Below are 53752 nucleotides of genomic sequence, written 5' to 3' on the forward strand. Positions count from 1 at the left end.
GCCCCCCTCCCACCAATACTCTACTCCTTCCTCCAAATCCCCGCCCCTGCTCCGTCCTGGCCCCATACTATCCCTTCCCCCAAGACCTAACTCTTCCTCTCCTGAGCAACACTGCCAGCGAGGTGGGGCAGAGCAGACTAGTAGCACTGCCAGCGATCCTTGCGCCACCCAGGGCCCATGTTCCCTGAAGCAGGGGGCAGGGCAGAGTGGAGGGGGGCAGGTCACTCAACTGCCCCAGGTCATCCAGGTCCCGCATCCCCCTGAAGTGCAGAGCCTCCTCAAAGTGTGGGGCCCGAGGTGACCTCCCCAAACCATGCAATGGATGGGACAACTCTGATTACATGATTACATACTAATTTTTCCACAACTCCTCCCCTGCCTCATTCAATGCAGGATGGATAGTGCTCACTGAACAGGTAGCTATTCAACATCACTTATCATGTAACGTATGGCCCTGTACAATATTTATTGCCCATCATCCAAACCCAGCACCGAATACAGAATTAGTTTCCTCAATGGCTTTTTATAGTGTTTATCACCCATGTTTATGAGTTCTTTACAAAATTAATGATTTTATCTTCATAGCATAGTATTATAATTTCCATTTTACAGATGGGGGAACGGGTACAAAGAGATTAAGGCCAAAATGATCAAAAGTTTCTGTTAGTGTTGGGTATGGTAAACAAGATATAGGACTACATATATGCTTGGATTTTCACAAGGACAGCAAAATATACCTATGACCCTATAGCAAGCCTCTTGCCAAAGTTCAAGCCCTCTGGTTGCTAAAGCTTTTCAATGAAATGGCTGTAAGTATTCTCTAACACTGGCAAAAATGTATACTTTTCCTTAATCTCATTCTCTGAAATGGTTGAACAATGTTTGCCGAATTTTCCATATATATAAAAAACACAGCCAGAGATAGACACGCTAGGCATACAAAATTCCAGCCCAAGGGGTCAGAGTTTGGCAAAGTTATAAGCAACTAAAAACAGAGTGTTATAAAGGAAAGCATCTGTCAATTTTAACTACATGAGTTGCTGCCAGCAATACCTGTAATCTACTATATATCTGAGAAAGTTTGTCAATGAGTCTATCTGTCCATCTGTCTAGTTGTTCAAGAATGTCTCCTAAACGTTAAGCGCTAGAAACACCACATTTGGTACACAGCTTCCTCTTATCATAGCTTAAATCAAGTTAAGGGTTTGGTTGTCCCAGGAAAATGGGATATGCCCAAAATGGGATTTCATCTCAGAAAACCATACAGAAAAGAGACAGAATCAGCAGGCAGGTGAAAGGGGCTGGCTGGGGGCACACCACCTTCCCCACTCCAAGACTGCCCTAGCCCCAAGCCTCCCACCCCCCAGGTGCCCTTTAGGGAAGGCTGACAGATTGAAGCACAGCTGACCCCTCCCAACTCCCGATTCATACGGGAACACTGATGGCTGTTCCCCTTTGTCATGGAGCAAGGGGAAAGTGCACAGTTTGTTCAATTCCTTAATCTGGCTGGGTGCGTAGGGAGGAGGGATAACTCAGTGGCTTGAGCACTGGCCTGCTAAACCCAGGGTTGTGAGGTTAATCCTTGAGGGGGACATTTAGGGATCTGGGGCAAATCTGTCTGGGATGGTACTTGTTCCTGCTGTGAGGGCAGGGGACTGGACTTGATGACCTCTCGAGGTCCCTTCCAGCTCTATGATATAGGTATGGCTCCATAAGAAGAAGGGCAGATGAATCTGGACCTGCCCTAGCCAGGGGATGTGTGCCTGTCCCCCAGCTGTGTCCACTGGAGCAGCAGTGGCCATAGAGAGTCACTTCTCACCTTGCCCCAAGCTACTTTCTGTAGAGGGGGCTGGGTTAGTACTCTCTCCCCAGAGCAGCCTATATACTGAACCCCTTATTACCAGCCTCACCCTGAGAAATTATTTAAATGAAGAAAAACAAATATTAATTGAGTTAAGGACCCAAGCAACATGGGGTAAATCTTCTAGTATATTTTATAATGTTCAATTAAACTTTCAAACATATAACTCAACAAATAATACATATGAGGTCAGAGGTTACCACCTCATTATCCACCATCCGGAGCAGTTTTTACCACTGTCCCTTTCTTGCATATTAGACCCACAGTCATGCTGGCAAATAAATAGCTACACAGGAGAAATTGTTTGAGTCACGGGATTCTGTGCCTCAATTAGCACATTATTCCCAGAAATCTCTCCCTTCAAGGCATTGTCTGGACCACAAGGTGGTTCTTGGTTGCACCTTTGCATATTCTGTATGTGTCACACTTCAAATATCTCTTGTTCTAGTGCAGTGGTCACCAGTAGATCACAAGATCTACCAGTCACAGGATCTACCAGTAGATCTTGGAGCCTCTAACAGGTGATCTTGACTGGTTTGGCGGGGAATCTATCATGTGCTGGCACTTCAGTTGTCCCTGCACCCGCTGTCATGCTGCTCCTGCCCTCTGCCTTGGAGCTACCCCTTGGGAGCCTCCTGCTTGCTGTGCAAGGTATGGGAGGGAGAAGATGGGGGGGGGGCTGATGACAGGGTGTCTTTCCTCACCCCACTTCTGTACCCTGTCTCCACACAGAGAGAAGAGGATGGAGGGAACTTGGCAACGCAAATCTCTGTCACTCTCACACAGTGTGTATGTGTCTCTGTCAGTCTCACAAACACACCCTGTCCTTCACTCTCATCTCCTGACCCAACACGTATGTGAGGGAGTTGTTACTACTTTTATTGCTTGCAAAGTTTTGGTCTTTGACTATGTGCATTTCATAACTTTCATTTTGCTCTTATGCTTAAATTTAATTCTATGAGTTGTAAGTTCTAAAATGCCTAACCTGTCATGGCTGGAGAAATTATCCTTATGGTAATTGTGCTCCTGGAGGGGGCTAGCATGTCCCTGAGAAAGGCAGAGCAGTCCTGTCCAGTCCAGGCACCGAACTGCGCAGCAGGGGCAGCAGCAGATTCCGAGCCAGGGGCGCTGGGCTCCCAGCAGGCCTTTGAAGTGCCCGCTCCCGCTGCCTGGCCCTAAGGAGCAAGTGGTCCATCAACGCCAGGCTCACCGCGTGGGGCTGTGCCCTCCCACCCCAGCCTGGCACCTCCCCTAGAGTGGCACCCATGGGCAACTGCCCTCCCAACCCCCCCTCACTAAGCCACTGCGGCAGAGCCAAGCCCCCCCCCAGTCCCCGGGTCTCACCATGTCTGTCACCGCTGCTGCAGCCACACGCTTCTCCCTCCAGGAGCTGGGGTACCTGCACAGAGCTGCTGTTAATGTCCAGGATTAAACATTCAATTTGACAGGCACATGTATTGACATACCCCCCCAGACTTCTCTCAAGTACCCCAAGGGTATGTGTACCATGGGTTGAGAAACACTGTCCTAAGCCACTCCAAACCCACCCCACATTCCTGCCTTCAGCGGGTCCCTTATCCTGCCTTCTTAATGCAGGAGCCAGCTCCATCCCTGGGGCAGTCTGTGTTGGCTGCCCAGCTAGCAGGGTGAGCAGGACTCAAGCACCCTGCACTCCCCAGGCAAATGCTGTATCCCCCTTGCACACTCAAGAACCCACTGCACCTTCCTGTCTTCAGGGCATCCCTTATCCTCCCTTCCTAATGCGGAAGCCAGCTCCATCCCTTGGGCTACTGCTGTTGGCTGCCAGGCCGATACATTGGTGGGTGGAATGGGAACAACTTGAGTCTACCACCCTGTGCCCCCCAGGGGAATGCTCTATCCCCTAGTCCACTCCAGAACCCACCCCACCTCCCCACCTTCAGGGCACCCCCTCCCACACGCCGAACCCCTTGGCCTAAGACCAGAGCCTGCACCTCAACCCCTTAGCCCAGCCTGGTGAAAGTGAATGAGATTCAGAGAAGAAGGGGGATGGAGTGAGCAGGGTGAGACCTCAGAGAAGCGGGGGAAGGAAGCCGGGCAAGGGTATTTGGGTTTGAGGTAGATCTTACATTGCACTTAAATTGAAAGAGTGATCTTGTTGTTAAAAAGGTTGTAGACCCCTGTTCTAGTGGGATCTGTTTCCTGCAGCAATAAACACTTGATATGACCTAAGGTGCTCACATCTTTTCTCCACAAGAGTAGGCTATGCCCAATGCTAAACAATGATATTAAAATGACATTTAATACAGTATTAAAAATGCCTCCCCGAGAAAAAAAAAAGGGGGGAAAGGGAAGGAAGACAGTAACAGAGAAACAAATAAAATGAATCAAATCCCTCAAATCACTGGTCTAAGGTGGAAACCTTGCAGAAAACTGGAAGTGGAGGGAGCAATGCTTTATGTCTACTTGGAAGAAGCAAAGCTCCATAAAATGAAAGTAGAAATAATATTGCATAGTATTTGGGAAGAAGCCTGTGAAATATTTGGTATTTTTTTCACTAGTGGTGACAGCCCAGGGAGCATAGCAAAATGTATTAAATATGATAAAAATGTTCAAAAGACATAAATTCTGGGATTAGAAACAAATAAAGGAAAAATTATAGAATATGTTTTTATTGATCTTGAGGTAAAAATAAGTGTGAATTTGGCTCATCATGAATTATCTAGAATAAAATTATCTTCTGTGTTACAGATGAAAGATGAAAAGAGACTGACCTCACATTTCAAGAAGAGGTGCTGCACAGCAGAAGCAACAAAAGTTTAACTCTAGGTCATGACAAGAGCCAATACAATGGAGAAGGAATTACATGGTAACTAAGGCTACGTCTAGACTGCAAGCCTCTTTCGAAAAAGAGCGTCTAGACTGCAAGCAGTACTTTCGAAAAAGCAAGCTGCTTTTTCGAAAGAAAGCACCCAGGCAGTCTGGATGCTGTCTTTCGAAAAAGCCCTGTTTGCATTCAAGAACGCCTTTTTTCGAAAGAGCACTTTCGAAAAAAGGCGTTCTTCCTCGTGAAATGAGGTTTTCTGCCATCGAAAGAAAAGCCGCGTTCTTTCGATTTAATTTTGAAAGAACGCGGCTGTAGTCTAGACGCAGGTGAAGTTTTTTCAAAAAAAGGCTACTTTTTTTGAAAAAACCCTTGAGTCTGGACACAGCCTAAATTGAGAAACTGCTCTGCAAGGGTTCTCAACCCCAAAAAGTTAAGAAATCAAAACAAGCTTAGAGAGATGAAATGGGCTTGTTCAAATTGTTCTAAGGTGTGGCTGCATGCACAATCCAGGAAGCTGCTCAGCAGTATGAAAAGATTTTTCAGAAGCTTGGTAGTTAAAACCACTATGCAGATTAAGTGTAGGCTGAACCCAAGTCTAACAAAGGGGACAGAAAACTCCTAGCATGAGAGATGGATATGAACAGTCTAATCACAGGGCTGGAGACCTGTTTCAACTCCAAGCAGGCCTCAACCTACCATGATGGATGATTTGTTACCTAAAAATAAAGGAAGTTCCTCTCAAGTCAAAATGGACACCGGAGCAAAGACCAATGACCAGCCAATTAGTATCAGGGAACGAACAATTTTCTAAACCAAGCATGTTTTTGCATGGCATTACTACAGGTCAGAATTAAGGTTTCTGCTGAATGAGAAACTTTCATTTATGAAGAATAATGAGGGAGAGGGAGAGGATTAACATTAATCATGACATCCAAACAAATATATGTTGCAAAACAGGCCTGTGTTATACCATGGTAGCATGTAGTCCTCCCAAGATCATAACCCTAAATGGAAAAGTAGTATAGGGTATACAGAGACAGAACTTTGATACTTGGCCTGGTTCCAGAGATTCTGCCTTGTGTTACCTTTAATAACTTGATCACACCCATAAAGATGAAATTTGTATGGGATATATCTAGAACTCTGTAATAACCAGCTGTGTATGTAGACAGTTGACCTGTTTATCATGAAGCTTTATGGTTCTTCCCAAACAACCACAACCCTGATAGCATTACGGGATATCAGTGTGTAAAGAGGGAATGGACAGCTTTATGGAACATTTGCATGTATAGTGAGGATGAAGATAAGATGTACATGTCTATAATAGGTGATAGAGTGTATTACAGTGGATAGACTGGGCGCTTGCCAGTAATATTTGTAAGAGTAACATCTTTCACTTCTTACGCAGCATTTTTGTCTATACGTCTCACATAAAGGAAGGACAGTATCATTTTCTCCACTTTACAGTTGAAAAACTGAAGCAATGAGGTGAAGAGATGTATTGTGTGTGTGTGTACAGGTGGGTGGAAAGTGATGGTGAGTAGTAAAAAGTATTTTTACTACTGTGAGTAGTAAAAGTACTACTGTGAGTAGTAAAAGTACTACTGTGAGTAGTAAAAAGTATTTTAAGGTGGATAGTCTGGTTTGGATAGTAGTGTAAATACATACACTGAATTTGGAGGATGTCAATCGTCCATGTGTGTATAAGATGGATAGTATTATGGGATGCTGATGTGTATAATGAGAGGTGTATTATGGGATGTATGCTCATGGCTCATGTCTACACTATGGAATTTTTCCGGGATCCCAGAAAAACTCCGCCACATCCAGGGAACGCGTCTGCTCTTCTGAATTCTTTTTCGGAAGAGCAGATGCGCTCTTTCGGAAGCCCTGTATTCCTCATTTTATGAGGAATAAGGGCACTTCCGAAAGAGGAGGTTTTTCCGAAATTTGGCCCAGTGTAGATGGGCCAAATTTTGGAAAAGCCTCTTCCGAAAAAAGAATTGGAAAAAAAGTGTAGGGTAGACATAGCCAGAGTGAAGAGAAATGGATAGCAGTATGGGGTAACTATTTCACAGGGGAAGGGGGAATAGACAGAATTGTAGGATGACTATAACAAAGAAAAGATCGTATTATGAGATGGCTATGTGTACTAGAGAGGCTTCAGTGGTATCATGACCAGGGCCGGCCCGAGCCCTTTTGGCACTCTGGGCCTGGGCGCGCGACACCCCCCTCCCCGGGCGCATGGCGCATGCGCTGCCCAGCCCAGCCTGGTGTGTGCTGCTGGCGCGTGTGCCGGGCTGTGCAGGGCCCCACAGCCGTGAGGGCAAGGGCACTGCTGGCCAGCACCGTGGGGCTGGCACTGCGGAAGCCGGGCACACGGCGCCTGTTGTCAGCTGTAAGGGACGCCGCGCGCCTCTTACAGCTGCCATCAGGCGCTCCTCATCGGTTGGCGCCCTGTGCAGCTGCCCGGCTCGCCCATGCCTTCGTTCGGCCCTGATCATGAGGTAGCTGTGTTTATAACAATAGATGGATACTGTTGTGGGAGGTGTGTGTATGTAACAAGGGGTTTGGATAGCATTATAGAATATCCATGTATAATAGAAAATGAGTAGTATTAAGTGATGTTCATGTGTCTACTGGGAGGAATGGACAGTGTAGGACAGAGGTGAGGAAACTTTTTTGAGCCAGGGACCACTGACCCACAGAAAAATCAATCGGGGGCTGCACACAAATGAAAAGCAACCCCCCCCCAAAAAAACAAAACAAAACAAAAACCCCTCACTCACATGGCCCCAGACTAAGAAGGTGAAAGATACTCCCCACATTACCATTGCATGCCAGAGCCTAGAGGGATGCAGGCTAGCAGATTTTGTATGTTCCAGCCCACGATGAGGCAGTGGGGGAGCTTGAGCACAAGGCGCTTGGGCGGCCCCGGCCCCGGCCCCGGGGCACATGCCGGCGCCGGGTGCAAGGGCATCCCCGCCCCTGGCGTGCCCCAGGACGCGCGGCCCCGCCCCCGGGCGCCTGGTGCGTGAATGGCTCCACCCCCCCGGGTGCCCGGAGCGTGAGTGGCCCCCCCCCAGGCGCCCGGGAGCCTCTAAAGGTTGGGGACCACTGAAATACAGTATTAAGGGAAGGACATGAGATGCCTGTGGTTACAATGGGGTGTGTATATACTGTAAGATGTCCATATGGATAATGAAAAGAACGGATAGTCATATGGAAGTCTGTATATAACTGGGATATGGATACCTCTAATGGAAGGGTGGATAGTGTTATGGTCTCTGTGTGCACATAAATAGGGATGGGTGCTATTATGGGATTTACATGTGTATAGTAAGGGATTATTAGTGATTGTATTATGGGATGTTGGTGTGTTCAACAAAGGGGAGGACAATACTATGGGATATCCATGTGTATAAAGGAATGGTTAGATAATATATTAATGTGTGTAATGGGATAGAATAGATATTATTAGGGCATGCAAGGATTGTAATATGGGATGTCTGTATATATAATGATGTGAATAATCTTATGGGATGTCCATATATACATATACACACAATGGGAAGGACACAGTTATAGAATAGCTGTGTGTTTTATAAAGAAGGACAAATACCATTAGGGGAAGTCCATGTATAAAATGGAAGGGATAAAGATACTATTAAGTTTATACCATGAAGATGTATATCATTAAGAGATGGACATGTCTAGTATCTGGGAGTGGGAGGTGGATAATGCCTGACCTTGGTAGGATGTTTGAGTCTCAGAGTTGTTCACATGGATTGTTCTTCTGTTCTGTAGGATGGCATTCCTTAATGGGGTTTATATGTAGGATTGAATGCTTGATTCACTTTTAAAAGTGGGGTGAACATCATTATTATGGGATGTCTGGCTAGAGGCTGATTCCAGTGAATATTATGGGCTACCTGCCTGAGTGTGTGTTTGGGAGGGGGGTGTTGATCATTATGGGATAGATTGAGTGTATCATCTGGAGGAACAAAGAAGCCTGGCAGTCTGTGCCAGAGTATTATGGGATGCATGGCTGGCCCTGTGCCCCCAGTGGTTATTATGGTCTGCGTAGATGGGAAGTGGGGGTGGGGCGAATGGTGAGTATGTATCGTGAGTATTATTATTAGATTTTCTGAGGAGGGATTGGTAGGTAGTACTACAGGATGCTTGTCTCCATGCTTGAGTACTGTGGGCTATTCAGATGGCACCCGGTGCCTTCTGGTCTGTCTGGGTAGAGTGGGGGGGGAAATACATGAATGTGATTATTATGGGCTGCCTGGCTGGAGTGGGGGAGCAAGCAGTCAGTGGGAGTATTGTGGGTTGTGGCTAAGAATCGCTGAGAGTATTATGGGATGTCTGGCTGGACAGTGGCTCCTGGCAACTATTATGGGATGTCTGGCTGAGAGGGGAGGATGAGAAGGGCGACTATTATTATGGGATATCTGTCTGGGGTATGACTATTATGGGATGCTATGGGGGCTGTTATGGAATGTCTGGGGGGGGAGTTGTAGAGGGAGTAGTGCTTATTATGGGATGCCAGGTTGGACAGTGAGTGTGTGGTATTAGGGGATATTTTAACAAGGCAGGGGGATTATGGTAGGATGTTTGGACGAGGGAGGGGGGAATGGTATGGGGAGGAGAGATATTATGGGATACTGGGGGTGAGAGTGGATGTCAGAGTGTGTGGGGAGAGTACAATTATTATGGGATGTCTCTGTGAGGGAGAGGGAAGGGGACTATTATGGCATGTTTTAGCAAAGGAGTAATATTATGGGATGTTTGAGTGAGGGGGTGAAGTGTGAGGAATATTATGGGATGTTTCTCAGAGGGAGGGGTGTATTATGGGATGTTCCTGCTGGGAGGGGTGATTATTATGGGATGCTGGGCCGGCCAGTGAGTAGGGAGTTCTAAAGGGAGGGCAAGTATTATGGGATGTCTCAGTTAGGGGGTTGCCAGGGTGACGGGGGCGGACCCATTGCCGAGGTGTCGGGACATATTATGGGCTGGAAGCGGGAGCGGGGAGGGGCCTGGTCGGGTTTTTTCCCCTTTAAGAGGTGGTGCTGGAGCGGGGGCCATTTTCCCTTCAGCGGCGGCAGCGAGAGCGAGGAGCCGGGGGCGAGCTGGGTGAGGAGAGGGGCAGGGACCGGACACAACCCCCGACATCGCTTCAAAGGGCAGGACGCGGCGCTGCCCCCTCGTGGCGGCGCCCCCTGGCCCCGGGAGCTGCCCTTCCCCCCGGCTCCCGGGGGCGCCGACCTCGGCCCGGCCGCCTTGTGTCCCCGCTGGGCACGGAGCGGCCGCGGCGCCCGGGGACCCTCCTTCCCCGGCGCTACCTCGCCCCGCCCGGGGAACGGCCCCGCTCCCGCCGCCGCCTCGCGCTGCCCGGGGCCGCCCCGCCCGCCCCCCGGGACTGGCCGCGCGCCCCGAGCCGCAGCTGCGCCCGCCCCCCGCCAGGAGCCCGGCTGGCCGCGTGCTGCTGCCGCCCCCTTCCTTGTGCGCGGGGGGGCGGGCTCGCCGGGAGCCCGCGCGGCGCCTGCCACGGGCTCGCCTTTGTTTTGCCTGCGTGAAAGCGGGCGGGGGGCGGCTCCCGGGGGCGTGGTGGGGCCCCTGGACCGCGCGGCTGTGGCTTGTCCTGCCTCGCCGGGTCCGTGGGGCGGGGGCACGTGGGCCCCCGGCACTAGAAAGGGTTTTGGTGGGGGCCCGGTGGGGAAGGGGGCGGCTGCGACGCGGGTCTCTCGCACCGCTAGGAGCCGGTCTTCCTTGGAGCTTTCCCTCCCGTCCATTGATCGCCAGCTCGAGGCAGGGAAGACTTTGCAAAAGCGAGTTTGGCTGTTCCTCAAACACTTGTTCCCTGCTGCACCCGCCGGTAGCTCAGCCGGGGCTGACTCCCTGGAGTAGTAAAGCCACAAAAGTTGGGGTGAGGGGTCATCAAGAGTAGCTTTGACGAAGGTGTTAACTGCCTCGAATTAAATGGTGACCGATTGACTTAAAAGCCCCCGAACTCCATGTAGCCATGCTCTACTGCACAGGGGCTAGTCTGGCGTCATGTCAGAAAGGGTTTGGAAACTATCATCGGACTGCCATTTGGTGGCCCTTTGCCTGCAGTCCGTTCCTGACAGTTTAATTCCCAGTAGACACAAAACTGCCCCCATCAGGACCCTCAACTAGTGCCCAATCTCAGCATTTCCATTCTTCTCTACTCCTCCCTTATTTGGGGGGCGAGCAGTTCTAAATTCCATACTGATGTTTTTTAAAGCCTTCTAATGTAGGTCATCCATTGGGTAACATTATTGTATGGGAACGTGGGTTCGTGCTGACTATCAAAGTTAACTTTTTTATGCTAAGTTACTGGCCTGACTGGCAAGGAGGAGACAAGGCTGCAGAAGCTGTTGGAGCCCGGGTACCCCAGTTTGGAGGACATGGCATCGGGCATTGGCTCCCCGTCCCCTTGTTCTGCTGGCAGTGATGATGAGGAGATGGAGATCCTGCTGAATAACAGCATTGCCCAGCACCAAGGTATAGGTAGGATGCCCAGGGCTACCGTTGTAAAAAGGAGTGGTAGTGGGTCTATCAGTTTTATTGAATGGGTGATGCATGTAAATGATATGTAGGGATAAGTTTTGTTTTATTAAGAGCCCAGGTGATTAGAATATTTTGGTTTCTTTATTGTGGCCTTTTTAAAACCTGTGGTCTGCACACCTTGGTGAAGTAGAAATTATTTTATTCAAAGCTAGTGCAGGCTGTTGGCAATCCATCTGACAGGGAGTCTGGTTTTAATGGGGCATGTGTGTTGCCAGCAAGGTGTATGTACCATGGCTGGGACTGGAACCAGTATGTGGGAGGGCAAGGTGTCTGGCTTTCCTCTCATCCATCTGGGAGCTCAGACCTGCTGACAGTCCAGAGGAAACTGCCTTGGGCTATTGCATGACCCACTTTTTGTTCACCACACCCTACTCTCCAAGCTTCCCATGGATCATTCTACACTGTTCACCTTAGCCCCTGTTTTTGTGTTTTGTATCAGTAGCTTGCCTGTGCACTTCACTTAGTACAACTGCTCTCAATCAGGGATCCAGGGACCCCTGGGGGGCTGTGAGTAGGTTTCAGGGAGTTTACTAAGCAGGGCTGGCACCAGATTTGCTGAGATCCAGGATGGAAAGGCAAAGCCCCACTGTATGGGGCAAAAGCCTGGGCCATGGACCCTACCATTTGGGACTGAAGCCAAGCCATCTTAATTTCATGGTGGCCCCCTCTAGCACAGGGCCCTTGACAGTTGCCCAACTTTCTACCCCCTAATTCTGCCCTTGGCTTTATATGTTAAAAATAGGTTGTGGCATGGGTGGAGCTTTTATAGCATGGTGTGTGTGTGTGGGGGGGGGGGGGATGGACACTCCAAAGAAAAAAGTTAAAAATCCCTGCCTTAGTATTTGCCTCTTCAGGCCTCATACCTGGCTTTCACTGTAACTGCAGTCTCTGTCTGAGAATCTGACTCAGGTTAGAGCCCTGGATGCTGAAAGTCAGTTTTCAGGTTCTATTCCCAGATCCGTTGCTGACTTATATGGATGTACAATTCATTTTGCAACAGTGTAAAATAGGAGTTTGAGAAAGGAACTCTAAAATCATCCCTACCTCGTACATAGGCGTCTGAGTCTGGGGCAGGGAAGTCACTTAGGTCCCTGGCTCTTAACCAGGGCTATGCCCAGGGTATGCATACTCCTAGGGGTATGCTAAGGTCTTCTATGCAATATGTTAGCTCACTTAGATCAGAGGTGGGGAGATTAAGGCCCGAGGCCTAAGGCTCCCTCCCAGCATTGGGGAGCCCATGCTGATGCTGTAGGCCTCCTGCAGAGCTGGAGCACACACCATCTACTAGCCTGGGCCCCCAAAGACTCTGGTGTGTGAGGAGGATGTGGGGAATGTTTTTCTCCGTCTTAGTTAGGGGCCATATCAGAGAAGGTGTTTTGGGTTTTTTTGATTCGCACTTGTGTGCAGCCCCCAACTGATTTTTTTTTTCCTGTGGGTCAGTTGCCCTTGGCCCAAAAAAGGTTCTCAACCCCGACTTAAGACAGTTGCCAAGTTTTTGTAAGTACACTATTTAAAACAAATGAATTGAAGTATATAATTGCACTAAAAATTAGAGCAATTTTTAGTACGTGTGTGTGTGTGTGTGTGTGTGTGTGTGTGTGTGTGTGTGTGTGTGTGTGTGTGCGCGCGCACATAGTTTAAGTGAGGTATAAGTTGGGGGTGGAAAGGACAAACCAAATTCATGACAGGGATACAGTAATCCGGAATGGTTGAGAGCCACTGACTCAAGTCACTGGGAATTTAAGACTCCAGGGAATGCTCTATGCTTAAATTCCAGGGAATTTAAGACTCTAGGATGGGACCTGACAGAGTCCCAAATCAGAACTGTTTGGAAGGAAAGGATGTAGGGCCTGTCCTGGTAGATTAGATACAGGTAAATATTGCTGGAAGGGGGTCTGTTTGTGTCCATTGGGAATGTGGACCCCGTCCTGAGCATGTTCCCCTGTACCCTTGTTTTCCGGTGGCTGCATCTGCTGTGAGCTGTGGCTTTTCCCAGCCTGCCTTGCTTCTGTGGTCTGGAGGCCATTTTCCCCTGGAGGGAGAATGAGTAACTCATTCTGTAATGGGTGGGGTGTTTGGGGGGGGGGGGGGGGAGAGTGAGTGGTTGAGCTGCTGTGGATCCTGTCACAAAGGAAAGGCCTTTCTGGCTGTCCATTCCTCTCTGGGCTTTGTGTGGGAGGGAGGGAGGGAGGGAGGGGGAGGGAACACAGATGGGAGTGTGTTTGTGGGTGGGGGAGAGTTGGCATGTATTACAGCAATGAGGGACTGAGTGTGCTGGCAGTGGTGCAGGGAAAGAGGTGATTGGGCTAGCTGTTGAAGCAGGGATCTAGTGAGCGAGCAGCCCTATGTAGAAACTGCCCAGGTGGGAGGGGAAGATTAAGTTGCAGCTGACTGTTTTGTTCCTTGCTTGACACTGTAGGGCCCCTCTACTGTAGTTTTCTTCTAGGGACCCTGGGATAGAGCCTTACCCTTGATCAGCTGGTTCTCCTGAGATTTCTGCTATACTCTCAGGCTTCCTAGCCTAAAGACTAGCTGAGAGCTTCCTTCCTTGCCAGTTGGGGCTACTCGTACTCTGGCTCCTGAGTCCTCTGCATGCGGTCAATAACTTCTAACTCATTTTTTGTGATGCTCGCTAGGATAAAGAAATTCCTAACCTGTTGTTAACATGTGGTTCTGCTTGGAAAAGACTCAATGAGATACTGGAAGTGGGGGGGGGGAGTTGATGGTAGTGTAGGAGGTATGATGATCTAAGGCAGGGAGGGGCAAGATATGGCCCAAGAGCCGGATCCAGCCCGTTAAGCCTTTGTCTGGCCTATGGTCTGGCCTATGGCCCACCCCACTGGTCCCACGGGCAGGTAACAGCCCCAGGGCTCAGAGCAGCTGGCTCCTCTATTTGCCTCTCTGTGTAGGCAGAAGTTTTGAGTGCAGCAAACCCCCTCCACCCAACCTCTGTTCCAGACCCCATGTCCCCTCCATAGAAAAGTATGGTCCCAGGCCACTTTCCAAAATCTTGGCGTGCCCCTTCCCCCCCCCACCAAAAATTATTGTCCACCCCTGGTCTCCTGATTTTCCCCTCTTCAGCATGGCATGATCAGTCAGTTACTTAATGCAGTTAGGGCTAAGATGAATGTGTGGATTTGAAAGTGTGGCAAGGAATTGAGGAGGCACTTGGGGGCAGGGTGAGGAGTGGGATTGTTCAGTATGGTCCACAGGACATGCTGTTGGGGCTTGGGTATCTATCAGTGCTTTGTAACTCTTCGGTTCTCCTCAGAGCCTGAAGAAGAGCCAGAGGAAGAACTTCTATCAGAGGCTGAAACTCCCAAAATCAAGAAGAAGAAGAAGCCCAAGAAGCTGAAAGAACCAAAAGTGCCCAAGCTTAGCAAGCGCCAGAAAAAAGAGGTAAGGAATGGAGGGCTGAGTGTGAGGGGAGAGTCTACCATGGAACAGGTTCTGAAAAGTGGACACTAGAGATGTAAATGGTCAGCTAGTAAGTGTCACCCTTAATGGGTGATGCTTACTGGTTACATTTAACTGGTGAGGGTGGAGCAGCCTCCTGACTTGCCCCGTTTGAACACTTAAATAGTTAAATGGGATTTTACATCCCTAGTGGGCACATAGGAAGTGACTCCTGTTGCTGGATAGCCTGGTTTGACACCTCCCGGTGTATGCTGGAGTGTGTGGTGAGTGCTCCTCTTGGTCTCTTCTCTCAGCCATCTGATCGTCTCTCTTTTTCCTTTCCCCAGCTGGGAGACAGCTCTGGTGAGGGGAATGAATTTGTGGAGGAGGAGGAAGAGGTGTTGCACTCAGACAGTGAAGGCAGTGATTATACCCCTGGGAGGAAGAAGAAGAAAAAACTAGGGCCCAAAAAAGAGAAGAAAAACAAAGCCAAGCGCAAGGAGGAAGAGGAGGAAGAAGAGGAAGATGATGACTCAAAGGTGAGAGGCTGCCCCATTGCCCCACTCCATCTCCCCAGATCTGACTTAGAGAACATCACGCTGTCTCCTTACAATGGCACAGAGGAGCTGCCCTGTTCTTCCCTCATTCCTCTAGACTTGGCCCATGTGGGTCATATTCTCAAATTACTTTCCCTCACCTTGAGGGGGAGTTCCTTGACCCAGAGTTCCTACCCCTGCCAGACTGATGGACTCACCTGTGGTATAGAGGCTAAACCTTTTTCCGTTGCCTGATTATGGTGGGACTTGTTGCCTGTCCCTCTTCGCACAGGAACCCAAATCATCTGCTCAGCTCCTGGAAGACTGGGGTATGGAGGACATTGATCATATCTTCACAGAGGAGGATTATCGCACTCTCACCAACTACAAGGCTTTCAGCCAATTTGTCAGGTAAGGTCTTGAGTTGATGGGTCTTTAGGGCCCCTGGAACAGAAGGGTGGGGGAGGGGGGCAGGGCAAAATATCCTTGTTCCCAGGACCGTAAAGCATTTTAGACATCAAATTGCCCCATTTGGTGACGATTACCCCTAGGACAGGGGAAATGGAGACAGCAGTAAAGTGATTAGTCTCATGGTTTTGCTGTCAGTGGTAAAGCTGGGGAACATCTGTATTTTTAGACCCCCCTTCTACTCATTCCTCTTCCAGAGCCAAAACTGTTTCTCCACGCTCCCCCTCCCTCCCGGGAATGTCCCTGGGGTTAGGCTGGATTATAGTTCTAGAGATGAAGGGTGGGGGCCCAGTGTCCATGTCTGTTCAGTAACACTTCCTCTTTGCCCCCACACAGGCCACTCATAGCTGCCAAGAACCCCAAGATAGCTGTTTCGAAGATGATGATGGTGCTGGGGGCGAAGTGGCGGGAGTTTAGCACTAACAACCCCTTCAAGGGCAGTTCGGGGGCCTCAGTGGCAGCTGCTGCAGCTGCAGCTGTGGCTGTGGTAGAGAGCATGGTGGCTAATGTGGATGCTGTCCTGCCTCAGCCCCCTGCTGATGTGCCACTCCGTAAGGCCAAGACCAAGGAGGGCAAAGGTGAGCTGAAAAACCGGGATGAGAAGTACAATTTGGTAGCTAGAAATTGTGATCCTGTCTCTCTCAATGTCTTACTCATAGGTCCCAATGCCCGGCGGAAGCCCAAAGCCAGTCCTCGTGTTCCTGACATCAAGAAACCCAAAACTAAGAAGGTGGCGCCTCTGAAAATCAAACTGGGAGGATTTAGTTCCAAGCGTAAGAGATCATCAGTGAGTGCCTTTTTTTTTCTCCTCCCCCCCCCCCCTTGCTTTTCACTCCATTAGGGGGTACTGATATACTAGTGGTGGCAGGAACTTGCAGTTGACAAGCTCCATGCTTTCCAACGTGTAATGCAGGAGGACAGTCTGAAGATGCAGGAGGCTGGTAAACCATCGCTGCTTGACTCACCATGCTTTGTTCCTGCTTTCCCCAGAGTGAAGATGAGGATCTGGATGTGGAATCAGACTTTGATGATGCTAGCATCAATAGCTACTCTGTTTCAGATGGATCCACCAGCCGCAGTAGCCGCAGTCGCAAGAAACTCAAGGCTGGGAAAAGGAAAAAGAAAGGTACCGAAGTACAGTGCTCAGTTTCCGATGGAGCAGAACTAAGGGGCTGAGGGCAGAGCTATGACAATTGTCGTCTAAGAACTATAACCCCCTAGATAGGAAATTTGTTTAGAGAGAACTGTTGGAACATCATAAGACTGCTGAAGGGGAAAAGAAGTTGTGATCTCACCCATAGTTAGCACTGAGGAAGGGACTGTGAGAATCAAGCCTGCCCTGAGTCTGCTAGGTAGAATAACAGCTGCCTTATTGCCCTATCCATGACTTCTGTTTTTTTTCCAACCTTGGCTGCTGTGGAACAAGAGTTGCCTGCCCCAAACCTCTTTTGTCTGGATCTGGAGCACTGTGTTTCTCCTTATGTAGCCTTTTGGTGTGATGAGGTATCCCCACTGCTGCAGGAAGAGTTTCTGGTGCCAAAGGCTTGCAATGATGTGTAACTGTTACCACCACCCTCTCTAGGTGAGGATGACTCCACAGTTCCTGTGGATGGCTATGAGACAGATCATCAGGACTACTGTGAGGTGTGTCAGCAGGGAGGAGAAATCATCCTGTGTGACACTTGTCCCCGTGCCTACCACATGGTTTGCCTGGACCCAGACATGGAGAAAGCCCCAGAGGGCAAATGGAGCTGCCCACACTGTGTGAGTACCAGATCTTATATGCTCAGAGAATTGTTGAGGGGAGAGGGGAAAGAGGAGCTCTTCTTCTTTATTTCTGGGAAAGGCTAATGGGAGATGATAGGCTGGAGGCATCAGGAGGGGTGGGGGTTTTGTATATCCTGAACTAGTAGTTTTCTCTGCTGTAGGAGAAGGAGGGGATCCAGTGGGAGGCAAAGGAAGATAACTCAGAAGGTGAGGAGATCCTGGAAGATGTTGTGGGAGACCCTGAGGAGGAGGATGATCACCACATGGAGTTCTGCCGGGTCTGCAAGGATGGAGGGGAGCTGCTCTGCTGTGATGCCTGTCCCTCTTCCTACCACATCCACTGCCTAAATCCCCCGCTGCCAGAGATTCCTAATGGGGAGTGGCTGTGCCCTCGCTGCACTGTGAGTCTCTGCTACCCCTGGTTGCCCCACCTACACAGGACATAATATTCCTCTGTCTCAGAAGAGCAGTGACATCTAACTGCCCATTTCATAGTTTCTCTTTTTGTTTGTTTCGGGGGTTCTCTCCTGCAGCCTTACAGTGCCTCATAGCTTGGTTTCCTTATGTAGCTTCAGAGGAGCTCTGTGATCGCGGACTTGCTCTGCCCTGTGCAAAATGGTTCCAGGGACTTCAAGCCCCAATATTTCTGGACTTTGAGCATGTCTGAGAACAGAGGCCATGGTTAAAACTGTTCAGTCGTAAAGTGTTAGCACTGACACAACCTGCTCTTTTAACTAAGTTCATTATCAGGGGAGGGGGACAGAGGTGCAGGAACCTAGGGGCATGGGGGTCGGTGTGCCGCAGCACACTCTGGCTTGAAGTGGTTTCCATTTTAGCCAGGGTTTACAGTTAGATTCAATGGTTCTCATCACCCCTACTATACAAATTGTTCTGGCACTTCTGCAGTGGGGTGTGAGTTACTATGTGGGCTGCAGATTTGGTGGCATATGCAGAAGTCTTGCATCCCAGAACAAAATGGGAATAGAGTTACTGCCACAAGATATCATTAAGGAAAGAATTTAAAATAGTGTTGAATGCATATGTGGGTATTGAGACCTTCCACAGTGAGAAGTTCTCAAGTTCTCCTGCTTCAGTGCGTATTCCAACCTCTTGACAGGTTAGGAAGAAACTTCCTTAATGCATAGGTTTTTCCATAATTGTCCTGTATCCATCAGGCAGGATACTGATTAAGCAGACTGAACTGATCCAGTCTAATAGTTTGTTCCATATAGACTCTACATAGATTTGTATGGCTCTGCTAAGAGATCCCCCACTATCCCAGAAACACTGTACTCTAAGGGCTCCTCAGCACTGGAAAAATGACAGATTTGGCAGAAGTTCAGAGAAGCCACAGATCCACTCAAGCACTAGAGGCTTTGAGGAGACTGAAAGCAAAAATCCATCTGGCTCAGTGAAGCCATGACTGAGGAGAATGTGAAAATTATTGGCATGCATCTCAAGGGCACAAATGCAGGAGGACAGCAGGAATTGTTATAGTAAATTCTGGCATAACCACTCTCTCCGTTCTCCAGTGCCCATCTTTGAAGGGGAAGGTGCAGAAGATCTTGATCTGGAAGTGGGGCCAGCCCCCACTACCCACACCGGTGCCCCGACCAGCTGATGCAGATCCTAACACTCCTTCCCCCAAGCCTCTGGAAGGCCGACCTGAGCGACAGTTCTTTGTTAAATGGCAGGGCATGTCCTATTGGCATTGTTCATGGGTGTCTGAGCTTCAGGTTAGTGGGCTCTTGGCTTGCCGAGGGGGTGGACTGCTGCCACTGTGTGGGAGGGATGGATGTGTGATTACGCTCTAACCATATATGTCTGTCCTGGCTCCAGCTGGAGCTGCACTGCCAAGTGATGTTCCGAAATTACCAGCGCAAAAATGATATGGATGAGCCGCCCTCAGGGGATTTTGGAGGTGAGGAAGAGAAGAGCCGCAAACGAAAGAACAAGGACCCCAAGTTCGCTGAGATGGAGGAGCGTTTCTATCGCTATGGGATCAAGCCTGAGTGGATGATGATCCACAGAATCCTCAACCATAGGTGAGCAAAGGAGCAAGAATCTGTCATAGCAAGATCCAGTGGATTCCAGACTACAAAGATAGCATAGGAGGGAGGGGGCTTTCTAGTTTCAACCATGGCTAAATGAAGGGAATAGGATCCACTGAATTCAGTCACAAGAGGGGGACCCATTGTGATTAAAATCTATCAAATCCTTAACAGAGATCACTCGTGTGTCTGAAGGTGTATCATCCATTACTGATACAGGCAGGGTTTCTAATATGATGGGATTGCAGCTCAGACTTCAGTTATGCTTGGAATTATGGACATGGCTGCTTTTTTTACACTTTCTGTTTCCTGCCTTCCCTCGCCCCTGTGCAAGGGACTAGCTGGACAAAACTGGTTCCCACACTTGAGATTTGTTGTTGTGTGTGTCTAGTGTGGATAAGAAGGGGAACGTCCACTATCTGATTAAATGGAGAGATCTGCCCTATGACCAGGCATCCTGGGAGAGTGAAGATGTGGAGGTTCAGGACTATGATCTCTACAAACAGGCCTATTGGAATCACAGGTAAGAGGGTAGGGGGGAAATCTACCTGAACTGCAGGCAAGGTAGGGATAGAGGTATTGGTAGGATGCAGGGGTGGACCGTGAGCCTAGGCAGTTGCCTAGGGCGCTGCTGGCCCAAGCACCCAATGATGACGTCACAGGGCACCGGGGCACCCTGTGATGATGTCACGGCCATTGACAGCCGTGCAGGTGGCGGCGCTGATCACTCTGCCTAGGGCACCAGCTGGCCTCAGGCCACTCCTGGTAGGATGAGGGGGTGTTAAGGAGTTATTCTGCTCCTACCCACTCATCCCTTTGCAGAAGCTCTGCCTGCAATGCAACTTTTCAGTTGGCTCATCTCTTGGCCACTCTGGATGATTTCCTTGTCCTCCCTGCTATTTGCAGCCCTTCCCCATTTAGTGTCTCCTGCAAATTCCTCTAAAATCATGAAGCCCCTCCCACTCCCAGATACTATCTTTGTACAGGGAGCTGATGAGAGGTGAAGAAGGTCGGCCTGGGAAGAAGATAAAGAAGGTGAAGATGAGAAAGCTGGAAAGGCCCCCGGACACCCCCACAGTGGATGTAAGTTACTGCTTCCTCCTAGGGAGGCAAGTGGATTCTGTGATGTGTGTGGGATACCTGCATCTTCAGGGCTGAGTGGGAAGCATATTTCTCTTACTACCACTATCAATGCCATCTGGTGCATCTGACTCGTGCAGGTCAGTACATTGTTAAGATGAAGGCAGAAGGAGACCATCTCCAGAAAGTCCTCTTATTGTGTTGAAGGGAAGAAGATACAGAACTTTCAAACTCTGTTTTACCTTGCCTTTGGAGAGGGGAGTGGCTGGCTTGTTATACGGAGGCTTTGGTTTCCATAGCTGAGCTCTTTGGATAGGATGCTGTTCAGGACCAGTTGAGACACGTGGTATGGGAGACTGGGACAGTGGCAGGACAAGCTCCCTACCGTGCCTGAACTTAGGAGGCATAAGCTGGAATCTGATGTGTGGGAAACGGAAGGTCTTGGTGGCTGTTCTTGTGTGATTGGTGCAAAAGGACTCAACCATTTTTCTCCTTCTATAGCCAACAGTGAAGTATGACCGGCAGCCAGACTACCTTGATGTAACAGGAGGAACCTTGCACCCCTATCAGCTAGAGGGGCTGAACTGGTTGCGCTTCTCTTGGGCCCAGGGCACAGACACAATATTGGCTGATGAAATGGGGCTGGGCAAGACTGTGCAGACAGCTGTGTTCCTGTATTCTCTGTACAAAGAGGTGAGGGGCAGAAGTGCCTGAGGATGCCACTTATCCATGGGAATGCTCTCCTACTCTGGCAGTCTGTAACTATGTAACTCCTGATTCTGTCTCCAGGGCCATTCAAAGGGACCCTTTCTGGTGAGTGCCCCTCTCTCCACCATTATCAACTGGGAGCGGGAGTTTGAGATGTGGGCTCCAGACATGTACGTGGTGACCTATGTTGGGGACAAGGACAGCCGGGCCATCATCCGGGAAAATGAGTTCTCCTTCGAGGACAATGCCATACGTGGGGGCAAGAAGGCATCCAGGATGAAGGTATAGAGCCTAAAATTCATTCCAGTTAAGCCCCAGTTTCAGCAGAATGTCTTCAGGGATTTGAGGACCTCAACCTCTAGAAATTGGTCTTGATCTGGGCCTTACTAAGTGAAAGAGGACTGCCCAATATCATTTAGCAACCACTGTGAAATACATTCTACATCAGATTCCTGGTAGGGCAGGTACTAGCCATCTTGTTTCTACTCCCGGGTCAGTAGTAAATAAAGGAAGTTGTGACTAGAGCTTCATAGCTCTATTACTGATTCACTGTGTGACTTTAAGTCTCTTCTCTTTTTAGAAGCCTTTGAAAGACCAGTTTGTCATAGTTCTTGACATTTGTACCACCTCACTAGAGGGCTTGAAACTCTTCTCCCTACCCCCACCCCCACCCCGCTTTGCCCTCTTTGCCTATAGGCAAAGAATCTTCCTTGCCACAGCTCTTAGTTTCTGCAGCTGTAATTGTCCATTTCCCAAAAGTTCTCCTTCCCTCTCTTCACCCATTTCTAAACTGTAAACTCTTCTTGATGAGGCTTGGCAAGTAGTCAGCAGCCACCTTAACTATTAATCCTGTATGTAACAATGTGGCGGCTAAGGAGATAATATGGATTTGTCCAAGCTGGAACTGCCTCAGTTTCTAATATTAATGCCTTCACTCTTGGAAGCATGGAATGATACATACTGTCTGGCCTGACCATTCTGTTTGACTCTGGCTAAACTCCTCCCACTTTTTTTCTTTGCAGAAGGAAGCATCTGTGAAGTTCCATGTGCTGCTCACCTCCTATGAGCTGATCACAATTGACATGGCCATTCTGGGTTCCATTGACTGGGCCTGTCTCATTGTGGATGAAGCTCACCGGCTCAAGAACAACCAGTCTAAGGTACAAAAGGAGTGATGGCAAGAGATTGAAGGTGGTGGAATTTATAGCCCTTTTTATTTTTTTATTTTTTTTTTAAAGGCCAGACCATTGTTTTAGCCTAATCTCCTGCATAACAAGTCAGTCACCCAGTAATTCCTTATCAAGCCCGTAATTCTCAGAGGAGCTGCATAATGTCTTAGACAATCTTGAGTTAAGGAATTCATGTTATAGAACATCTTACAAGGGATGTGTTAAACGAATCTAATAGGCTCATTGTTTTTAGAAGTGCCTTTTTTAAAGCTAGTTTATTCATACTTAAACATCCAGCCATTGGGTTTTGTTATGCCTTTTGACTTTTTTTTAACTAAAGCCTTCTCAAAGTGTGAACAGAATCTAGAGACAACTATAGTTACTTCTCTCCAATGTTGCGTATAGAACATATCTGATCAATATCCTTGTTTATGCAAAGTGTCATGTTAGACCTCTTAATCACTGCATTTGGTTGGCTTGGAGGTCATAGTGGATTACAAGTCTCTATTGGTCACCTTACCTAAGACTAGTCATGCTTACAGGATGGGGGAGGGGTCTGTATTCTCTGTTCCTACGTGTGATTTCCCCTTTGGCTATATTAGAATGCATGTTGTGAGCCCAGTTGATCAAGCAAGCCACATTGTTCTGTATAAATGACACTTCTGTCATTTATCACTCCACCAAACTTAATCAGCAATTTCCTATTTTTTCCCAACTAATAAAGCTATTTAGTAAGTGAATCATCAACAGATCCCTGTGGGGTCCTGTAGACTAACACAGTAAAGTCAAACTGACCGTGTATACCTAGGGTTGGCAAATGCCTGTTAAATGGCTTCATTGCCTCCTGAATGGCTCTTTTTGTAATAGTCCTGGCAAGCTTTTTCACTTAAATTTAATGGGGGAAGTGAAGCCCTGGAGTAGGGATGGGAAGAGGTAGGTAAGTGGACATTAAGACCCAATGGTGCTCCAAATTGTCAGGTACCCTACGCAGCTGTATACTCTGCATATGGATAATGACCGCCCGGTCTGTAATCGGTGCTGTGTGGTACTCAAATGACACAGCACACTTTCATTATCTTTGACTAAATCTCTCAGTACCAGGTGTATCTGATAGTTTCATAGAATTCTGTCGACTGACATAGATACAACACTCCAAATTACACCTGAATCAGCATTTCCATGCTTTGCCTGGGACACATTTGAGTTAACCAGCCTGTTAGTTGGGCCATCCCATTTTTACTGCTTATACTTACTGGCACAATCTTAATTTTTTTCTCAGTTTTCTGGGACTTCCCTAGTGTGTGCAGTTAATTAAAAATTGCCAGTAATAGTTAGAAAAGTTACTTGGCCAGGTTTCTTAAACTCAGAGGGAGGGAGGCTGAAAGTATATGATTCCAGTTTAAAAGGAGTTAAAGGCTGAAATATGCCAGTCTGGAGGGGGCTGGTTGGCTGGAAGAGTCTGCAGTTTTAAAAGGTATAAAGCAAGTGTGCAGCATCTGACTGGTGGGAATTTGGTGCATCAGGGTCTCAGCCAGGCAGGGCTGAGAAGTGAGGGTTAGGTTAGGCAAGGTGTGTAACTGGTGCCCCAGTTTTTCTGGGTGCCTCTTATGATGGCCAAGAGAGTCCATACTTAGGATTCTTGTTGAATCTGTCCCTGTCTAGTCTCAGTTGAACTCTGGCTCAAAGGGTTGATTTTTGGAAGGAATTTTCTTCTCTAGCACAATATCTTGTCTTGGGAAGTGGAACCAGCAGACTACCTAAATGAGTTCATGGACTCTTCCTTCCTTTCTTCCCCAGTTTTTCCGGGTGCTGAATGGATATTCCCTCCAGCACAAGCTACTGCTCACAGGAACTCCTCTGCAGAACAACCTGGAAGAACTGTTCCACCTGCTGAACTTCCTAACACCTGAAAGATTCCAGTACGTCTTGTAATACAGGCCCAGACTGAGTGCTTCCCTTGTTCCTTACCCTATTTGTTTCCCCTTGGACTTGCTGCTTCTTCCCTTGTGGTTCCTGCCCTGAGTGTTCGTTTGTTTTGCAGTAACTTAGAAGGCTTCCTAGAAGAGTTTGCAGACATTGCCAAGGAAGATCAGATCAAGAAGTTACATGACATGCTGGGCCCACACATGCTGAGGCGCCTCAAGGCCGACGTCTTTAAGAACATGCCCTCCAAGACAGAACTCATTGTCCGGGTGGAGTTGAGCCCCATGCAGAAGTGAGCATGAGAAAGTGGAGGAGCTACTTGAGACCAGCTTATGCCTTCTCTGGGTCCATTTTCTTTGGACATCCTGGGTGGGATCATAAACTTTTGCTGTCAATACCAGGGAGACACAATCTTATACACTCCATGTAGGAGATGGAGGGATAATGACCTGACATTGGCAGAGTATATGCAGTGCTAGCACGGAAGAATTTCCCAGGTAGTGCTAGGAGCTGGGCTAATTCTAATGGTCTTTTGTGGTGGGGGCTTAGTGACTCGAGTTTTTCTCCACAGGAAATACTATAAATACATTTTGACAAGGAACTTTGAGGCTCTGAATGCAAGAGGTGGTGGCAACCAGGTCTCCCTGCTCAATGTGGTCATGGATTTGAAGAAATGCTGTAATCACCCCTACCTCTTTCCTGTTGCTGCTATGGTATGTTCTAGCCCCTGCGTCATCCTCTGTGCAAGGTCCCTTGCCACTCATTTGGGGGTGAGTCTTGGCTTCCTTGTACCTGCAGCAGCTATCCTTACCCTTAATTTGGGGGTTGAAATGCTTTGTAGGCCCTTCTGCAGTCCCTTCCATGTGGCAAGCAGAGTGTGGCAAGGGAACCATGAGAGAGGAAGGCACACAATAAGTGCATGAGCTTTCTTCACCTTGCTGCACGATACATGGAATGGGAGTATAGGAGCCAAACTGGAAGATATCTGTTCCACAAAGGATGATTGTGCTGAGCACCAGAGTGGTATGAGTCAGTCATCTAAGGGAAAACGTACCTCTTCAATTCCTTCCCCAGGAAGCTCCAAAGATGCCAAATGGGATGTATGATGGTAGTGCCCTGATCCGGGCATCTGGGAAGCTGCTGCTACTCCAGAAGATGCTGAAAAACCTCAAGGAAGGAGGCCACAGGGTGCTTATCTTCTCACAGGTAATAGGGCAGTGTCTTGAGAGGATGGAGTTCCTGTGTGAGAGGGGAGGCAATTCAGGTGGTGGTATCTTACTCAGCTTTCCTGTCTCCTTGTCCTCAGATGACTAAGATGTTGGATCTCTTGGAGGATTTTCTGGAACATGAAGGGTATAAATATGAACGAATTGATGGTGGGATCACAGGGAACATGCGCCAAGAAGCTATTGATCGTTTCAATGGTATGGAACCCTATGCACCCCATATAAAATGAGAACCTTCTCTCACCTCACAAAGGCTTGAGACCCCACACATCTGCTGCTAACCCTAAGTGTTGATCTGCAGCATGCCCTGCTATGCCGTTCTTAGGCACCTGGGTTAATGCTACTTCCCAGCATGTGGGGCTGGATGTGGTGAGTCTGTGGAACTGAATCTAATGCCCTTCCTCTTTGCTCCTCTTCCTCTGAAGCTCCTGGTGCTCAGCAGTTCTGCTTCCTGCTTTCCACTCGAGCAGGGGGGCTTGGTATCAACCTGGCCACAGCAGACACAGTGATCATCTATGATTCAGATTGGAACCCACACAATGACATCCAGGTGAGGCTGTAGGTAGCACTAGTCACCAGTGGTAATGAGTGATCTTTTGGAATGAAGGTTGGTGAAAGAGAAAGTGAAGGGAGGGCAGAGTGAAGTATGCATGTGATTGGGCAGGGGGAGGAGACACTCCACTGTAGAGAAACAAAGCACTAACTCGGGGGTGGGGGTGATTGGAAGGGATTTAGCAGTGAATGCTGTTCCCGGGGGTAACCTGCAGGAACTAGGGGTATGTCTACACTACCCCCCTAGTTCGAACTAGGGGGGGTAATGTATGCATACCGAACTTGCTAATGAAGCCCGGGATTTGAATTTCCCGGGCTTCATTAGCATAAAGCCGGCACCGCCATTTTTAAAAGCCGGCTAGTACGAACCCCGTGCCGCACGGCTACACGCGGCAAGGACTAGATAGTTCGGATTAGGAAGCCTAATCCGAACTAATCTAGTCCTTGCCGCGTGTAGCCGTGCGGCACGGGGTTCGTATTAGCCGGCTTTTAAAAATGGCGGTGCCGGCTTTATGCTAATGAAGCCCGGGAAATTCAAATCCCGGGCTTCATTAGCAAGTTCGGTATGCATACATTACCCCCCTTGTTCGAACTAGGGGGGTAGTGTAGACATACCCTAGAAGGGCAGAGGGAAAGACCCCAGGAAGGTCAGGGTTGTATAAAAAAGGTCAGATGGATTATGTGTTGAGAACATCACCACATCTTCTTTCCCTCAGGCTTTTAGCCGTGCACACAGAATTGGGCAGAACAAGAAAGTGATGATTTACCGTTTTGTGACACGGGCTTCAGTAGAAGAGCGGATCACGCAGGTGGCCAAGAAGAAGATGATGCTAACACATCTGGTGGTGAGACCAGGGTTGGGCTCTAAGACAGGCTCCATGTCCAAGCAGGAGCTTGATGACATCCTGAAGTTTGGCACTGAGGAGCTCTTCAAAGATGAGGCCACTGAAGGTGGTGAGTGCATTGGTGTTTGTAGAATGTTGCTCAATAGGTGGGAATGAGACTGTTTGCCCTTAGTGAATGACAAAGAAGCTGAATGCTGCCTCTTGGAGACAGTGTGTGGCACTCTTCCAAAAGCCCTGAGTCTCAGCACCAACTGACTGTGTTCCCCTCCTTCAGGTGATAGCAAAGAGGGTGAGGACAGCAGTGTCATCCACTATGATGACAAGGCAATCGAGCGGCTGTTGGACCGAAATCAGGATGAGACTGAAGACACTGAGCTGCAGGGCATGAATGAGTATCTCAGCTCCTTCAAGGTGGCCCAGTATGTGGTTCGGGAAGAAGAGATGGGGGTGAGTGTCTAGCCCCTTCTATTCTAGGGTGCAGGAGTAGAGCAGGATCAGAAGTGAGTAGGGTGTAGATACAGGTAGAGTTTCCTCTGTAAAGTTGGAGGTGAGGGAGGTTAGCAGCAGTATTCTGCCCCTGTGAGGCTGGACATATTGATGGTAAGATGATTCTCTTATCCCTCTCTCCCTGGAGCAGGAGGAAGAGGAGGTGGAACGGGAAATCATTAAGCAAGAAGAGTCAGTGGACCCCGATTACTGGGAGAAGTTGCTGCGTCACCACTATGAGCAGCAGCAGGAGGACCTGGCTAGGAATCTGGGCAAGGGAAAACGTATCCGCAAGCAGGTTAACTACAACGATGGCTCCCAGGAGGACAGAGGTACAAAGGGTTAGTTTTTTTGTGGGGTTGGGGATAACAGAACCTGCAAGGATAGGATCTGTCAGGCTCACTTTTTTTTTCTCCCTCTTCCCCCCCCCCCCCCCCCTTTCCAGATTGGCAGGATGACCAGTCGGATAATCAGTCAGATTATTCAGTGGCCTCTGAGGAAGGAGATGAGGATTTCGATGAGCGATCTGAAGGTAGGCCCCCAGGAGCCTGGGTAGTATTCTCTTTGGGAGGTGTCTGTACATCTCCATGTAGCACAGGACTCCATGGGTGAATATTCTCACTATGGTAGCTTGCGTAACTTTCTTACCTGAGTGTCTCCTCCTTCCAGCTGCTCGCCGGCCCAGTCGCAAAGGCCTGAGAAATGACAAGGACAAGCCCTTGCCTCCTCTTCTTGCCCGTGTGGGAGGGAATATTGAAGTAAGTGGTCCAGTGGGAAGGGCCTTTGAGCCAGTGTGTTGGTGCCTGGGGCTCTTGCTATACTTGTCGGCCTTTTTTTTCCAGGTGTTGGGCTTCAATGCTCGCCAGCGCAAGGCCTTCCTTAATGCCATTATGCGCTATGGGATGCCACCCCAGGATGCCTTCACTACCCAGTGGCTTGTCCGGGACCTGCGTGGCAAATCTGAGAAGGAGTTCAAGTGAGTCTGCATTGAGCAAGGGAAGGGAGGAGGCAACATCTGAACCCACTGGGAAAGGCTGTAAATGGTGGCAGAAAGCTCAAGGGGCCAAAGGGGTTGCACACTGCAATCGCAAGGAACCTATCTGGGGAGGCTGAGGAGGGAAAACCAAAGGGGAAACAGCCGAGGGAAAGGAGCTCAGGAATCATCCCACAGTACTTATGGGCCTGACCCAGGAGCTTGTTGCTTGGGTCATGGGGGATGTAGTGCCCCAGGGCAACTTCTCCCATGTATGTTGGACTTTAAGGCTGATCTAATACTGCTACAGGGCCTATGTTTCGCTGTTCATGCGTCACCTCTGTGAGCCAGGAGCAGATGGTGCGGAGACCTTCGCAGATGGGGTCCCACGGGAGGGGCTGTCCCGCCAGCATGTCCTCACCCGCATTGGGGTCATGTCCCTCATACGCAAAAAGGTGGGTGCTTAGTGGAGCAATGCTGAATTCTCCCCCTACCCCACATCATCCCCCTCTCTCCAGAAGACCTGTTAGCACAAGAGCCCTGAGCTCTTGTATACCATGACCAAAACCAATTGTTTATCTCTTCTTTTCTTCATCTTTGTGACAGGAGTCTCCCTAGTCTGATCTCTTGAAGGAGGTCCCTCTCTTCCCTACTTAGAGGGGCATCTTAGTGTAATCTATCCTATCATGCATATGTTTCTCCACTTTCCCCACCAGGTGCAGGAATTTGAGCATGTGAATGGGCGCTGGAGTATGCCAGAACTGGCAGAGATAGAGGAGAACAAGAAGCTTTTGCAGCCAGGCTCGCCCTCCCCCAAGACTCCCACACCCTCCACACCAGGGGACACGCAGCCTAACACACCTGCCCCTGCCCCTCCAACTGGTGAGAATCTTCCCCTTGCATAGCCCCGCGTCCTGCCCCTACCAATGCTTTTCCCCTCACCAGTGCTGTGGTGGGGTGGACGTTGGGGTGGACGCAGATCAAACTGCCTCTCAGATTAGGAGGGCTGCCCCAAAGCGATGTGCATGCCCTTAAAGGCACGAGAGAACATTTACCTTTCCCTGGATGGGTTGAAGCTAATAGACCACTCCTGCATCTTCCTGTGGGGTTTGAGGGCTCTGGTCCAGTTGTGGTTTGGCTTGGAACGGAGGCCTGTTTTGTGGAAACTAAGGGAGAAGTGCATCATGTTGCAATGAGGAGCAGAGCTTACTGATCTCTGTTTTTGTTTTATTTATATAAAAATATGCTGATCTGGTGTGGGGGGAGTACAGAGGAAGGAGTGAAGGTGGAAGAAGGAGCCAGTACTAGGGAGCAAGGGGAGGCCATGGAGTCTGAGAAGGAACCCAGCCTTGCTGCTGCTGCTGAAGCAGAGATCCCCATGGAGGTGAGTTAGTGGGTGCTTGTTTCATGTATTTGTAGTATCTCTTCTGCTTTTGCTTCCCCTGTTCCATTTCTTTTCCCAGTGCCTGGGAAAGTTACTCTGAGGATTCCTAGGAAGACTGCATTTCTTTTGAGATGTAGAGATATGAAACAAGTCTTATTTTTGTGGTCTCCAGCAATCTGTTCTCCCACAGCTATCTTCTGAGGCATTCCCAGATGCCATTCATCTGTTTTCAGCTTCTGATGATGGGTGGGTTTCATAAGCTTTGTTTTATTGGCTGCTGCTCCTCCAGTAACAGGCTTTCTCTCATCAGCAGTGTGCCCAACCTGTGGAGACACCCCCACAAGAGGCAAAGTCCCCGGTGAACCCCCCAGACACAGAGGAGAAAAAGCCAGAGGAACTAGAGGTGAAGGAGAGACCAGAGGAGCCAATGGAAATGGAGAGCAAAGGTATTAGTTGGCAGTTGTAAGAAGACCCCAGTTAGCATGTTCCCAGACCTGTACAGAGACGTTCCTCTCTGGGTCAGGGTGAGGCTTTAGGCGTGGATGAGGATCATGGGACTGTGGCTAGGGAAACAGGCCAGGCTTTAGACTGAACCGTGAACCCTCTATAGCTGTCAGACTTGATCGTGTGTCTTTTTTTCATGTAGCTGATGTGGAGAAGGTTGAAGATAGAGGGTCTGTTGAGCCCTCTGCTGAACCTCCAACTATCAACCTGGATGAGAAGGGTGAGTGTGGCAGGGTCCTGCCAGCCCTCTTCATGCTCTACCTTCCGGGGGGGGGGGGGATGAGGGGGAAAGATTGAGTTCACAAATGCAGGTGCTTTGGTGCTCTGCTCTCTCTGACTGGTCCCTTTGTCTACAGAGGAGAAGAAGGATGATGACAAGAGGGATGTGGTGATGCTCCAGAACGGGGAGATGCTGAAGGACTCTATTGATGAAAGGCACAAGAAGGCAGTGAAACAGCGCTTCATGTTCAATATAGCTGATGGTGGCTTCACTGGTAGGAGGGACTTAAGTGCAGCTACTACTCTCTCTACTCATCTTGGTGAAATTTCTTTGACTTTTTTTTTTTTCTTCCGTTCTCAGAGTTGCATTCTCTGTGGCAAAATGAAGAACGAGCAGCAACTGTCACCAAGAAAACCTATGAGATCTGGCACCGGCGCCATGACTATTGGCTCCTGGCTGGAATCATCAAGTATCCTTCCCCTGACAGATAAATCTCCCCTCCCCCCCCCCCCCCCATCCCCATTTAAAGTGAACTTATCACACATGGTCTGGAACACAATTAGTGAGATGGCCCCATGTTTACACACCCCCTGCCAAAATCATAGCTCTTTCTTGGGATCTCAGCAGCGAGGATGCAGTGAGCAAGATGGTCTCTTCTCTTCAACACCCCTCCCCCCCCCCCCCCCCCCAAATATTTGCATGGAATGTTTCCTTGCTTTCATTATCTTTGTTTGCCTGAACTCCTCTATCTCAGTCATGGCTATGCCCGCTGGCAGGACATTCAGAACGATCCACGTTATGCCATCCTCAATGAACCCTTCAAGGGTGAGATGAACAGGGGCAACTTCCTGGAGATCAAGAACAAGTTTCTGGCCAGGAGGTTCAAGGTGGGAGTTGCAGAAGGAAAATTGAGGCTGTCTGCCTCAGATGATTTTTGGTGGAAAGAGGGCAGTCTTTCATGACTGTCGACTTCTTCTATATTCCCTGATTGCAGGGGAACCTATGAAGCAGATTGGGAGTGCTCTGGCATCAAAGGGGTAGAGTTCTCCTTCTTCTCCCCCGCCCCCCCCAGTGTTTCCTGAGCAACTGGTGCCCAGTAGGTGTGAGGCTGGAGGGCTAACCCCTCTGTCAAGTTTCTAAGTGTTACAGCCCACTATTAGTGTCTAGATTCTAGATAGTTAACAAGGTTACTTTAAGACCTATTTGAACATATTCTAGATTCCCAGCATAGATAGCAGTGTTACTACAACATGCACTACAGTAGGGGTCCAAAACAAGCTGACTGCTTCAGACACCCACTATTTTTCTTTGTCTAACCATGCCTTTGGAGACTACACAAGAACTGGGAGGGGGAGTGGGTTGGGTTTTTCATTAGCATGTTTCTTTGCTCTGCCTACTGAATTACTAGGAAAACCTGCCCCCATTCAGCAGTCTGGAAAACAGCAAAATGGCCACTGTTCTTTTTCTAAGCGTGCTTGTTACTAGGAGATAGGGGAAAGAGGGAAGAAATGGCCTGAAGGTCCAGATCTTCCTTCAGGGAACACGCACTGTGGGGCTCAGAGAAAGGAGCTGCAGAAGCTCAGGCCTGAGAGGCTGGGGGGGAGTTGGTAAATCTTAGCCTGTGAGGAAGTAGGAAGATGTGATTGGTAGGCTGGTCTGCAGGAAGCATGGCAAGGCTCTAATTCTTCTCATCTTTCTCAGCTGTTGGAACAGGCTCTTGTGATTGAGGAGCAGCTGCGGCGAGCTGCCTATCTTAACATGTCGGAAGATCCATCGCACCCCTCTATGGCCCTGAACACACGTTTTGCTGAGGTGGAATGTCTGGCAGAGAGCCACCAGCACCTGTCCAAGGAGTCAATGGCTGGGAACAAGCCAGCCAATGCTGTTCTTCACAAAGGTGAGGGGAGTTATCAGGATGTGGAACTTAAGGCCCAGGTTCCAGATGAGGTCCCTAGTTTGCCAGGATCCAGCCCCCGGGGCTCAGGGCTCCTCCTCCTAGGAGTAGTAAGCCCGTGCTGGTACTCCAGGGCCCCCTGTCTCTTGCCTGACTCTTTGTGGGTCAGCAGCCCCAACCCAAAAAATATTCCCCAGCCCTGGAGTAGGTTTTGCTGTTTGTGTGTCATGCTGTGTTCACCCCAATCCCTTCCTTCCCTCTAAACACACACGCCTATCTCTTTCAGTTTTGAAGCAGCTGGAGGAGCTTCTGAGTGACATGAAGGCAGATGTCACTCGGCTACCTGCCACCATTGCCCGCATCCCACCTGTGGCTGTGCGCCTCCAGATGTCTGAGCGCAATATCCTCAGCCGTCTGGCCAACCGCAGCAGTGAACCACCGCCTCCACCACCTCCCCAGCAGGTAAATCTCCCTTTCCCTAGCTGTGTTTCCCAATTGGTGCTCTGGGGAACCCTGGGGTTCCGCAAAGCAAAACTAGGGGTTCCACGAGGAGCTGGCGCTCCACTGCCCCCTCTGAAAGAGAGACAGCTAGCCAGCAGAGGCATGGGCAGCGAGATGTATGGGCTCATGATGCCCATGCTCCACCAATATTTGGAACTGGAGCAAGCCCCAGCCTACCCCAAGCATCCTCCCACCCCGGTCCCAGAGCGTCTCTCCCCCGTCCCCGTCCCTGTCCCTGCCATGCACAACCTACACTGAGCTCCCCCTTACTGGCGGCAGCGGCGGCGGCGGCTGCTGCTGCTGCCCTGCATGGCGTGCTCAAACTGGTAGGTGGGGAGATGCCCAGGTGTGACGTAACATCACGGCCCAGGATTTTAAAACTGCTGGGTGCTGCGTTGTGCCGTATGGCTGAGTTGCGGGTTCGGAGTCCGGGGACAGAGTGCAGACTCCTGCCTTCCACTTTGTGGGGCTGAAGGTAGGGGAAGGGGAAGGGCTGGGAGAGAAAGGGGCTTGTGCGGAGTTGGGGGGGGAGGGGAGAGATGGGAAGGCACCAAAGGGGCAGGGTAGAGGAGAGACAAATGCCAGGGGGCCAAGTGTAGACAATGAGGAAAAAGGCAGGAGGGGAGGTGTCAGTGGGAGGGGGACAGGGTGATGCTGGGAGGGGAGAAGGTAAGGGCATTGAGGGACTAGAGGGGGGATGGGGAGGTGCTGGGAGAATGCTTGAAAGAAGGGGTGGGCATGAGGAAGGAGCAAGTCATGTGAGAGGATACAGAGGGGCATGAGGGGAATGGGGGCAGAGGATGGTGAGGGGGTGAGCATAAGGGAAAAGGAGGTGGGGGCAGTGAGGGAAGGGGGAGGCACCAGGAGGGTGCAGGGCTAAGGGAAGGTGCAGGTGCCAGAGGATTCTGGGTGTGAAGCAGAAGGGCAGACACCTGCAGGGGAGAGACCAGCACCAGAGGAGAGATGCAGGGCGGGTTTGTAGAGGGAGGTGTTAGAAGAGAGGATGAAGAGGGATAGCTCACATGATCAGAGTGGGGCTCCTGGAGGAGTGGGCACAGGGGGGAGAGAAGGGCTGGTGGAGGGGGGCAGATCGCAGGAGGGCCGAGGGCAGTGAGAAGGGCAGGAGTCAGGACAGCAGAGGAGGGTGAGGAGTTGGGAGGCAGCAGGCACCAAGGGAGCTGATGGAACAAGGAGAGGAGACATGGCAGCAGAGAGAGACTGTAAAGGTTTAAAAATATTTATTAATAACTTGGGTGCCACAGTGGCACATCCAGACAAGCCACATGAACTCAGTACTGGTGCACAACACAATTCATTTTGCTCATGTGAGGAAACTTAGGCTATGTCTACACTGGCGGTTTCTTGTGCAAGAACATCTTGCGCAAGAGTTCTTGTGCAAGAACACGTCCACACTGCCATGTGCAAGCTGTGCTTTTGCACAAGAGCATCTATGGCAATGTGAACGCTCTCTTGCCCGAGAAAGTGCCGATGGCCATTTTAGCCATAGGGCTTTCTTGCACAAGAAATTCATGTTGCCTGTCTACACTGGCCTCTTGCGCAAGAACAGTTGCACAAAAGGTCTTATTCCTGAGCGGGAGCATCATAGTTCTTGTGCCAGAAGCCCTGATTTCATACATGAGAATGTCAGCGTACTTGCGCAAGAACACATGGCCAGTGTAGACAGGAAGCATGTTTTTGCGCAAGAGTGGCCACTTTGGCGCAACATCGCACCAGTGTGTAGACAGCCAAGGGGAGGGGGGCAGGGAATCAGTGCTGGCTCAGCATGTCTGCATGGTTTGGGGGAAGGTGCAGGGAAATTGAGCTCAGCTGGGTTGCAGAGTGGGGAGGTCCAGGAAGTTGGGCTGGGCTGCAGGGTGGGTGTGTGTGTGTGGCACGCTCAGAGCTCAGTTTGGCTGCAGGAGGATGGAGGTGCTGGGAACTGGGGCTAGACTCAAGTGGAGGGAGGGGCAGGGAATTGGCGCTTGACTCAGCAGTTTTGCAGGGTTTGGGGGAGGTGCAGGGAAACAGGGCTCAGCAGTCCTGTGGGGGGAGGCATGCAGGGAACCAGTGCAGGGCTCAGCTGGGTTGAGGTGGATGGGGGAGGGCATACGGAACAGATGGGCAGCTCAGCTGGGCTGTGGGGGCTGCAGGGAACTGGTGCTGTGCTCCCTTGGATTGTGGGGGATGGTTTTGGGAGAGGTGCAGGGAACCAGCAGGGGTAGGCAGCTCAGTTGGGTTGCAGGGGATAGAGGTGCAAAGAAGCTTAGTGGGGAGGAGGGAGGGGCGGGAACCAGGAGCCCTGAAATGACCTCCCTGGTCCAAAAATCCCTCATCTGGGACCAGTCAGGTCCAGAGGGTGCCGGTTCAGAGAGATCCAATTCCTTCCCAAGTCCCCTCCTTGCACCCTCCCTCATAGCCAGACACCCTACCCCCAGTCTGCTCCTGCTTCCTCCCCCTGGCCAGACACCCTACATCCAGCCTGCTTCTGCACCCTACCTCCCACCCAGACCTTGCCCCCTTCTGCCCCCCCACCTCCCTCTCAGATCTTGCACCCCATCTCTATCCTGCTCCTTGGCAGCCCTGCCATCCACCCTAGCACCACCCTGTCCCTGGCCCCAACCCCCTGCCTCACACCCCAGGACTCAGTACCTCCCTGGCCCCAGCACCCTGCCATCCACGCTAGCACCCAGCAGCACCCTGTTTCTTGTCCCAGCACCCTGCCAGTCACCCTAGTGCCCAGCAGAACCATGTCCCTGACTCCCACCACCTGCCTGCCCCAGCACCCCGTCACCTGAGCCAGCATCCTTCCACCCAGCAGCACCCTTTCCCCAGCCCCAGCACCCACTTTCACTCTGTCCCCTGCTCCCACCAGCACATTTGGGACCACATTAGTGAGGCTTGGGGGTCTTTGGAGGGTTGTTGGGTTTTTAAAAATGAAGGCTGGCCAACAAACCCCCAATTGGGGCCAAATCCCCATCTCACTGCAGCATCATAACACTCCTGCACCACCTGACCCCAAATCTGAGCCTATCATACACTGGAACCCCCGGGCCTGAGCCTCTTACATCCCCAAACTCCTGCAGCCCCACATCCTTAGTCTTCTGCCACCACACTCCTGCACCATCACACATGGCAAATCTGTGTCCTGAGTCCCTCACATATCCAGCCCAAACCCCAGCACCCCCACATCCATAAGCCCAGGGCTCACTCAGCACCCCAACCTTCCACCTGAACCCAACACTCCTGAGCCTGGAGCCCCCTCCCCGAGCCAACATCCCCTTCTCCTGCATCCAAATTCCCTCCCAGAGCTTGTACTTCTCACCCCTTCCCACACCCAAATCCCTCATTCCCACCCCAGACCTCTTGTCTCAACCTAGTGAGTGTATAAGGGCTGGAGATGGCAAGTGATGGAGAGGAGGGGAACAAAGCAGATGAGGCCTCAAGGAACGGGGGTGGAGGTCTTGAGGAAGGAAATGTGATTTGCATGCATTTGGTGGGTCCCTTTTGCCACCCCCTTTTTTTTTTCTTGACTAACGTAGGGGTTCCTTGAAATTCTGAAAAGGGTTCCTTGGCCAAATACAATTGGGAAACACTGCCCTAGTTGATAGAACTTTGCTTCACTCTAGTCTGTTCATTAGTAGGAGGGCATGTACCAGCAGGGTGGGTGCTTTTGGTAAAGGCTCCTAATGCATGTTTTTTCACCCCCCCCCCCCCTCCAGGTGGCCCAGCAGCAATGAGACCTTGGCTTGGTACTGTTGACTTCTCAACCAAGCTGAAATTATCCCTCTGCCTGATGTTCCTGAGAGGGTGCTGTTCCCCTTGGCGGACGTTGCTGCACAGGCCTCCCTGTGGGAGAGGAAACTCTGTGGCGCCAGCCTGCACCAGCTAGGAGCGTGCCAGGGCAAGAGGGGATATGACGGACTCTGTACATAGTGACTGGAGGCCACAGAGCCACGTCCTGTTACACAGAATCCTGGCTGCACTGCTTGCTGCTTCAGCCTGGAGTTCCATGTTTTGTTTTAATCTTATTTTGAGTTTGTTTACTGAGATGAGTGTACAGATGAGACCAAGCAAAAGCCAGGACAGAGACACAGCTACCTCCATCAAGATCGTTTTTAATACAAAAACTGACTGGACTTGTCCACTAATAAAACAGCTGAAAAGACCGGAAAAAATCTTGATAAAACTGAAAAATAAAGGTTTCCTTGTATTTTATTCTGCTGTCTGCAGTTAGCTGTGCCAAGTAACAGGGAGAGGAAATACTAGAGGATAAGTAAGCATGTCTGCTGGAAAGGCAGAAATGGTAGCACTATGGTAAGGCCTATCCTTTAGCATAAGCTTTGGCTTTGTGGAGCACTGAAGAGAAGTTATCCAATCCTTGCATGGGTGATGAGCTGCTACCTCCTCTCTAGTGGAGGTCTGTTATTCCTGAGCACTAGTTCAGGTCAATAAGCTGCCTGATTTTTTTTTTTTTTTTTGACTTATCAGCTGGTGGTAAGAAGCTATTCATACAGCTCAGCATTGGTAATGTCTAAACTGCAGTTAAAAACCTGTTGCTCTCCTAGCCTGAATCTGCTAACCTAAGAGCCTGTTTCATTGCACTGTGGAGGGTTTGGCTGCTCTAGGAGGTAGGGAGGGAAGAGAGTGCCAAAGCTTAGCTTCCACACCACTGCAGCCTCAGTCAGGTGTCTCAGTGCAGTGTAGAACTGTCCAAAATGCCAGCAAGAAAATTGGCACAGAAAGCCTTGCACCTACATCCCTCTCTGGTTATTTTCATCCTAGTGTGTAGGAAACCGGGTGTAAGTCACATGCTGTTGTCAGTATAGGCCTAGCCAGCATCACCTTGGCTCTGTTTCTAACGTGGCTACATTTTTAGGTTAACTCCTTATCTTTCCAATGTGGGAACGGAAGGGGCTGTGTGCTGTGAGCTAGCTAAGGGCTACTTTGTGTGCACTCAGAACAGCTGCGGGGCCAAACCGGGTGTGTGGCAGACACGCCTGCTACTCCTCCATTACACTTAAGGGGAGGAGCAGGCGTGAGTATCCACAGGCCGCTGTCATTGACTTTAGCGCTGCAGCCTGGGGAAAGCTGAGGGCTGCCTTGAAGCGAGCTTGTGCCATGATCGAACAGCGGGGGGGGGGGGCCCTGCCCGCCGGCCTGGTCTGTATCGCCCTGGGGCAGCTGTAAGCGCCGCTGCTGCGCTGCGTGGGGCTAAGCACAGCGCCTCCCCGCCGCTGCAGGGCCCGGGGCGCGCGCTAGTGCCCGGCCGAGGCCCTCTGGAACGGCTCGCGCTCGCCTCGGCCCCAAGCTGGACGGGCGGGGGCCGCCGCCAGGGGCAGCGCGCGGGGCGGTGCGAAGAGCGGGAGGCAGGAGGGGCGGTGCCTGGCCAATCGCAGCGCGGGGGGGGGGCTGAGCCTGCGCACTGCGAGGCGGAGCTGTCCCCGGAAGGAGCTGTCGGCGCGCACGTGGGGCCGGAAGGTAGGTGGCGGGCCGCGGCCTGGAGCCGGGCGGGTGAAGGCGGCAGCGGCGGCAGGAAGGGCGCGAGGCGCGGGCTACGCCGGGGGGCGCTCGCGGGGGGGGGCGAGCGGCGGTCTCAGAAACGCGCCGGGGGGGGGGGTAGGTCTCTGCCCCCTTCAGCGGGCTCGTTTGCCGCCTCCCTCCAGTCTCCCCGCACTGAAAAGCGGCTTCCCGGCCAAGTCCGAGCCAGGGTGCCCGCGTGTGGAGGGTGTTAAATGGTGAGAACTGGCGAGGCGAATAGCCCGTCCCTTTTGCACCGACCATTTGATTAGTCGATAGGGCGCCTTGGCCTTTGAAGTGTGGGGCTGTTGCTACCCGCAGAGGCAAAAGCCCCATGGGGAACACGGGGTCAACTGGGAACTTCCCCTCTTTGAAAATGCCACCTGCAGATTGGGGACATCCCAGCTGGCCGTGGGCTTACATGCAGCGTTTCAAAGCAGCAGCGCTGTGTGGACCCCTGGGTCTGGCCCCAGGCTACAAGTGGTACTGCTGCTTTGAAGTACCCTCTTCTTCCCCTGCCCCTTCCTGCCTCTATCTGATAGAAGCAGCAAGGGGTGAGATGGGGGACGTGACTAGTCAACTATCCAAAATAAGCATTTGCTTATTGGATAGTCAACTAGTCCTTCACATCCCTATTTGTCATTGTATCATCTAGCGTTAAAATGGGAATGTAACATTGATACTTGTATGTCTGTGTACAGTCCATAAAGAAGTATAAATAAATAACTGTGGATTCTTAATTTATACTGACTTCACTAGTGATTTTATGTAGCCTGTTGTAAAACTAGGCAAATACCTAGATGAATTGAAGTATCCCCCAGGGAGAAACATAGCCCTGGTTGACAACCATTGTGTTAGACACAGAGGCAGGCAGGCTGAAGAATTGCTGCCCTAAAGCAGTAGTGGGGAACCCTTTGGGTTAGAGACCACTGAACCACAGAGACATCTGTCAGAGGCTGCACAAAAGTGAGAAACAAGGGGAAAAAACCACCTCATTGACATGGCCCCCAACTGAAAAGCAGAAAGACACTCTCCACATTCTGGGGCTAGTAGATTTTGAGGACTTCCCAGGCTCTGGGGTGGGGCCAAAAATGGGTTCAATGTGTGGGAAGCAGGCTTGGGATATGCTGTTTAGACAGGAGGGATGGTGTAGGAGTGGGCTGGGGATTGATGCGTCTGGGAAGGTGGTAGGGTGTAAGAATGGGCTGGGTGAGAAAGTGAGGTGCAGGAGCAGAGAGGAGTATGAGGTCTGGGCAGAAGATGGGGTGGGGTTCTGGGAAGGAGGTAGGGTGCAAGAGCGAAATAGGGTTGGAAGGGCTTGGCGATGGGTTCGCTTACTTACTGCAGCTCCCTGGGGATGCACATAGGGATGCGCCCGCTCCCTGCTGTTCCTATTGGCCACAGTTACGGCCAGTCAGCCTGGTGGGGAAGAAGCCTTCAGTCAGTGCCTTGCTGTGCTGCCACTTCCTCCTTCCCCTCCCCTGCCCATCAGATAGAGTCTGTGGTTCAAATCCAGCCCTGGCTTGTCTGACTGCAACCCGTGAGGCTAAGCGCTCCCTCCACACAGGAGAAGCCGATGCTGGCACTCCAGCCCCATGGGGAGACCACTGGGCAGCCACAGGGCTGGAGCACAGATGCCAGCTCCCCAGTGCTGGCAGGGACCTTTGAGCCTCAGGAGCTGAATCAAGGCAAGCTGGGGGCCAGATCTAGCTCCCAGGCCTAACCCTACCCCTGCCTAAAGGAATCACCCCCTAGTTTGCAATGTGTGTGGGAGGAAGGTCTGTTCTGTTTGTTTTCCTCATTCTTCTTCCATTACTTACCCCACAGGGTGAACATGGGGCGCAAACTTGATGTACTGAGGAAGGAGAAACGTGGCCCGGGGCGCAAAGCCCGCAAACAGAAGGGAGCAGAGGTAGAATTAGCCAAATTTCTTCCCCCAAGTAAGTGTGTTTGTTTCTTTACCATTTTCTGCACTTCTCTCTCTACCCCCCACCTACATATACAATCACACCTGGATGGGCTCCTAAATAGGGACCTCATCCTGTTCTTTGTCCTTCTGGTACCAGTTCCTTGATTTTGTGTCATCTTTGTTTCTAGCTACTGATAGCAGTGGGAAAAAATTATCCAGCCATGCACGAAAAAGGTGAGTGTACAAGTACACCAGTGAATTCTGCTCTAAAGAGGATAAAATTCAGGACACTAGTTGCAATCTGGCAGGTCCAAGTCAGAGGGAGTTGTTAGGCTTTCTGGTGTAAAAGGGTTTATCAGTTCATTTATTCTTGTGTTCGTTTTTTCCATGTGTTTTCAGGGCTGCAAAGAGGCGAATGGGATCAGGAAAAGCCCAAGCAAGGAGGAATCTGCTTCAGCTAAAAAAGGCAACAGATGAGGGGGAGATGGATGGCACCAGCCTGGGTGTGTGTTTAACAAGTTGTCTGCTCATTATTTCCCTAGTGGAAGAGTTCTGGTTGGTCTACGCTTTTTGCTCTAATTCTTCTCGGAGTGTTTTAATACCATTCTCCTCACTTTCATCCCCAGCTGTGAGCAGAGTAGGAGTCTGGCATAGCTTGTGTCCTGTCAAAGAATGGACCTCTCTTTCTGCTGCCCTCACCTGACATCCAGCGTACTGTGGGCATCCTAGCTAGGGCTTCCAACGCATGCGTTGCACAGGACTAAGAAGGGACTTGGCTCAAATTAAATTTGTAAAACCTAAATGTTTAAAATTGCGTCTCTTCAGTAATCCTGGCCACTGGGACAGTATCAGACTCTTTTCTGCTTTCTATCCTGATTCTCCATAGTATACAGCTTCCAATGCAGCGGTCGCCATCCTGGACCTCAGGATGCACAATAACCTGGGCTCGGGATACTTAAAAGATCACTGAAGGATCTGGAAATTTTGGAGGGCCTAGTTCAAAAGTGAAGAGAGATTTTCACAGACTCTGAGAACCACTTAATAATGAGAATAAGAAGATTGTATTTATGGGAATGCCTGTATCTATCCTGCAGCTGCAAGTGAACCTCCCAGCCCAGGAAGACAGGCTAGAGTTAGTCTTGCTTGTCAGTAATAACGGTACAAACATTGCAGCACAGGCAGTGGCTCAGGTTAGCCCCCCAAGAGTCTGCCTGCCCGCCCTCCTGGGTACATACTGGAATGTGGGTCTGAGTCTCTACTAGTGCTGCAGCAGTATACACACGGCTATTGTTACTTGACACTGGGCTGGCAGGAACACTAGGTGCAGCTTAAACCTACCTAAAAGACCTAAGCAAAATCACAAGCTTGTTATGTTTAACGCATCACAAAGTGTGAAAGGCGCTCCCTGACTCCGACATTGCAAGCCAGGCAGATGAGAAGAACGTAAATACTGACACCGCTCATCTTGGCAATGAGACAGGTTCCCAGACACAGTGTATGATGGTGTGAGGAATTGAACCCAGATCTGCAGAGTCTCAATCCAGTGCCGCCTGTCTTTCTTTAACTACTGTAAGCTGCACCGTTTTCCATTGCAAGTGTAAAACATGCTTCTGTGACCAGCCTTCACTACTAAAACTCTCACCATGCTGTATGTTACAAAAAGGCTTTCTCCTCTTAGAAAAAGGGAGAAGGCAACAACATGTAACCAGTGTTAGCTACAGGAAGCTAGAAGTTAGGGTGCATAATTTCCAGCCATCTCCTTTTGCATGGGACAGGACGAGGTGGTTTTGAGGGTTGTGAATCATTAACCTTTTCTTCCACCTGTAGCTGCAGAGCAGCCATCCCCACAGGAGGGAGGAAAACTAAGGAGGCCAGGGGCAAGAGCCTCTGGATACCCTCAGCTTGGCGGCAGTGACAGCAGCTCACTCCCACTGACTCCTGCCAAGCGATCACAGCCTGCTGAGGATTATGAAGAGGAGCATTTGGAGTCCAGTGGCAGTGAGGGAGAGGGGGGTGCGGATGCCTGGGAGAGCATGGGAGATGACGGGAGCGATGAGGAGATGGTGGATGATTATGGAGCCTCGTCCTCTGAGGAAGAGGAGGTAGGAACCCTTGACTTCCATGGCTAGTAAACACTGGAGATATCCCCAGCTGGGGATTGTGTGGGGCTCAGGTACCAGGTCCTAATCCTGCAAATGGAGGAGACCTGGGGTGTATGGAAAAAGTTGAGGCTTTATTCCCATGGGAGAGAGACCCCAAGAATGGAGGTGTTTTCTATACCTGGACCCGGGCTTGTGTTATCTCCCAGAGTTAGTGGGTTTTACAGGGGCATAGATGGGGGTGGCAGAGAGTTGCCATATGATGCCAGTATCTCTTAACTCTCCCATGACTTTTAGCTGCTGCCCATCGAACAAGCTGCCCGGAAGCAGAAGTCTGGCAGGTGAGGGTTTCGGAAGCTGGAGGCCAGCAGATTCTCTCCTGGGCTGGGGTGAGGCTGTGTCTTCCATGCCACCACATTTCTACTCTGCCTGGATTCCAGAGCCAGGAAGGACCACTGTGATCATCTAGCCCCGTGGTCTCCAACCTTTTTAAGCACTAGATCACTTTTTTGAATTTAAGCGCAGTCCAGGATCTACCTCAAACCCAAATACCCTTGTCCCACTTCCTGTGTGTCCCTTCTCTGAGTACCCACCCCTGCCCACTCCATCCTCCCTCCCTCCCCCATCCTTCCCTTTCATCAGGCAGGGTCAGAGGATTGAGGTGCAGTTTCCAGTCTTGGGTTAAGAGATTTTGAGTGTGAGGGGCTATGAGCCTGGGGCAGGGGCTTGGGCTGCAGGAGGGGGTTTATGTCTGGGGTAAAGGTTCAGGATGCAGGCTCCAGCTGGACACTGCTTACCACAGGGGGTGTAGTGGGGCTAAGGCAGGCTCACCCCGATCTAGCCCTGCACTGCTCTCAAAAGTAGCCAGCAAACTCCCTCCATCCTAAGCTCTGTTGTGCCCCCCCCCCACACACACACACACGTTCTTTGGAGGCAGACTGCAGGTCAGGGTTCTCCCCCCCCCCCCCCAGTGCTCCCTCCTCATCCTGCCCTGCCCAGCAAGAAGGGGTGGGGGTCAGTTCCAAGGCAAAGGGCAGGAGGTGCACAGCAGTGGGGGATGGGCAGCTGCTGTGCTGGCATTTGATAGCCTCTGGGCCAAACCAGTCAGGATCGCATGTCAGACTCCCAAGATCTACCAGTAGATCTACTGGTTGGTGACCACTGATCTAGCCCACTGGCCTGTGCTAACACAGGTCAGAGACCTTCTCCCAAATAATTCTTAGAGCATGTTCCTTAGACAAAAATCCAATCTTGCTGGTAGGGAAGAATCTGGCAGGACCCTTGGTACATTGTTCCAATGGGTAATTATTTTCACCATTGGAAAATGTACTCCTTATTTCCAACCTCGATTTGTCTGGCCTCAAATCTCAGCCATTGGATTGTGTTATGCCTTTCTCGGCTAGGTTGAAGAGCCCATTGTCAAATATTTGTTCCACCTGTAGGTGTGTATAGACTCAAGTCACCCATTAGCTTTCTCTTTGAGCTCTTGGGTCTATGTATTTAGCTTACCAATCACTAGACCATGGGTCTCTCTAACCCTTCCCATTCTCATGGCTCTTCTCTGAGTCCTCTACAATTTATCACCATCCTTCTCGAATTGTGGGTACCAGAAGTGGCCACAGGATTCCAGCTGTGGCACTTCTCTCCTTGCATGGGGGGAGGGAGAGCATGGGAGGTTTCTGTACTAACTCTTCCCTCTCTTGGGCTCAGGGACAGTCTTAGCGAGGATGACAGTGAAGAGGAGGAGGAGGAGCGGGTGAGCAGCCCAAGCAAGGGGCAGAAGGAAGAGGAGGATGCGGACCTTCAGCTCAATATGGAGCCAGATGAGCAGTTTGTGTTGCCCAGTGGTGAAGAAGTGGAGAGAGAGAATATCCTTCTGCTGTGTATGGTGCACATGGGCTGTCTCCATGGCATATCTGAGCTCTCACTCTTGCACGGAACCGTGTTGCGCAGCAGAGGTGTATTGGTTTTGATAGGCTGCACTAGTGTATCACAGGAGCCTTACCACCCACATGCGTTAGATCGCACTGCGTTGGACTAGATTACAGGGTTTCTCAACCTTCTTTTATAAAGTATCCCTTTTTCAAAAGAACAAAAATTATAAATACCCCCAGTACCTACAGTTTTCAGACAATTTTTTTTTTCTACCATTGCAACACATTTGTTTAAACAACTTAATTGTAGCCGGGTGGGTGATGAAATTTTTGGGCGTAAAAAGTACAAAAATTATAAAGTGCGGAAAAACTTAAAACAAAAATTCAGTTTTCTCCAAATTTCAGTTGTCGACGTCCCGTCCCCGGCCCCTCCCCACCAACTTCTCTTGAGTAACCCTAAGGGAACTCGTACCACTGGTTGAGAAACACTGGCCTAGAACACTCCAGCGTGTCACCGGTTAGACACTTGTGCAGAAGAGGCATTTGTGACTCCGTACATGCAGCCTGAAAACCATGCAGCAGAGGTGCCTGTGCATTGCATGCCATGGTATACACACGCTATTCACATTTGAGCAATGCCTAGGGTTGTGAGACTTTTTCCTGATTCCTTAACTGTCCCTTTACCTGCTGAGCTGCCTGACCTGCAACTCATTCATCAGCGTATCAAGGACAATGTGGAGGTGCTGCAGGACTTCAAGGCGAAGCGGGAGGTGGGGCGCGCCCGGCAGGAGTACCTTGCGCTGCTGCGCCATGACCTTGCTGCCTACTATTCCTACAGTGACTTCTTGCTTAAGAAACTCATGGATCTCTTCCCTCTCCCTGAGGTATGAGCCCCGCCTAGGTCTGCCTCTGCATTCACCCAGGCTACATCCACAGCGGTTGCTCGGTGTTCACCCATCTGCCTGCCCGCGTCCCAGATATGGACCCCATTCCTTGCCTCCTTCCCCTGTTCTCTATCATGCTCTCTATCACATTCTCTTTTCTCTGCTGCTTCTCCTGGAGAATAGCTACCACTCGTGTGGTTAGAAAGGGGGGAGAGAGAGAGCTGGGTGATTACAGACCTTGTAGTCTGACCTCAGTAGCACGCAGGGCTCTAGACTAGAGCAAACTGTGAAGAAAACAATTAAAACTGGTGGGAAATGGTCAAAGGGATTTAATGCAACATTGAGCTTAGCAAAGGCAGATCATGCCAGCCTAGCCCAATTTTCCTTCTTTGAGAAGAGAACTGATTTTCCTTTTAAAATAAGGGAAGTACTAGGGATGGGAAAGTTAACTGCCAGGCATCACTTGCCTACAGGTTCTGGTTAACTGGTAGGGGCACAGAGTGCCAATGACATTTGCTGAAGATAAAGATGGGAGATATGGTCACCACAGAGGAGGGTCAGAATATTTTACAGGAACGGGATGACCTTAAAAACTGGAGTCCTAGAAGTAGGATGAACTTTAATACAGAATGCAAGTTCATGCACATATGGTTGAATATGAATTTTGGCTACAAGCTGGGGGCTGGAAAGCAATAGAGGAGTGGAGAGACAGTAGGGTAGCTCGCCAGTGACTGAACTGCCAGTGTGCTGTGGCTGTGAAAAAAGGCAAATGCAATCCCAGTGTGTCTGGTAAGGCACTTCCAGTGACGACAGAGAAATGGTAATGCCCTTATACAAGGAACTGGTGAGACCTCGTCTGGCACATTGTGTTCCGTTCTGGTCACCTGTGTTCTGAAAAGAAGAGTTTAAGAAGGGGCCTGTCTTAGGAGGGGAGAGCTGAAGAGTTTGGCTTGTTAGCAAAGGCCTAGAGGCGACCTGATTGCACTGTACAGGTACATGGTGGTAGACCCCAGGGAGGGTGCAGAACTATGTAAGCTGAAAAACAGTGTTAGCCCAAGAACAAATGGATAGAAACTGGCCATGAACAGATTCAGGCGGAAGTTAGAAGGAGGTTTCTAACCATTAGAGGAGGGAGGTTCTGCAACAGACTCTAGAAGATGTGGGGGGAAATGGGAGAGAAATTGATCCCTGGAATGATAATGGTGCAGTGTAAAGCTCAGAAGTCTTGGAGGGACCTCCTGGTTCGTGACAGATATTTCTAAACTCTCATACTTCAGGATTTCAGCTGGCCACGTGCAGGGATCAGGGAGGGCTGCCCTCCTGGCAATGTATTCTGGGTTCTCTTGCCTTCCTCTGAAACATCCGAGAGCTGCAGCTGTGGCTGGGATGTGCTAGGGCTCAGAGGTGACATCGATATTGTCTCTGGTGCTTAACTGATTGGTTCTTGCTACATACTCTTGGTCTCACCTTATGGAAGTTTGGGAGGGAGTTTTTCCCCAGGTCAGATTGGCAGTGCCCTGCACCGTGGGGGCAGGGTTGCCTTCCTCTGCAGCATGTGGGTGCCGGTCATTTGCTGGGTTTATCTGGGTATGTCTCCCCTAATTGTTTCACTGCTGTTGCACAATCCTCCAGCATTAGTGCCTCTTGGTCCCTCCTGTTCTCTGCCTGTACCACGGAGTAGCCTAGTTTCCTGAGAATTGTAGGACTTCACTCTAACTTTGGCTGTTGGGTGTAGCGTGCCAGCCCTAGGAGGTGCTGGTGGCCTGAGATGTACAGGAAAACAGACTAGGTGATCTTCTGAATATGCCTTCCGGCCCTAAGTTCTGATTCCGTCTCCAGCTTGTCAACTTCTTGGAATCTAATGAAGTTCCTCGCCCTATGACGCTTCGTACCAACACGTTGAAAACACGGCGACGAGACCTAGCACAGGTGAGCAAAGCATCGTGGTCCTTCAACCAGGGATGTTAATGAGTAATGGTTAACCAGTCCTGGGGGAGCAGCCCCCCTGGGCCTCCACATGGGACTGCCGGCTCTGCTGACCCCCATGCAGACAGAGCTAGCAGCTCTGCACGGGGGCTGGAGCAGCCCCTGGCCATCCCCATTTAATCTTGAAGGTTACATTTAACCGGTTAGCTAATTAAACAGGATTTTACATCTCTCCCCTCAACCTCTGTCCCAGTTAGGGAGCAACAGTCTGACCCTGTCACTTCATCTTTCAGGCTCTGATTAACCGTGGTGTGAATCTCGACCCCCTGGGGAAATGGTCGAAAACTGGGCTTGTTGTCTACGACTCCTCTGTGCCCATCGGTGAGACACTGACTCTGGCTTCACAGGCTTGAGCTGACTGACTCATTTGCTTAGCTGCTTCTCTTCTCATGGTTCTGTTCTTCATCCCCCCCCACCCCTCCAAGGTGCCACCCCTGAGTACCTGGCTGGACACTACATGCTACAAGGAGCTTCCAGCCTCCTCCCTGTCATGGCTCTGGCCCCCCAAGAAAACGAACGCGTCCTGGACATGTGCTGTGCCCCAGGAGGCAAAACCAGCTACATAGGTACCTCGCTGGAGGCTTGGGAGTGGGGGGAATGAGCAGGAGAGACGAAAGCTCTGGAGTTTGGGAAGAGAGCCTGGGTGAAAGAGATCTGTGGGGATGCCTGGGGGGCAGGGAAATAGGAGGACATGGGGGATGGTTGCCTGGTAGAAGGGAGGGGGGGATTTTATTCGTCCTGCTAATTGGCAGTGGGGGTGCTGCATGTTCTCTGGGTCTTGATGTGACTGCTTTGTGCCCTGGCAGCTCAGCTGATGAAGAACACAGGTGTGATCCTGGCCAATGACAGCAATGCTGAGCGGCTACGCAGCGTGGTGGGGAACCTGCACCGTCTGGGGGTCACCAACGCTGTCTTGAGCCACTGCGATGGACGCCAGTTCCCCAAGGTCTGCAGCAGGGGGAGTTTCATGCTTTCTCTGAGTGCCACGAGGCTTTATGGACTCCGGCGACTCTCTCTTTGACTGGGCGCAGTGGGTGGTGACTCACAAGAAAGGAATACATGTGGGGGCGCATTTTTCTGCCCTCCCCCCAACCTCCTTTTCTGAGGTCCTGCTGTCGTGTCCATGAAATGGAGGCCAAGACATCTTTCTCCTCCCTCTTCTAGGTGCTGGGTGGGTTTGACCGTGTCCTGCTTGATGCTCCCTGCAGTGGCACTGGTGTCATCTCCAAGGACCCCGCTGTCAAAACCAACAAGGTGAGCAGCCTGGGCAGGGCAGCTTGGGAGACGGTGAGTAGGAGGTTGGGTGACACGTGGCTTAGGGCACAGCACGGCACGAGAAGCCAGCTTGCCTGCAGATCCTGGAGGAGAAGGGCTTCTGGACTCTTGTCCTTGCACCAAGTTGCCTGGAATAGAGATACCTGCTTCCATCACACATGCTCTCTGGGACCAGATTTAAGAGGTAGAAGCTCCCCTGAGTCCTGCCATCTTCCCACTGGCGGCTCTTGCTCTGATCCCACCTCCGTTCACAGCAAGCACAGAGGATGCCGGGGGCTAGGTCTGGGGAAGAAGTGGGCCAGCCCCACTCTAGCGTGCTAACCCCTCTGTCTGTCTGTCTCAGGACGAGAAGGACATGCTGCGTTGTGCTCATCTGCAGAAGGAGCTGCTTCTCAGTGCTATCGACTCGGTCAATGCTGCCTCGGAGACAGGGGGCTACGTTGTGTACTGTACCTGCTCCATCCTGGTGAGTTCCCTGTGAGTGCTCGCCCAGGTGCAGCATGAGCTCAGTTGGCGTCTGCACAGAGTCACGCAGTATTGCTTGGTCCATGGCAGGTGGAAGAGAACGAGTGGGTTGTGGATTATGCACTGAAGAAACGCAATGTTCGCTTGGTGCCCACGGGGCTGGACTTTGGCAAGGAAGGATTCACCAGGTGTGTTGAGTTTCTGGGGAGGGGGGAAGCTTGTTCTGATTATAGCCTCTGAATTTAGGGAAACTCGTATTTCCTCTTTTCTCACCCCCAGGTTCAAGGATCGTCGCTTCCACCCATCCCTCAAACTCACACGGCGTTTCTACCCGCACACCCACAACATGGATGGGTTTTTCATTGCCAAACTCAAGAAGTTCTCCAATGTGATCCCCAAAATGCTAAAGGGTAACCTACTTCCAGAGCTGCACTACACTACCTTGCTCGTGTGCACTGCTGGCTGGTCCTCCCCATCCACGCAGCTCACCACAGCATCTTCTGCTCTTTCCTGTCTGACTCTTTTCTTCTTCTAGATGAGGAGTCTCCTGTGGAAACAGCAAGGCCAGAGTCTGCTCCAGAAGTCGCTGCAGAGCCACCGCTTAAAAGGAAGAAGCTTGAGAGGTTGAAAGTCACCACAGGGCGTAAGAAGCAGCATCCCCCTTCCAAGGGAGCTTCTGTGCAAAGGCACAAGAGGCCCTCAGTGCGGCGTCTCGGAGCTCGGCCACGTGCCAGAAAGCAGCCCCGGAGTGGACACTAAGATGGACTGGCTCTCTGGGCTTTGCTGTCTGGTTCCGTGAGAATTGTAGGGACGGGCTGTTCTCCTGGAAAGCCAAAGGCGAGGGACTCTCCTGCTTCCATCCCTGGAGTGTTGTTGCCCCCATCTCATGCAGATGACTGCTTCAGCAGCGTGTGTCTGGGACTGCCATTGCCCCTTGTGAGGGAGCTGTGTTTTATTCTGGCAATTCACTGTGCCCCTCCCGCCCCCCTTTGGTTGGGGGACTGGATTGATAGATGCTGATTCATTAAAGATTTTAAACTTGATCAAAATCTCTCCCACCCTGTGTGCATCTAAGGCAGAGATTTATTTCAGCTCAATGCCTGTAGCTGGATCCAGCCGCAAATGTTCAGCAGTTGCCACTTGTTCTTGTGCTGCAGTAGAGGCCACTGTGGCCTCTCCCTCCCCATTTGCCTTCTATTGTTCTGTCCCCACCTCAGTCTCCCTCCTGTGCCTCTTTGCTTGGTGTCCTGCCCTTATTCTAACACTCTTCCCGCTTCCCATTGGCTGTTGCCCACCCCAAATCCTTTCCTCGTGCCCCTTTCTCTCCTGGGCCAGCGGTGGGGCTACCCTGTAGTCCGTGTTGGACAGCTTGGTTCGTTTGCCTCCTCCGCTCCCCCACTGCTGTAGGGCCAGCAAAGGATGGGAGGGAGATGCTTCTGCTGGACAACTACTCACCTTTGCATAGAGCCAGGCAGCTGTCCTCCTCCAAGTGCCTGTCAACCTTTTCTGCAAGTAGCCCTGCAATGAGCTTGTGCCTGAGGAGGGGAGAGGAGCCAGTTTCTCCCAGTTGAGCATAGAGCCAGGCAGCTGTCCTCCTCCAAGTGCCTGTCAACCTTTTCTGCAAGTAGCCCTGCAATGAGCTTGTGCCTGAGGAGGGGAGAGGAGCCAGTTTCTCCCAGTTGAGCAATGAGCAGGCCTTGTTTTGGAGGCAGCTTTACTAATAAACTTTTTTTTCTGCATTGATGAGCATAGAGAAGGCTGCGAGGCCCCTCTCTTGCACAGCTGTAGTGAAGTCTCTCTCCTGCCTGGGTCTAGTGTCCAGGAGCCCTGTACTTAATTCCTAGCTCTGCGACTGCCTAGCTGTGCAGCTTTTGGTGAGTCCCTGCCCAAGTCTCCATCTAGTGGGAAGGACTGACCTGACAGTGGGTGATGAAATAAAATCCATCAATATCTAAAGTTTCTTCCTCCCCTTCCCCACATACTGAGCCTTAGACTAGAGGTTCCCAGCTGCCAGGCCATAGACCAAGGCTGCGCTGCTGGGCCACAGTGGCTGCCAGAGCTGAAGCCGGCTGTTTGTTGTGGCTCACCGCCGCACAGCAGCCAGCTTCAGCTCTGGCAGCTGATTTTGCCCAGCAGTGCTGAGGTGGCAGCAGGAAGAGGCAGAGTAGGAGCCGCCTCCCTCCCCTCTCTCTCATCCGAGTAAGGTGGTGGCCCAGCAGGGGCTCTGCTGTCTTCTCCCCCCCCATCTGCCTCTACCCATGGTGGCACAACACGTGCTTGGGGAAGGAGGGGGTGCACTGCCAACAGCCGCTCCCTCTGCCCATGCAGCAGTAACAGCCATGCTTCCTGGAGGGGGCAGCCTCACTCTGGGGAGTGAGGGTGGGGCCAAAGGGGTATTGGGTGAGGGTGTGGTGGGGTCGTGGGGCAAGAGGTTGATGGCATGGGCTGTAGGAGTCGGAGGTTAAAGGGTGTTAGGCACTGGGGAGCAAGGGGCTGGGTTGGGGCTGAGGGAGGTCAGGGGTTACAGGTCAGAGGGCAAGAGGGGGTAGGTTGCAATAGGTCAATGGCTATGGAGCCAGGTGCAGTGCAGTTCATGCTCCTGTTTCAGGGGGCAGCAGATCTGAGGGAGTCTGAGCAGGGTTGGGGGCCTCCGAGCTTGTGCAACAGGCAGTTGCAGGGTCAGTGGGGCAGGATCAGGGTTTGGCAGAACGGGCGGTCGGGGTTTGTGGAGCGAGGGGCACCAGGGGTAGTGGGGGCAGGATCTGGGAGCCAGGGAAATGGGAGGTTGTCTGTTGGTCAGGGATTGCTGGGACACAGCGCACCAAGAATGGTAATGACGGCAGGACGGGCTCCAGGCAAGACAGAGCTGCTTGACCAAAGGAAGTTGGCAGCAGGGGTTTCTGGGAAGTGGGAGATGGTGGGCACTGGGGTGACAGGTTTGGCAAGGCAGACTTGTGAGGTAATGGGGTTACCGTTAGTGGGATATAAGGGATATCAGATGATGGGTTTGGCAGGTTTAATGATAGTCACAGAATACCAGGCTTGGCTGGATGGGGTCAGAGGGTTCTGGGATTGGAGGCAGAGGGATGTGCAGTGACAAAACCGGGTGAGTGGGTTGGTGGACAAGAAAGTCTCGGCTTGACAAAGCCCTGGCTAAGTTGATTTAGTTGGGATTGGTCCTGCCTTGGGCAGGGAGCTGAACTTGATGACCTCTAAGTAACATTATTTGCATATTCATTATCTGCATAATGAATATGCAAATAACATGTTACCAGTCCACCAAAAGTTTGTGAATGGGTTTGCTGGTTCGTGATATAAAAAATGTTGGGAAGCACTGCCTTAGACAAACCAGTTTTCCATGTTGGATCATCCTGTGAGTGCCCTAAGCGGGGGGGCCCTCTGGGACCTTCCTCTGAGACCTGACCCATTCCCCAGCATAATACACCCCTCAGCACTGGTAATTTGGTCGAGTCCCTGCTGGAACTTCTTCTCTGCAGGCCTTCCTGCCGTAGGTCCCTAGCTGCAGTCAGGCCCACATGGTGCAAGGGCGGGGTTCTGCTCAAGCCTTGGCTTGCTTGTTTGGTTCCTGATCCTCTTTTTACATCATACAGACTTGCCCTTGTGAATTCAGTACCACGGCATTAAAGAATTCAGCTTAAATGTCTAAGTGCTGCTTTATGCTATAAAGTCAAGTTGGTCTATCTATTAGGGATGATATTCGTTTCGCTGGCTTCCTAAGCTGCAGCCCTTTTCAGCCTCCTGGCACTGACCTTCGCTCTTACAGGCTAGCCCCTCTCCTGGTTTCCTGAGAAATTCCCCTTTATCCAAGAGGGACTGCAGAGACTGATAAACTCTTCCAGCCCTATTTCACCAGGTCTCCCACCTTGTAGGTTTTCCCTGGTCCTTCATAGTCCACAGCTGCTACCCTGCTCTCTTAATTGTACTTGTTCTGCCTGGCATGAGGGTGTGGATTTGTGTCATTTTCAGGGGCCAGCTGCGACCGTACAGGGATGCATGTGATTTCCTTGGCTAAGGCTTCACCACAGCGGATGTTGCGAGATACCTTCTGTTCTGTGGTAATAATGCTAAAGATGTCAAAGCTTGAGACTGCAAAAAAAAAATTTTTTTGTAGCAAACTGACAAATTAATGAGCAAGTAGTCAACAGAAGCAGCTGATAAAAGAATATTTTTAAGGCTGCAGAGCCAAGAATACATGTTAGAAAGTGCCATATTTAAGACTGTCTGTATGACTTTAACCCTGCTCTTTAAGCACATGCATTATGGTACAGTCTTGTAATTATGTGATCACATACTATTATGTGGATTCACTGCCTTATTTAGTGTATATGATGGACCTGTTCCATGAGACAGGTATCCAAGTAAGTCTGTATCTGCAAAAACAATGAGTCCTGTAGCACCTTGAAGGCTAACAGATTTATTTGGGCATATGCTTTTGTGGGCAAAGACCCACTGTGTCAGATGCATCTGCTGAATAACTTGTTTCTGTTCTGTGTGGTGAAGGAGACTGTCTGCAGAACCCCATTTCATTTGTTTCAGAAAATAGGTGTGACACAAAGGTGAAGGACTGCAAGAAGAGAGAGGTTGGTCTCATGGTAACTTAAGGCAGCTGAACACTACCTTGGGGAGTTCTAGTCTAGCTTCTGTGTGCTACTGAGTAAGTCATAGTAATCAGACTTTTCCCAGGTGGTTGCTAATTGTGTGCTCCTCATGTCCTGGGACTCATTTGCAGAAGTGCCCGACTTTTAAGTACTCTGAAAAATCAGTCCCTAAGTATC

The 53752-nt window shown here is 50.6% G+C and overlaps 2 protein-coding genes and 1 non-coding gene across 14 annotated transcripts; all 3 read left to right on the top strand.

The window, feature by feature from the left end:
* Positions 1–9650: 9650 nt before the first annotated feature.
* CHD4 (chromodomain helicase DNA binding protein 4) lies at positions 9651–37162 on the top strand. 11 transcript variants are annotated; one of them, XM_075904073.2, is made up of 40 exons: positions 9651–9806; positions 11028–11204; positions 14536–14663; positions 15008–15199; positions 15489–15607; positions 16001–16242; positions 16324–16451; positions 16655–16790; positions 17247–17428; positions 17593–17832; positions 18964–19167; positions 19271–19476; positions 19874–20005; positions 20469–20565; positions 21064–21255; positions 21352–21552; positions 22293–22430; positions 24237–24358; positions 24481–24654; positions 24934–25075; positions 25437–25568; positions 25669–25786; positions 26014–26138; positions 26857–27094; positions 27260–27432; positions 27620–27812; positions 27917–28003; positions 28141–28229; positions 28314–28447; positions 28755–28899; positions 29161–29326; positions 29716–29828; positions 30139–30274; positions 30475–30552; positions 30689–30826; positions 30913–31021; positions 31307–31439; positions 32254–32449; positions 32733–32908; positions 36667–37162. In XM_075904073.2, exons 2-40 carry the CDS (start codon positions 11102–11104, stop codon positions 36682–36684), a joined length of 5775 nt encoding a protein of 1924 aa, XP_075760188.1. In that variant the 5' UTR covers positions 9651–9806; positions 11028–11101; the 3' UTR covers positions 36685–37162. The 11 variants fall into 11 exon arrangements, with proteins under 11 accessions (XP_075760188.1, XP_075760205.1, XP_075760224.1 ...); XM_075904090.2 differs by having other exon boundaries at positions 30142–30274; XM_075904109.2 differs by having other exon boundaries at positions 27620–27803.
* On the top strand, positions 29354–29496 carry LOC112545983 (small Cajal body-specific RNA 11). Its single transcript, XR_003089579.1, has one exon.
* Positions 37163–38273: 1111 nt separating the features above from the next.
* NOP2 (NOP2 nucleolar protein) lies at positions 38274–50400 on the top strand. 2 transcript variants are annotated; one of them, XM_075904166.2, is made up of 17 exons: positions 38274–38425; positions 40292–40404; positions 40562–40607; positions 40773–40876; positions 42201–42475; positions 42770–42813; positions 44183–44340; positions 45031–45230; positions 47070–47159; positions 47450–47537; positions 47642–47782; positions 48023–48162; positions 48381–48470; positions 48835–48957; positions 49047–49144; positions 49236–49366; positions 49492–50400. In XM_075904166.2, exons 2-17 carry the CDS (start codon positions 40299–40301, stop codon positions 49713–49715), a joined length of 2058 nt encoding a protein of 685 aa, XP_075760281.2. In that variant the 5' UTR covers positions 38274–38425; positions 40292–40298; the 3' UTR covers positions 49716–50400. The 2 variants fall into 2 exon arrangements, with proteins under 2 accessions (XP_075760281.2, XP_006124226.3); XM_006124164.5 differs by lacking the exon at positions 38274–38425 and adding an exon at positions 38528–38682.
* Positions 50401–53752: the final 3352 nt, after the last annotated feature.

Source organism: Pelodiscus sinensis, chromosome 1, assembly GCF_052426305.1.
Source record: "Pelodiscus sinensis isolate ZL-2025 chromosome 1, ASM5242630v1, whole genome shotgun sequence".
NCBI lineage: Eukaryota > Metazoa > Chordata > Testudines > Trionychidae > Pelodiscus > Pelodiscus sinensis.

Bases quoted from the DNA above. Each gene is read 5' to 3' on its own strand.
- NOP2 (XM_075904166.2), top strand. From the start codon at position 40,299: ATGGGGCGCAAACTTGATGTACTGAGGAAGGAGAAACGTGGCCCGGGG. The intron at 40,405-40,561 runs GTAAGTGTGTTT...CTTTGTTTCTAG, and splicing joins AGCCAAATTTCTTCCCCCAA to CTACTGATAGCAGTGGGAAA. The intron at 47,783-48,022 runs GTACCTCGCTGG...GTGCCCTGGCAG, and splicing joins AGGCAAAACCAGCTACATAG to CTCAGCTGATGAAGAACACA.
- CHD4 (XM_075904073.2), top strand. From the start codon at position 11,102: ATGGCATCGGGCATTGGCTCCCCGTCCCCTTGTTCTGCTGGCAGTGAT. The intron at 11,205-14,535 runs GTAGGATGCCCA...GGTTCTCCTCAG, and splicing joins TGCCCAGCACCAAGGTATAG to AGCCTGAAGAAGAGCCAGAG. The intron at 25,569-25,668 runs GTAATAGGGCAG...CCTTGTCCTCAG, and splicing joins GGGTGCTTATCTTCTCACAG to ATGACTAAGATGTTGGATCT.